At 39.5% G+C, this 72,089-nt stretch overlaps 3 protein-coding genes and 1 non-coding gene across 10 annotated transcripts in view; 2 read left to right on the top strand and 2 right to left on the bottom strand.

Annotated features, from left to right (window-relative positions):
* The window catches only part of LOC105060100 (transcription termination factor MTERF2, chloroplastic), a 6,410-nt gene extending 2,896 nt beyond the window's left edge, over positions 1 to 3,514 (top strand). The window contains exons 4-6 of the mRNA XM_010943702.2: positions 205 to 312; positions 2,297 to 2,571; positions 3,164 to 3,514. Coding sequence (XP_010942004.1) covers positions 205 to 312; positions 2,297 to 2,571; positions 3,164 to 3,386 — 606 coding nt within the window. The 3' untranslated portion in view covers positions 3,387 to 3,514. The remainder of the gene's footprint in view (positions 1 to 204; positions 313 to 2,296; positions 2,572 to 3,163) is intronic.
* A 425-nt stretch (positions 3,515 to 3,939) lies between these two features.
* On the top strand, positions 3,940 to 4,012 carry TRNAR-CCU (transfer RNA arginine (anticodon CCU)). Its single transcript has one exon. It is a non-coding gene; the product is annotated as a tRNA-Arg (tRNA).
* A 14,788-nt stretch (positions 4,013 to 18,800) lies between these two features.
* Positions 18,801 to 35,242, bottom strand: LOC105060102 (uncharacterized). 4 transcript variants are annotated; one of them, XM_073259696.1, is made up of 10 exons: positions 35,086 to 35,242; positions 25,399 to 25,480; positions 22,978 to 23,387; positions 22,802 to 22,894; positions 20,251 to 20,304; positions 20,028 to 20,119; positions 19,817 to 19,930; positions 19,446 to 19,513; positions 19,234 to 19,345; positions 18,801 to 19,129 (listed from the first exon to the last, which is right to left on the bottom strand). In XM_073259696.1, the coding sequence occupies exons 4-10, from the start codon at positions 22,872 to 22,874 to the stop codon at positions 19,034 to 19,036; spliced, it is 609 nt and encodes a 202-aa protein (XP_073115797.1). In that variant the 5' UTR covers positions 22,875 to 22,894; positions 22,978 to 23,387; positions 25,399 to 25,480; positions 35,086 to 35,242; the 3' UTR covers positions 18,801 to 19,033. The 4 variants fall into 4 exon arrangements, with proteins under 4 accessions (XP_073115797.1, XP_073115798.1, XP_073115795.1 ...); XM_073259697.1 differs by lacking the exons at positions 25,399 to 25,480; positions 35,086 to 35,242 and adding an exon at positions 23,584 to 25,390 and having other exon boundaries at positions 22,978 to 23,443; XM_073259694.1 differs by lacking the exons at positions 22,802 to 22,894; positions 22,978 to 23,387.
* A 2,844-nt stretch (positions 35,243 to 38,086) lies between these two features.
* Positions 38,087 to 67,106, bottom strand: LOC105060103 (uncharacterized). Of its 4 annotated transcripts, none has more exons than XM_010943706.4 (17): positions 66,670 to 67,106; positions 66,277 to 66,578; positions 62,860 to 62,937; positions 61,312 to 61,532; positions 58,712 to 58,804; positions 56,469 to 56,552; positions 55,667 to 55,783; positions 55,424 to 55,529; positions 55,270 to 55,332; positions 54,978 to 55,031; positions 50,363 to 50,420; positions 45,031 to 45,107; positions 43,917 to 43,987; positions 40,822 to 40,882; positions 39,154 to 39,213; positions 38,565 to 38,627; positions 38,087 to 38,423 (listed from the first exon to the last, which is right to left on the bottom strand). In XM_010943706.4, the coding sequence occupies exons 1-17, from the start codon at positions 66,953 to 66,955 to the stop codon at positions 38,301 to 38,303; spliced, it is 1,917 nt and encodes a 638-aa protein (XP_010942008.1). In that variant the 5' UTR covers positions 66,956 to 67,106; the 3' UTR covers positions 38,087 to 38,300. The 4 variants fall into 4 exon arrangements, with proteins under 4 accessions (XP_010942008.1, XP_019711269.1, XP_029116308.1 ...); XM_019855710.2 differs by having other exon boundaries at positions 66,277 to 66,589; positions 66,670 to 66,802; XM_029260475.2 differs by lacking the exon at positions 66,670 to 67,106 and adding an exon at positions 63,304 to 63,476 and having other exon boundaries at positions 66,277 to 66,414.
* Positions 67,107 to 72,089: the final 4,983 nt, after the last annotated feature.

The raw sequence follows: 72,089 nt of genomic DNA, 5'->3' as shown, positions 1-72,089 counted from the left end.
AGCTTCATTCTATGGGATTTAAAATCTTGGTTTATAGTATATATATTTTCGAAGCTGTCTGATAAATGTTCTCCTCATTTCTGGTACAAGTCTGTTGCATGAAGGGGCTATCACTGAAATGATGCATGCTGTGTGTCTTTAGCTGTATAATGCCCTTATGTTTGTGCTGATGGGCAGTAGCATTTTTGTTCTCCTGATGCTCAGGTACGATTTCTACAAGATATAGGCATCAAAAGTGAAGCCATCGGTGGAGTCCTTGTCAAGTTTCCACCCATACTAACTTATAGCCTGTACAAGAAAATACGCCCCGTGGTTTGTTCTTTCTGTTTAAATTCTCATTTATTGATTAAATTTTGTGGAAACACATTCTTGCTTTGCTTAGTATTTTGGTGGCTTGAATCTGTTTTGCCATTTCTTGGATTTTGCCTGTCAATAGTGAAACAATCAATCCATAGTTTTAAAGTTTTGTCTGCCATGATATGTCAATTGTGATGACTGTGCATACATTTGAATCATGCTTTTAATATGACAGATTGACAATTTCTCCAAAATCGATAGTGATTATTATTACAGAAGTATGTTAAGTATGACATTGGCAGAATATACTTAAGAGCAGCTTGACTTTTGTTGTGCCTACAAATTCAAAATTAATATTTCTTGGTAGCGATCCCGATACACTACTACCAGCATACACTGAAGCAGCATGGGACCCCTAAGATTTGTTTTAGGAAAGGGGTAATTGAAGAAGTATCCTAATGACTTTTCTACTGGATGGCCCATACTGACAATCCATTGTCTATAAGATGCAACTATCTAAGAGGAGGAAAAGGGGATTTTATACATTAAAAGAAACATGGGCCAGCACTACATACTCTGAAACTTTCTAGGGTGCTATTTTAAGTTGAGCACTCTCTTATTGTAATAAAATGTGTCATTTTGAAAGGGCCTTAGATTTATTAACGCCTGATTGCTTAAGTTCTTCGCATTATTTACTTAATTGGTGGTCATCTTTCATTTAATAGTTTTCATGTGCAGTATTTTTGTTAATAACTTCAAGAAAAGTTTGGATCAATGAAGTCCCTAAATTAAGAAATGACCAATTTAGTCCTTGTTTGAGTTACAAATATAATGTTAGGATATCTGTCTATCTTCTGTTTGAAGTGCAGAGAACATATCTATTATATTTATAGGTAGCATGGAGGGGGAAGGGAATCTTTTTCTGTGAAATAGACTTCTGATCAATGGCATTCCACTAGTTTCATTGGTAGGGAGGGCCATTAATAGTTTGATGAGAAAAGATGTGGCTTCAAATCTTAAAAGAGGTCAAAGCAGACTGCTTAATTACTTTTTCCTTAAAAATCAGAAAAACAAGTCCAGAGTCAGGCTTTTTTTTTTTTTTTTCTTGTAAACTATAATTTCTTTGGAGGTCTCCTGAACATTTTAGATTTATTTAAGTATGTTATTCTTCTTTGGAAGCATTGTCCTACATCAGGTGAAGTTATCAATTCTAATTAGCACTGTTGGTTTTGTTGGATAAGCTACACTTGAAGATGGAAATTTCTGCTGTTAAATCTGTCTCAATGATAATTTAAGATATAATTCTTTTTAAACTCAATGGCTCCTTTACATGCAAAAATAGTGCTTCTATATCTTTTAGCAAATTTTTGCTAATGCAATTGAATAGAAGAATATTGAATTGTTTCATAACATCTTATGTGCTGTGCTGTATTTCCTACATTGCAAACTGTACATTTTTCATTATTAGTTGATTTATGGGAAACAATTGTATATGACAAGGTTTGGAGGCTAGATCTAAGGTTTTGTTTTTCTATTCAGTGTTGTGTTTCCAGGTGCAAGTTGCCACTATTTTTGTGCTTTGTTTAACATAATCTACTGTAATCAAGAAAACATTCTTTACTATCATAACCCCAAATCAGATTCTACTTTTATCGCTACTTGTTACTAGCTAACAATGGCCGGTCAGCACTGTTAGCCAGCCATAACCATTCAAAGAAGAATATTAAAAGTTGCAATGATTTATTCTCATCTGACAAGTGCTTGGCTTAAAAAATATTTAGACTTTATAGCAGTGGTTTATTCTATATCTCATTAATAGTATATATGATTTTTAACAATTAAAACTGGTTGCAAATTACAAATTACAGTCTCACATTCGCGTACACATCTCTTTATACTATTTTTATCTTTTAAATTTGATGCTTCTGCACATCTGTCACTTAGTCATTTCTTGATTCTTGTACATTCTTTTGTTTCAAGCTTGGTACAATGTGTGCAGGTCATTTTCTTGATGACAAAAGCTGGAGTCACTCAAAAGGATATTGGGAAGGTTATTGCCTTGGATCCCCAGCTTGTGGGCTGCCATATTATACAGAAGCTAGAGATTAATGTTAAGTACTTCCTGTCATTGGGCATACGCCTTCAGTCACTCGGTGAGATGATTGCCAACTTCCCAATGCTGCTCAGATACAATTTGGATGTTCTTCGCCCTAAGTACCGGTACTTGAGACGAATTATGGTTCGTCCATTGCAGGATCTCATTGAATTTCCTCGGTAAATCTTGCAGACCTACTCAATTATTCTCGTACTGGTTACAGTCATCTGTGAAGTGTTCAGGTTTGCTACTTGCATGTGAATAAGTATTTCATCTGTTATAGGTATGTTTCCTTGGTTTTTCACTATATACCTAAGCACCTGGCATCCTGGTGAATGAAGCTTCTTATGGGCAGTTGACAGTAATCTAAAAGATGGACAAATGGACACGATATCGAAATTGCTAGCATCATATGTTAACTATGATGTAACAGTAGTCTGACATGGACGCAGGGCCTGGGGGCTTTAGAATCCTTGTCGACTCTTGTTGAATTGCCTCTCTCACTTGAGATAGATAAAGGAACTTGGAGTCCGTTGGTGCTTCTCACTACATGACCATCCCATTCTTGATTATTAGGGTTCATATAGGCATCCAAAAATTCAGTAGTCTTTTAATATTCTCACCAAGTGGCCCTTATTGAAGCTACTCTCTGTTTCAAAGTATAATAAACTGTGAGGCTTTATAGTGCCTAGTTCCTTCAAATTTCTTCATGTTATTTGCTGCTTTTACTTTCATCTGAATTTGATATATTAATAATATACAACCCTGCAGGTTCTTTAGTTATTCACTAGATGGAAGGATAGTTCCGAGGCACAAGATTTTGGTGGAAAACAGAATAAATTTTAAGCTGCGGTACATGTTGGCAGGCTCTGATGAAGAATTCAATCAAAGGGTACAGGCTGCTATTGAGAAACGAAAAAGATTTGAATCTGCTGGCACATGTGTTGAACATCCTGATTCTGACTCAACTGACGTGGCTCCAGTAGCATCCTAAATTTCCAGGGGAGGGAGAGGGGGGAAGAGAGTCCTTATGGCTGTCCAGCAGTCCTACTTGTAAATGTTAAAGAAAGTATTATGTTTATTCTCATATTTTAATTAGTTAATCTTGATAATTTTGCATCATATCTCCTTGCAACCAGATTTTTTTAATTTCATTTTAGCTGTATCAGATTTTGAAAGGCATTTTGGTCCATTTTCCAAACTTAGATAACCAAAAGCATGCATTTTTAACCCGTTTTAGATGCTTCTATCTGATTATTTCATATATACCAATGACTTGGAAACTTCTTAAAGAACTGATTATGGCCCTATGGTCACCCTGAATATAATCATCTCAATTTATCGTCTATGCATAAAGGTAACACGGGTTATCTGTATGTACGGTGTTTCAAACGTTCAAGTGCCATATATTGTTTCTTTTGAAGGTTACTTATTTCTCTAGTTTAGGGCTAACACGAGGTATCGAAGAAAATGAGTGGATCCTGTGCATATGGGATTGTATTTTTCGTTCTATTTGAATTTGTGATTTGTTAATGTTACATTGCCGGGCGCCTGTAGCTCAGTGGATAGAGCGTCTGTTTCCTAAGCAGAAAGTCGTAGGTTCGACCCCTACCTGGCGCGAAATATTATTTTTTTCATTATAAATATTTTTATATACAATTTATATATTTGACCAAAAGGAACTGCTGTATAATGTGTTTGAAATTATGCATTTATGAGGAATATTCCTTAAGATCTTACAATTTTGACAGACTGATATAATGTAACAAAATATAAAATAAGGGTCATTTTCTTTTCTAATTTCAATTCTCAACTAAACAATGGTGCAAAAATTTCACTATTTTTAGTGATTTTTAAAAGTTAGTTAAAATGAACTTCCCACAAATTCCAGTTCAATATCAAAGAGAAAAAAGATTATACACATTTTGTTGGATCTACCAAATGATAACGTACTCATATCCTTTATCTATGGCAACACAGTGAGTGCACTAATTTAATGTTGTTTAAGAACCATAGCAGCATTGTCTAAATACTGAGAAGCAATAAATCCTCCTAATTTTCTGAGAGCATGGTAACATTTTTTTCCTTATGAAATAAGAGGGAATGCCACTAATTACATCCCATCTTGATAATCCAAGAGCAAGTACCACATAGATCTAATGTTGATAAAAATATAGCAAATGGGGAGTCACATGACTCTTGATAGATGGGATAGAGTTCGACTATGGTGAATCATATTTTGGGATCTAGGCCAAAATGATAGAATTTGGCCATGACATAAAAAGGCTAAAAAATTGGAACTGAGCCATAATTAGTCATGATGCATTAGTATAAGCCACAAGCCAAAGGACATCATGATCTGATTCGTGGTTGTACCATATGTGAGCTAACTTTTAGAACTACTAAGGATTAAGACGAAGTAGATAGTTAGAAGAATTTGCGGCTGTATTATAGTTATTTTCTGATTCGTATAGATAATGGATTTATACTATGTATCAAAGGATACTTTAATAACCCAAATCAAAGATATTTTATTTTATTTTAGTTCTTAATCAATTAGTAATTTCTACACTAAAAGTAGCTATAACTTAGATATCTACTATCGTAGCCTAGTGCTACACTTCTGTCCTTATCTATCTAGTTCCATCTCCTTTAATGGTGATATAACAATGACAAAAATTCTTGAAAATAAAAACATCTGAATCCACGCTACTCTTTATTTACTCTTCAATTATCATCTTTCTGACTAATCAGATACTGGTGGCATACCCATGCATATATCATACTCCTGTTATCTAACTTGTATCAAGTAGTTCTCTAGCACACCCACTTTCTAAGACATTGCAGGAGAGACTCTGCAGTAGCAAACAGCCACCTTCTTGCATTCAAACTACTAATCCCTCCTAGCGCATGCAATGAGAATGGTGCCAACTCGTAGAACCAATGTTTATTGGCGGGAGCAATAATAACATCATAATACTGCATTTTAACTTAACAAAAAGAGAAATAAAACAGAACTTCAAGCATTTTTGTTTTTTAACAAGACGTGCAATAATTTGATCAACACACTTTGCCTTTAAGTGTCTTACATAATGTTTTACAGTTTTAGCTTTGAACCAAAATCATTATGCTATAGCATGCTAATCAAGTAACCAAGCACTTAGAGCATGGCTGAGTTTCCAATTTGAATCATTGGCATCCACCTCTGTCTGTTAAGCAATGATTTTTGAAATATATAAATCCAACATGTTATTACAAAACTTAGTTATGCTGGAGCCTATCAAGAGATAAAAGAATTGTTTCACCCAGGTTGAATGCTTATAACTAGCATAACTGGCTCTCAGCATCAGCTTTAGCAGCAGCACTTGCATAAATGGGGTGAAGAAGATGACCTTGGGATCAACATGCACCCACTTGCAGCCGCTCAACTTGTGGCGTTCAAACCTCACATTCCCTTCTTTCAGGACATACGTATAATTTGAGATCCTTTCCCATCCAATGATGTTCCAAGGAATGACTCTCTAAAGAGCAAACAGAAAACCATGTGAATAAGAAAACTTAAATCAACGAAAAAAATCATTCAAATGGACAAGATAATATCTCAGAAGCGGCTCAATTTCATACCCCTCTCTGCCAAACTTCTCACCTCGGTTGTTGGACATGGAGACACGACCAATTTTTGTGGACCAACGCCTCAAAGTCAAGCTCAGTTCTCCGGATGCCTCCTCTGGAAGCAAGGCCACATTTTAATTACAATAGAGAAGCAGCAGGTTTACACCTCTCACAAGGTGGAACCATTACCACTAGCTCCATTGTAGACAGGAATATTTGAAACAAGATCTTTGAGACCCACTTATCTGCATATTATTGAGAGATTTGCCTGTTCTATTGATTCCTATGGTTGGATCAAAAAAAAAAAAAAAAAAAGAAAAAAAATCATGAATGAGGTATTCAACTCCAGAGATGAATCCAAAAAATAAAAATTTTTATTGGTTCCACCACTTTTTTATGAAGAGAATGAATCCTTTTATGAAGGATCAGAAAAAAAAATTGATCCTAATCTGTTGCAAGAATGATTTGGAAGATCTAAAACTAAAAACAGCAGTATTTAATAGCAACAATATAATAAAGGCAGTCAATAAAAATAGATTAATCCAAGATCTATTCAGAAACAATATAGCATCTCCAGGTACATAAAATGTATCAAATCGAGTCTTTTTAATGAATGAATCCAATTGCAACTTTGAATATGAAATTAAAAGGGATCGAATAAGAAATAATACTCTGCCCCTGAAAGAGGCACCTGAATAAAGTTTTATATACAGGTCAGCAGAATTGATTGCAAAGATCTGCTCAGTTGAATGAATGTAAACATGAAGTTAATACCAGGACAAATGGCCTGGAATTGGGCAAAATAGCTTAGTCAAAATTTTAACCATGTATCAGTTGCTTGGACAGAGATTCTAACGTTTCTTTGTTAATTTGATCTTAACCAGATTTGCACCATGCTTACGTTTAATTCTGATTAATAGTGAGCAGAATCAGGTCCGGCAATGACAACAAGCCAAGTCAAGCCACGATCAGTGATCCTGTTATGATCAAATTTTGTACTTGACATAAAAAATGATCAGTTCTGTATCCATGCCCTCACACCATTGCACCATTTAAAAGATCCAAATCACTGAGGGAGTACAAGGACACAAAAGATAGGTGCTCAGACTGGTTTGGAGCTCTTTGAAAAGAGAGAACTACGAAATCAGAACATAAATTGTAAAATAATTTCAACCCACGATTCAGGTTTAGGCTCATATGACAAATATGGAGGAGGATTTTGAAAGCTTGCTTCAAATAGCAGGTACTGATTTTCATAATATTTGCTAGTATCATGTACCTAAAACTAAATTGCGAATAGAAGAAGTGATGTAGCCGCAACGCACAGCAAGAACTCACTTTAACATTCATAGAACCTACTTTCATGGTCCAAAATATTTTTGGTAGATTCGTCCAAGAAACTAAACCATACATCAAGCATATGAACACTCAATTCAGTTTCCACTAAATGTGAACCATCCATTAGGATAAAGGTCTATTTACTTATGTTGGTGCAAAAATCTGCTTGCGCCGGAGAAGCTGGAGTCGGGGAAGCCGCGGTCGCCGCCGGGACCTGCAAAGGAAGTCTAAACCGGAGGTGGGGTTACTCCGGCAAGACCCTCCGACGCTCAAGTCAGTTCTCTGCCTCAACAAGAATGGAGTGCTCGAACGGAGAATTTAGCAGAGTTTTGAGATAAGAAATGAGCTTCGAGAATAACGTATCTGGGTCCCCTTTTATAGGCGGAGGAGGCAACGGATTGATGGCGATATTTGTAACCGTCTGGTAGTGGGCCATCCATGGTCAGGGGAATTTATTGCGAAGGATAGTGGAGTAGACACGTGGCTATTGTTACGGCCTGCCACGTAGAGCCAGTTGCAGGTAGTGGAGCGGCGTCCGTTGCCGCTAGTTGTCAGGGAGTAGTGGAGTCGCGCAGCACCTGCCGCAGAGAGTGGAGCAGAATCGTGGCCGTTGACACAGCCTGTCAGAGAGTAATGGGTCCGCCGCAGGGGGTGATGGAGCCGCGCGGAATCCGCTACAGGAAGTGGAACAGGATCATGGTTGTTATTGTGTCCTGCCAGGGGGCGTGGATCTGTTGATTGAAGCTTGACAACGGTCGGAGTCCGGCCTCTGTAGAGGTCCGGGAGGGGTCCCCCTGGCGGTTGGGGTCGTGGGTGGAGCCCGACTTCCGTGGGAGTCCGGGCGGAACCCTCTCAGAGCTGAAGCTACGGGCGGAGCCCGGCTCCAGTAGGAGTCCGGGCGGAGTCCTCTGCAATCAAAGTTAAAGGTGAGGTCCGGCTCCCGTAGGAGTCCGGACGGAGCTTACCAGCAGTTGACACCGAGAGCGGAGCCCGGCTCCCATAGGAGTCCGGACGGAGTCCTCTGCAATCAAAGTTAAAGGTGAGGTCCGGCTCCCGTAGGAGTCCGGACGGAGCTTACCAGCAGTTGACACCGAGAGCGGAGCCCGGCTCCCATAGGAGTCCGGACGGAGTCCTCTGCAATCAAAGTTAAAGGTGAAGTCCGGCTCCCGTAGGAGTCCGGACGGAGCTTACCAGCAGCTGACATCGAGAGCGGAGCCCGGCTCCCATAGGAGTCTGGGCGGAGTCCTCTGCAATCAAAGTTAAAGGTGAAGTCCGGCTCCCGTAGGAGTCCGGACGGAGCTTACCAGCAGTTGACACCGAGAGCGGAGCCCGGCTCCCATAGGAGTCCGGGCGGAGTCCTCTGCAATCAAAGTTAAAGGTGAAGTCCGGCTCCCGTAGGAGTCCGGACGGAGCTTACCAGCAGTTGACATCGAGAGCGGAGCCCGGCTCCCATAGGAGTCCGGGCGGAGCTGTGCTGTAGTTGATGTCGGAGGCGGAGCCCGGCTCCCGTAGGAGTCCGGGCGGAGCTGTTCTGTAGCTGATGTCGGAGGCGGAGCCCGGCTCCCGTAGGAGTCCGGGCGGAGCTGTTCTGTAGCTGATGTCGGAGGCAGAGCCCGGCTCCCGTAGGAGTCCGGGCGGAGCTGTTCTGTAGCTGATGTCGGAGGCGGAGCCCGGCTCCCGTAGGAGTCCGGACGGAGCTGTTCTGTAGCTGATGTCGGAGGCAGAGCCCGGCTCCCGTAGGAGTCCGGGCGGAGCTGTTCTATAGCTGATGTCGGAGACGGAGCCCGGCTCCCGTAGGAGTTCGGGCGGAGTTGTTCTGTAGCTGATGTCGGAGGCGGAGCCCGGCTCCCGTAGGAGTCCGGGCGGAGCTGTTCTGTAGTCGATTCCGCTGAGGGTTCCGGCTGTGGGTATTTTATACCCAACACCAGTCCCCCTACTTCCGAGTTTGAATTTCAAACGAAGGAAGTACAGAGAGAGATGGGCACAGCCGGAACCGTCTCTTCGAATCCTGCGCACTGTCGCCTCCAGATATTTTGGCATTTAATGTGTGTACGTCAGAGCCCACTTTTCGATGAAGGTGACCTGAAGAGCCTTTTCGGAACCTCCGTCGAAACGCGATCCCCAAGCGCCGTGCCACGGAAATTTGCGAACGGTCAACACTCGATAGCGATGAAGGGGATAAGCGCGACATGTGGCACGCACCAGTTGGCCCAGGAAGACTCGCCGCCATAACTGCGCTAGGATCCGTCGGCTATTTAAACCCCTGGTCCTTTCATGGCTTCATCCTGGCGCCTTTCTTTTGCCTGAGAGCCTTGCTTCCCTCGCACCAGTCCTTGCCTTCTTCAGCCCCCCAATTCTTCTCTGAGGGTTTCTACACCATGTCCTCTACCCCGGAGGCTGTTCTTGAGGGGATTTCTAGGGCTTGGAGGAAGGTGAGGAGGAGAACGGCGGCCGGTGAGAATCTCCGTTGTTTTAAAGGGGGCTCAGGAAAGAATTCCTCCAACAACAGGGGTTTAGTAACGGGGGCTGTCGGCGAAGTTATTCTGCCCGCGAATTTCGGAGTAGCAAGGCGGGGTGATACCGGTCAAGAGGGCAGAGCTGCCGTCATAAGCCATGACGGGATCCTTGACGCCGTCGGGGCCGAGGGACCGGAGGCGGTCGGCGTCGACGGTGGGGTAATAGAACTTGTTGCGGGGACGGTGGAAGTAGCGCATGCCGACCTTGCCGGAGCATTTTGGGTGGCGACTGTCGTGGAGCATTCGGAGATGAGGCACATCTCTGGCGTCGCTACCGCTTCCAAGGTGACTCCGGTTCTTCTTGAAACAGGTCTTCGCTACTGCCGCCGTTGCCCTTACCGCCTCCGGAGATCTATCCCACCTTTTTCTCGCTAGGGTTGGGACTTCGGAGACAGAATGAGGCGAGATGGGGCGAGAGCTGTTACACGCACTGGAGAACACGATTGAGAAGGACAGAGACGGGAAGAGGAGCTCGCAGCTCGGAGCGGCCTCCGGTGCACCCTTCCCGAACCGTGTTTGCGAGGCTTGCGATGGCGTGTATCTTCTTCTTCTTTTTTCTGACCCACCGGGTCCTGTAACGTATACTCTTGTTAAATGAAAAAGAGATTTTGTTACCTCGTCTGCATCTCGCATTAAATAGTTGTCTATCGAACTTCTTCATTTTCCTTTCCTCTTTCTTCCTTCTCTTCTTCTTTTCTTTTTCACGTCGTCCCAAGGTCGTCGACGACCTCTTCTGTTCATGTGGGGTTGTCATTTGCCGAGCTACTTTTCGGCTCTTACGCCGTTCGAAGATATCCGATTGTCATTCCGTCGATGGTTGCAGGTTCACTTGGGGCCCTTCGGGCCCGAAGTCCCTCCTAGGGCTTGAATTTGGGGATTCGAGCTTCCGTTGCCTTCGGGCACTGTTTGCTTTCCTTTTTTGCTTGGGTTTTTTCTCTGCTGAAGTCGGAGCTAAGTTCGACTCCCTTGGGAGTCCGAACGGAGAAGCCCTCCTGAAGTTGGAGTAGCCTGGCTCTCGTAGGGGTCAGGGCGAAGTCTTCCTGCAATCAAAGTCGTAGGCAAAGTCTGAGTCCCGTAGGGGTCTGGACAAGGCCTATCGGCAGTTGCTGTTGTCAGCGGAGCCCGGCTCCCGTAGGAGTCCGGGCGGGGTTGTCCTGTAGCTGATGTCGGCGATGGAACCCGACTCCCGTAGGAGTCCGGGTGAAGCCTTCCTTGGTGTCGTGGACGGAACCCGGCTCCCGTAGGAGTCCGGGTGAAAACTTCTTTGTCGTTGGAACCTGGCTCTCGTAGGAGTCCGGGTGAAGTCTTCTTTGTCGTTGGAACCCGGCTCCCGTAGGAGTTCGGGTGAAGTCTTCTTTGTCGTTGGAACCCGGCTCCCGTAGGAGTCCGGGTGAAGTCTTCTTTGTCGTTGGAACCCAGCTCCCGTAGGAGTCCGGGTGAAGTCTTCTTTGTCGTTGGAACCCGGCTCCCGTAGGAGTCCGGACCTTTCATTTTGCTCGAGTCGGCGTGAGGTTTTTCTCTCGTTATCAGCCTGGCTTGTGGGGGCGCGTTAGGGCGCTGTAAGGCCTCTCCCCCATCCGGTCTGAAAGAACCGGGCCTTCGACTTTGCTCATGTCAGGACGAGGTTCTCCTCCTGTTCCTGACATGGCTGTGGGGGCACATTAGGGCGTTGTAAGGCCTCTCCCCCCATCCGGTCTGAAAGAACCGGACCTTCGACTTTGCTCAAGTTAGGGCGAGGTTCTCCTCCTGTCCCTAACAGGGCTGTGGGGGCACATATGGACGTTGTAGGGCCTCTCCCCCCATCCGGTCTAAAAGAACCGGGCCTTTGACTTTGCTCAAGTTAGGACGAGGTTCTCCTCTTGTCCCTAACAGGGCTGTGGGGGCACATATGGGCGTTGTAAGGCCTCTCCCCCCATCCGGTCTAAAAGAACCGGGCCTTTGACTTTGCTCAAGTTAGGGCGAGGTTCTCCTCCTGTCCCTAACAGGACTGTGGGGGCACATATGGGCGTTGTAGGGCCTCTCCCCCCATCCGGTCTAAAAGAACCGGCCTTTTGTTTTTGACACAGTTTGCTTGAATCGTCTAGAGACATATGGGTATGCGATTTTCGACTAAAACGAAGTTACTGGTAGTACATCCGTAAGTTTTCTGAGCTCCACGGTCGCGGGAGGTCGGCTCCTCCGAGCTCCTTGAGATAATAAGTTCGGGGCCGAACTACTTCTTTGACCTCATAAGGTCCCTCCCAGTTCGGGGCGAGCTTCTCCCGATCCTGAGGTTGTGAGACAGCAGCTCGTCGAAGCACCAGATCTCCTGCTTTAAAGGCTTTGCTCTTGACCCGGGCGTTGTAATATCGGGCAACTTTTTGTCTATAGGCTGCCATTCGAACCTGAGCAATCTCCCGCCTTTCTTCCAGCAGGTCGAGGTTGGCTCTGAGACTTTGTGCATTTTGGGGTTCATCGAATGTCACGACTCGTGCCGACGGGAGTTTAAGCTCGATCGGGATGACGGCTTCCGTACCGAAGGCTAAAACAAAGGGAGTCTCCCCTGTAGGTAACCTCTGGGTGGTTCGATACGCCCATAGCACATGATAAAGCTCGTCCGCCCAAGTTCCTTTTGCTTTTTCAAGCCTTGTCTTAATTCCCTGCAACAGGGTTCTGTTAGTTACCTCAGCTTCGCCGTTCGCCTGGGGGTGGGCTACTGATGTGAAGTTGTGGGAGATGTTTAGATCTTCACAGAATTCGGCGAATCTTGCTCCTGCGAACTGCCGTCCGTTATCAGTGATTAGGGTTCTAGGCAGACCGAACCTGCACACAATTGACTTCCAAACGAAATCTTGTACTTTTGCTTCTGTGATTTTTGCTAGTGGTTCGGCCTCGACCCATTTGGTGAAGTAGTCGATCGCTACAAGGAGGAACTTTCTTTGCCCAGACGCCATGGGAAAGGGGCCAAGAATATCCATCCCCCATTGTGCAAAAGGCCATGGGGCACTCAAGGGTGTGAGCTCGGTAGCGGGTTGTCTCTGGATGTTGGCGTATCTCTGGCATCGATCACACTTTTTGACATATTCAATCGAATCATGATGCATTGTTGGCCAGTAATACCCTTGGCGGAGTAGCTTGTGGGATAAAGATCTGGCACCCAAATGGTTTCCGCAAGCCCCCTCGTGTACTTCCCATAAAGCGTAGTCAGCTTCTGAGGGCCGGAGACACCTTAAGAGGGGCAAGGAGTATGATCTTTTGTATAATTTGCCCTCATAAAGGATGTACCGGGAGGCTTGATTTCGGAGTTTTCGGGCCTCTTTCACGTCCTGGGGGAGAACTCCATCTCTAAGATAGGTTATCAGTGGGTCGACCCAGCTGGGCTCGTGGTCGATCTCCATTATGGGCCGCGGTTCTTCTGTACTCGGATGTTTTAGAGCTTCAAAGAGGACGCCTTTGGGCAATTCGGTCGGAGCCGATGTCGTCAGCTTGGAGAGAAGATCAGCTCTGGTATTCTCCGACCTTGGAATCTGCCTTATGTCGAAACTGCTAAAGGTGGGGGTGAACTCCTTTACTTTCTCAAGATATTTGGCCATACTGTCCTCCCGTGCTTCATAGCTCCCGCTGACTTGTCCCACCACAAGTTGGGAGTCGCTGTGCACCCGGAGTTGACCTATTCCAAGCTCTTTGGCGACCCTTAATCCTGCAATCAGAGCTTCATATTCCGCTCTATTGTTTGTTGCGAGGAACTCGAAACGCAGAGCGTACTCCGCGATGACTCCCTCCGGGCTGACCAAGATCAGGCCTGCACCCGCGCCTGCCATGTTGGAAGATCCGTCCACATAGAGGGTCCAAAAGCAATCGGAGGGACTGGCTTCTTCGTTGGGGGAGTTCGGTTGAGTCTTCAGGTCGTCAACTTTGCTTTGCTCAGGTTCGGCCTCCTCAGGGATGGTGCACTCTACTATGAAATCTGCCAATATTTGAGCCTTTATTGCTGGTCTAGGTTTGTAGTTGATGTCGAATTCTGTGAGCTCAATTGCCCATTTTGCCATTCTTCCAAAGGTATCAGCTCGGTGCAAAACCGCCTTGATCGGTTGATCGGTGAGTAGCATCACCGTGTGCCCTTGAAAGTAAGGTCGGAGTCTCCGAGCTGCAATCAACAAGGCGTAGGTCAGTTTTTCTAATTTAGTATACCTGGTCTCGGCGTCCCTCAGCGCGCGGCTAATGTAGTAGATCGGTCACTGGACTTTCATTTCTTCTTTGACAAGGACAGCTGCGAGGGCTGTGGGAGAGACTGCCAGGTACAAATATAGTTCCTCCCCAGGTTCGGGCTTCGCCAGGAGTGGGGGTGAGCTAAGGTAGCCTTTTAATTCTTCGAATGCCTGTTGGCATTCAGAGGTCCAACAGAAGTTCTTCGGCTGCTTGAGGGTTTGAAAGAAGGGCAAACATCGTTCGGCCGACCTCGCGACAAAGCGATTAAGAGCCGCAATCCTTCCCGTGAGGCACTGAACCTCCTTGATCGACCTTGGGGCTGTCATCTCTTGGATGGCGCGAATTTTCTCTGGATTGGCCTCAATCCTGCGCCCCGATACCATGAAGCCCAGGAACTTTCCTGAGGTTACCCCAAAAGCACATTTGGTCGGGTTCAGCTTCATTCTATACCTTCGAAGAGCGCCAAAGGTTTCCTCGAGGTCGGCGATATGATTTCTGGAAGACCTGTTTTTTACAAGCATATTGTCCACGTAAACCTCCATGTTTCAGCCGATCTGCTCTTTGAAGATTTTGTTCACCAGTCGTTGATAGGTGGCGCCTGCGTTCTTGAGGCCGAACGGCATGACCCTGTAGCAGTAAAGGCCGCGATTAGTGATGAAAGCTGTCTTTTCTTCATCTTCCGATGCCATTCTAATCTGGTTATAGCCGGAGAACGCGTCCATAAAAGTTAGGAGCTCATGGCCTGAGGTAGCGTCCACCAGTTGGTCGATTCTGGGAAGGGGGTAGCTGTCCTTTGGACAAGCCTTATTCAGCTTTTTGAAGTCGATACACATCCTCCACTTGCCGTTTACTTTCTTGACCAAAACAACATTGGAGATCCACTCATGATAATTGACTTCCTTAATAAATCCGGCCTTGAGAAGCTTATCCACTTCCTCGGCTATCGCCTTCTGCCTCTCCGGGGCATGACTCTGGATTTTTTCTTTTGTCGGCCGATGTTTAGGGTCGACCGCCAGATGATGTTCCATGACTTCTGTGTCGATCCCCGGCATGTCCGTCGGGACCCATGCGAAAACGTCCGCATTCCTTCGGAGGAAATCTACGAGACGCGTCCGCACCTCCTCCCCCAGGTTGGAGCCAATTAACACCACATGCTCCGTGCTCCCATCATTCAAAGGGATTGGTATTAGGTCTTCGATAGGACCGCCCCTCTCTTCAGTGAGGTCATCGCGAGCATCCAATCCATCGACCGGACAGAGGTCCGCTTGATCGCTTCTTTGCAAGGCGATGTTGTAGCAATGTCTGGCCAGGGCTTGGTCTCCCCGGACCTCTCCGATCCCCTGGTCGGTGGGGAATTTCAATTTCAAATGATAGGTTGAAACAACAGCTCTGAGGGCATTGAGGCCGGGTCGGCCAAGGATTGCATTGTAGGCAGATGGCGCCTTTACCACCAGAAAATTCACCAAAGCTCTGGACTGCTTTGGATATTGACCCGCGGTCATAGTCAGAGCTATCATTCCCTCCGTTGGAACGGCGTCACCGGTGAACCCTATCAAGGGGGAGCAAATCGATCTCAGATGACCGCTAAGAGTGGCCATTCTTGAAAAGGCGTTGCAGAACAGGATGTCGGCCGAACTCCCATTGTCGACGAGAATGCGACGGACGTCGTAATTTGCTATGTTCAAGGAAACTACGACCGTGTCGTTATGAGGGAATTGGACTCCCTGGGTGTCCACTTCAGTGAAGGTTATGGGTTCTTCAACTTTTTGTCGCTTGGGGGATGCAGCTGGTATGCTGATTGCCTCCCGCCGGGATTCTCCCGAGATGACGTTGACGGAATCCGGCAGAGACCGGTCATCCGGCCACCCCTTATTGGTGACCATAGCTGGAGGTAGTTGTGCAGAGACCTCGTGAGAGGGTATTAGATGAGGGAAGGAGGATTGGGCGCTGGAAAAGATGGCCGGAAGCGGATCCGTTGAGCGCTCCTTTAAGAACAAGGGTACTGCGAAGGCACACCCCTTCCTCTAGCGCCAATCCTGTTGGTGCAAAAATCTGCTTGCGCCGGAGAAGCTGGAGTCGGAGAAGCCGCGGTCACCGCCGGGACCTGCAAAGGAAGTCTAAACCGGAGGTGGGGTTGCTCCGGCAAGACTCTCCGACGCTCAAGTCAGTTCTCTGCCTCAACAAGAATGGAGTGCTCGAACGGAGAATTTAGCAGAGTTTTGAGATAAGAAATGAGCTTCGAGAATAACGTATTTGGGTCCCCTTTTATAGGCGGAGGAGGCAACGGATTGATGGCGACATTTGTAACCGTCTGGTAGTGGGCCGCCCATGGTCAGGGGAATTTATTGCGAAGGATAGTGGAGTAGACACGCGGCTATTGTTACGGCCTGCCACGTAGAGCCAGTTGCAGGTAGTGGAGCGGCGTCCGTTGCCGCTAGTTGTCAAGGAGTAGTGGAGTCGCGCAGCACCTGCCGCAGGGAGTGGAGCAGAATCGTGGCCGTTGATACAGCCTGTCAAAGAGTAATGGGTCCGCCGCAGGGGGTGATGGAGCCGCGCGGAATCTGCTACAGGAAGTGGAACAGGATCATGGTTGTTATTGTGTCCTGCCAGGGGGCGTGGATCTGTTGATTGAAGCTTGACAACGGTCGGAGTCCGGCCTCTGTAGAGGTCCGGGAGGGGTCCTCCTGGCGGTTGGGGTCGTGGGTGGAGCCCGACTTCCGTGGGAGTCCGGGCGGAACCCTCTCAGAGCTGAAGCTGCGGGCGGAGCCCGGCTCCCGTAGGAGTCCGGGCGGAGTCCTCTGCAATCAAAGTTAAAGGTGAGGTCCGGCTCCCGTAGGAGTCCGGACGGAGCTTACCAGCAGTTGACACCGAGAGCGGAGCCCGGCTCCCATAGGAGTCCAGACGGAGTCCTCTGCAATCAAAGTTAAAGGTGAGGTCCGGCTCCCGTAGGAGTCCGGACGGAGCTTACCAGCAGTTGACACCGAGAGCGGAGCCCGGCTCCCATAGGAGTCCGGACGGAGTCCTCTGCAATCAAAGTTAAAGGTGAAGTCCGGCTCCCGTAGGAGTCCGGACGGAGCTTACCAGCAGTTGACATCGAGAGCGGAGCCCGGCTCCCATAGGAGTCCGGGCGGAGTCCTCTGCAATCAAAGTTAAAGGTGAAGTCCGGCTCCCGTAGAAGTCCGGACGGAGCTTACCAGCAGTTGACACCGAGAGCGGAGCCCGGCTCCTATAGGAGTCCGGGCGGAGTCCTCTGCAATCAAAGTTAAAGGTGAAGTCCGGCTCCCGTAGGAGTCCGGACGGAGCTTACCAGCAGTTGACATCGAGAGCGGAGCCCGGCTCCCATAGGAGTCCGGGCGGAGCTGTGCTGTAGTTGATGTCGGAGGCGGAGCTGTTCTGTAGCTGATGTCGGAGGCGGAGCCCGGCTCCCGTAGGAGTCCGGGCGGAGCTGTTCTGTAGCTGATGTCGGAGGCGGAGCCCGGCTCCCGTAGGAGTCTGGACGGAGCTGTTCTGTAGCTGATGTCGGAGGCGGAGCCCGGCTCCCGTAGGAGTCCGGGCGGAGCTGTTCTGTAGCTGATGTCGGAGGCGGAGCCCAGCTCCCGTAGGAGTCCGGGCGGAGCTGTTCTGTAGCTGATGTCGGAGGCGGAGTCCGGCTCTCGTAGGAGTCTGGACGGAACTGTTCTGTAGTCGATTCCGCTGAGGGTTCCGGCTGTGGGTATTTTATACCCAACAACTTATATTCAGTTTTTAGATTATAAGATGAAAATATCCAATGACAGAAGACAATGTACATCCAATTTTTGAAGGATAACGGTATTGTTGGAATAAAAATCACAACATACATTGCAGACGATGGAAAACTGTCATGCTGTTTCTAGCTATTTGAAGAACACGCACGTGTGTGAATTTTCTGGTCATAACCACACTGCCAATCTGCAGGAATCTCGTGACGTTTCTGACCCACAGAATCCACCAAGAAATTAGCCTATTATCTTTTTTTTGTAATATTAGAAATTCACCTATTATCTTTTTTTTTTAATATTAGAAATTCACCTATTATCACTAACAATCAAACAGTATGCCAGTATACTTCAGAACCAGTTGTAAAAACATGTATGTTAATTTTATCCTCAAAACTCCCATATCACACACAACAACCATCAGACTCCAATTTCAGCACAGTTTCCTCAAGGATGATACATACTGAAAACAATACTTGCACAGGAGAAAACAACACTAGAATGGACATCAAATTAATCCTTAGTTGTGTCTCTCATGATGGACATGTAGATGAACATCGGAGACTTGCAGCAGAATATTAAAACTTTTATCAATGACATTTCAATGTAAAAGGCTTGCACATTGGGTTTGAAATATTTGTACCTTTTCATGATGGTGGTTATGGAGTTGACTCAATCCACCCATGAGAGACTAAGAATGCAAACGCACACGACCCTCTGAGAAATACTACCCACAACTACAATCCACGTGGTCTATCTATGAGGAGGACTAAGATAGGAGAGGGGGCAGCCCTTACTTGGGCACCTCCTCCCATATGATGTCACATTGGCAAATAAGAGGCAGGTTGGCTGCCCGGTTAATGTGTAACTTGGTCCTTTTTGACCTTATCTAGTATAAACATATATTTAGCCTATTTCTTTAGCCCCATTAGAGCTCTTCAATTAAGTCCGGACCATTTTTGATCCAATTAAAGATTTTTTATTGCGAGAATAATTAACTGAAATGGAGAATGTGAATTTTCGCTAACAAAAAAAGAATAGTACATGCTTGTTTTTGATTCACATTTCAATTAAATGCAGTTATTGTTTGGAAAAAAGAGATGTTTCCTTCCACAAATGTCTCTGAAACTATGAACTGCTTAAACACGAGATAAAGCTAATATTTGTGGCACAGAGGTTTCTTCTTATTTTGGAATTCTTTGAAAAAAAAAAGACTTTCAGCTAGCTCAATTCCTCATAGCAAGAAGAAATCAACGATAAAGGCTCTCAGATCTGAGATTCTCGGCAATCTCTGTTTCCCAGCGGTCTCCATTTTCCAGCAGTTTCTCCTTGTCATACAGCAACTCCTGCAAGACATCAGATACATGAGAACCAAATTTTGGTGAGCTGAAAAAATGGTGAATTGGGTGGAAGACAGAAAGTAATAAGACATGAGAAGTGAAAAGCTCACCTCGTGAGTTTCAGTTGCAAATTCAAAGTTGGGGCCTTCAACGATCGCATCTACAGGGCATGCCTCTTGGCAGAACCCACAGTAAATGCATTTTGTCATGTCAATATCATACCTGTGCAGTAACACCCAATGCAATGACAGTACAAATGGAAAACACATGACAGCATCAAATTGATCTACAAGTGATTAAAACAATGAAGCAGCCTACTTACCTTGTAGTACGACGGCTGCCATCTTCTCGTTCCTCTGCTTCAATTGTGATTGCTTGTGCTGGGCATATCTGGTCATAACAGTAATCATCTTGAGTAAGCATCAGGGCCCTAAAAATAATGTCATGATAGAAGGTTGATGATATTGACAAGATATGTTGCATTCATAAAAGATTCCTATGACATCAGCAGGTATGGTTTGAAGTCAAGTCTGCCAAGCAGTGGCTGTAAGCTGGCAATTGCTTGCACACCACATAGTTGATTATTAGAATACACCTTACAGTTCTGAGTTGATAAAAATAAGATGATGAAATGGACCATAATACTTTTATCTCTAAAGGGATCAACTACAAAGCTTACAGCTTAACACTTACAGCTTCACAAAGCTTACAAGCAATGCACCGCTCTTCCCCAGTTGGATATCGTCGGAGAGCATGCTCTCCTCGAAAACGGGGGCTCAAAGGCCCCTTCTCAAAGGGATAGTTTATCTGTGACAAGAAGATGCACAGAAACCCATAAGAGATGGAACAAAGGTGATATCATGTGATGAAAAATATAAGTGATAGAGTGAATGATGTGACTTACAGTAACTTTCCTCTCAAAGAAGTATTTCAAAGTCAGCATCAAACCACGCACCATTTCAGTCAGAAATAGTGTATTTATACTTCGCTCAAAAACTGAAGTCAAGCCTCAATCAATTAGACAGAATGGCAAATATTGCAGCAATGCATGTAGACCAGATTTGCAAAGGCAAGTTAACCCAAGATGAATAAATGCAGTAACTAGTTAAGATTCTGCAGGAGATTACCAGCACTCCAATCCCTAGCAATCTCTTTGGCAAGTTGCTCTCTCTCCTCATCCTCTGGATATAAGCAGACATATAAGTAAACAGTAACTGCTGCCTTACTGAAGAACAGTTTTACTAATGCGGGCATGAACATCTCAGTGATTGCCCTATTGAATAACAGTTTTAGATATACATCCAGGCATCCCATCTCAGTGCAATCAGCATGAGAATCTAATTGAGTTGCAGAATAAATTTGCAAAGAAATTTTGTCACAACAAAGAGAAGAAATCTCATAAGCTTTGGTACAAAGGACATATAGGCCATTAACTTGTTCCTGCCATTCTGAAATATCACTAAACTGACAAGTTCTAACAGGTCACAGAGATCCAAGCCCTGTTATCAGCATTGAGAAACTCTCCAACAATAATTTGATCAACCTTATGGAACCACCCAATTTGAGATAGTTCCGGACATTAAACTAATAAGTCTTCTGGATCTGACAGCTTCTGTGTTCAGACAAGAATAAGTGTTTCCATAATTTTGATGAAATTTTTGCAGATGTCAATTTCTGAGTTCTAAGAAAAGCTGAGCTATCACCTTTAGAAACCTTTATACTTGATGTGTAAAGGACAGAAGTATTTTTTTTATTACTCAAGCCAGTGACTCATGCAACTACCATTCTATTAACTACAAATTCTTAAGAAAAGCTGCCTAGTTGGTTCATTGGAATGCTAGGTGAGAAGAAGTTTAACAGGGCACAAGTTCAATGCATAATTGCTACATCCGGCAGGTTCATTTTTTTCTTCAAGATCTAGAAATTATTTTGCTTTCATAAATCAAAGGGATAAGCTTACAAATATAACAGATATCAACTTTTCTCTGATGCTTTCTCTTATTCCTAATCCTACGTACAACTCAAAATACACTAATGTTCTTTTGTTGTTCAGTGTTGTCAAAGGCTCAATGTGCACTAGGGCCCCAAGATCTCCTAAAGCCCAGGTGCAATGCAAGGCACACCTTGATGAAGGGAGGCACAAAATATCAGTATACTTGATTCTAAAACATATTTAACAATGAATTATCAACTTACGAGCAAAAAATACAATTAAAAAAAAAAGATATTAATGTCTAGATTTATACACATATGAAGGACATGGCAATGTCAAATACCAAAAATTCAAATGTAATAAGGCAATAACCAATCACTAGAAAATAAGTACTTTGGAACTACCACCAAGTTTGAACAACTGACCTACCTATGAAAATTAAACTACTAGGAAGTTAAAGTGTTCAAAGAACAATTATCTAAGCTCAGAAGTCAAAACATGAAAGCAAACATGGAAATCCAAATGTCCAAAATGCAACTACAAGGAGACCAAAATATCTATTAAGAAATCTGATCCAAAAATCCAAAGGCATCACAAAGTCCTAATCCCTAAAGACCATCATCATCAATAAGCATCATCAACAACTACAAATAAAAAGAAGAATCTGGAGCTACAGCAGCAGCCGAAGAAGAAAAAGAAGAGGATGCAAGAAGAAGAAGAAGAGCAAGCATCATTCCCCTATTTTAGATGTACCAGCAATCCCACAACCACCCACCCACACCCCCCCCCCGGCACAAAACCCAAAAAGATATAATGCATATTTGAATGTGGACATTGAAAGACAGAGAAGAATGGAAAATTTTACGGAAAGCATATTAAAAGGCTCATCTTGAGAAAATTACATGTAAAAATTAAGACTCAGAGAGGAGAAGATAAAGAGTAAGGGGTTTTCAGAGTTTACCATATGTTCAGCATACGAAATGCAAAATTCTGGGTCAATGCTAATGTATAATCTTCTTTGTTCCAGCCAAATATAAAAGAGTACCATAAAAACAATAAGGGGCAAAAGGAGATATTAAGAGAATGACAGAAATATAATGCCCAACTATAATCAAAGTGTAGGGGTGGAAATTGCACGGGTTGGGTCAAGTTGGAGAAAGTGTTGTCAAAGGCACGCATGAGGAGTGCCTAGGCACAAGGCACAGGCAAAGCCTAGCCCAAATGCCTTGCCTAGCTTCAAGTGAAGTGAAAAGGCACACCTTTTTTGTGCCATAAGAAAAGCCTAGACATGTAAGTAGTATGCATCATCATTCTTAAATCTCATTCACTTGATCATGATGATTGGCCAAAGAAGGAATATATGAAGGGCCAAAAGGGGCAAGACATGAAGGGAGGGTTTGCTAGGGATTTGAAGGACCGATTGAGATGAACCAATGCTCTTAAGGTGGATCTAGGGCTCCGACCAGCTTATCCACTCTCCAATAAGTCCTTTCTTCTTCTTCTCTTAACTATAATTAATGTCTTTCTTATTTTTTGAGTGGAAGTGGGAAGAACTGAAGCTTCCCCCCAAATTTATTAAAACAAAGCTAAAGGTCACAAAGGAGGACAGAGTGCTATCCCAAAGGGACAGAAAATCATCAGTGCTACAAAAAAATGGAGAAATTCAAACAAAAAAAGACAGACAAGCCTAGAGATCAGGTAACCAAATTCATCATGATGTTGCCGGCAGGAGAAGACAGACTCACCAAGCCTAAGAGGCGCAAGCATAGCCCAAACCAAGCACCTCACCAAGCCCCAAGCGAAGTAAAAAGTGTGCATTTTTTATGCCTTGAAAGAAGCTGAGATGCAGAAAAAAAAACATACCTCATCAGTTTGAATCTTGGCCATTGATCATGATGATTGACCAAAAGAGGAAAGTTACCAATGGAGGGTGGATTAAGGACCCGAAGACCCAATTAAGAGGAATTGATTCCCCTCCTTTGGTCGATCTAGGGCATCAACCAACTTCTCCCCTCTCCAAAATGTCCTTTCTTCTCCTCCTCCTGCTTCTCCTCCTCCTCCTCCACTACCCTACTACCAGTGCTACTGCTCATGCTCTTCCTTTTCTTCTTATTATTTTTTTCTCTTCTTCTTCTTTGCTGCCGATGCTGTTGCTGGTGCTCCTGCTCCTCCTCTTCTTTTCACCTTGTTCTATCTTTTTTATGCTTCACTACCGGTATTCCTCTTCTTCTACTCCCCTCTTCTTCTTCTGGCCCTCAACAGCAGCTTCAGCTATTTGATGGCAGAAAACACTGTCCCTTTTTCCCTTTTTGTCTTTCTTTTTTCTTCTTGCTATGGTCAAAGAGGGGACTTAATCATTTTCTCCTTCCAAACAAGGGACTCAGTCCCTGCAGAGTGATGTGAAAGAAGGGACTCAATGAATCCCCTATCTTCTAGTTCTATTTACATTTATGTTTATAAATCAAAAATTCATTGTTACATGTGTTTCAAATCATTTATTCATTATTATTTATATGTATTTTGGTACCTTTGCACCTCATTTCGTCAAGGTGCATACCTTGCACCAAGGCTTCAAGAGACCATGGCACCTTTATGCTTTGAGCCTTTGACGACTTTGGTTGGAGGTCAGCCCAGACCCAACCCAAAACCTGGAGAACTTTTCCCAGACCCAACCCGGCCAGCTTTTAACCCGATCTCCTCAACCCAAACACAGCCCCACCTCAATTTTTTGATCTCGGGTTCAAAATCAGGTTGGTTTGGGTTGGGATAGTTGGATCAATTTAGCCAAATCAGTCATAAGTACTCCCATGTCATATAAATAATATCTAAGAGAAACAAAATGAACTAAGGATGGCAATGTGAGAGTATAATATGGATCCTAAATTCAAATAGTAAAACAATGGCAGGAAGATCTTGAAAAATGAAGACACATCTAATATATGTATGTTACATATTTATTCGGGTTCTGGTTGGGTCAGGTTGCCCAAGATCTCAGCTCGAGTCCAACCCAAATTTTAGTCGGGATGGGATTTTCAACCCAAACCCAAACATAAGCCATACCTAAACCCATCCAGGTCTGCCACATTTCGGTTACACTCATGTTTGTTGAGTTGACCTGCCCAATTTCTCAAAACCACAAGAACAACAAAGAAAAGAGGGAATACACTCAAAAAAAAAAAAGAAAAGGGGGAACCCTATCTCTCAATGGCTAATGAAACCTAGATAATTATTAAAGGAACACAACCACTTTTTTTGGCCCCAAGCCATCTAATCTAGGCCATGCAGATGCCTTGATATATGCCTTTGACAATACTATATATTAGGAGTCAAAGACATGAAGTAAAACTAGTTTCCATATTTTTTTTCCAAAATATATAATAACTAAAAAATTATAATTCCGAAGTCTTTTCACATATATAATAATCCATCGACAATTGGATTAATTCAAAATTGTGTATGATAACCATCTCTTGAATCGACAAACTGTATTCCTCTTTTTTAGGTTTGTATCTAAATAATTTAGGAAACTGTTATGCACGCTTCTCTTACAAGTGGGATAATAGATCATATTTCTTCTCTATTGGACAATAAATCTTGTGGGTATATACTTATAATACACCACATTTCTAATAAATTATTATTCACTATTATTCAAGACATATTACTATAATCTTGTGGAGAGCTATGAAGAAGGTTGTAGGTAGCCCTTCGAGAATCCAGCCAACTGATTGTCCAGGTTTTGTAGCAAGCTGCACTGTCGGCCACAGCTGTCTCAGCAAGGACCAACAACTCATAGATGACTAGTGTCAAGCTGAACCAGTTGGGCAGGTTCCCAAACTTCAACAGGTTATGCTATGATCCACATATATACATGAAGGAGTGTTTCATCAGCTTAATTGGCTAAGTTATGCCATAACATAGAAGTTGATAACCAGTTACATTTTCTTGTTATCAATTTATCATGCCAACGAACAATATCTTTTCAACTCTTTGTATTTACACCTTACATTCGATGGTATATAGGAAGGGAAGAGTGTCTAACCAATCTCCCTGGCTTAGAGATATCATATTAAGGTTGATAGCATGAAATTTACGTTCATGGTTGGAAAGTTCTCACTTCTCATGCCCATAAACACTAAATTCATAAACTAAATTTTACATACCTTGATTGTGGTGGGTACATGTTGTAAAAAAGTCATGTATGCCAGTGGAGAACATGATGATCAAGATAACTCATAAACCTATGATAACTTGACTTGGAACACATAAAATTACTGAAAAGTAAACAATCCATTTCTCAAAAAAGGAAAAAAATTGTGCCAGCATGACTATACAAGCAAACCTTTAAATTTCCTAGACGATGGGCGCGAGCTGAATGCTTGCCAATGGTTTTGTAGAACCAATGAAGATTGTCCAGGCTGAACCTACATAAGATTAAGATTTAATATTTATAGTTGGCACATATGCAAAATATATAGCAAATAAACAAAATATGGCAATTACAAGTAGGAATTTCCCTTTCCCATCTAAATAGCAATGATTACAAGAATGAATGGCAAAAGTTTGCTCTTCCCAGCTATATTTCTGATCCATGAATCAGCCTAGGGAGAGGTTATCTAGAAAACAGGAAATATAATTTATATATGAAGTGAAAAAATTGACAAAAGGAAAGAGAGTGTAGACCATATTTTGATTGCATGAGATCTCAGAGCAGCATTAGTTCCAATGCTATAACTTCCTAAAAATTTGTAGGGCTGAGACATTCTTTGAGAAGAAAACAAAAGAATAATTGAGAAATGTTTGTTAAAACTAAACCAGATCCGTTACAGCTCCAGGTGACGTCGCTAGATATCATCACTGAGAAGAAGTAAGAAGGTAAAGACATACATGCCCACAAATTCCATTTCCAGCAGGACTGCAAAAACAATATGGAGCTCCGGAAAAGGGAAAATGAAAAAGAAGTTTCCTTCTAAAACAGGGTTCTTGAGTGCAATAACGAAGGAATCATTTGGTTTTTGTAACTGAAACAATAACCGATTGCAATTAAGATTTATGAGGAAATTAGAAGTGAGAAGATAAGAGATAAATACGAAACAAATGATTGAAAAGGTCCTTTAATTTCTTCCATTAGTGTCAACATATCAGAAAATTCAATCCAACAACTGATCTGGATCATCATTAGCTTTGTAGAAAATGTTACAGCAACTTCTTAAATCAATATCAAAATTTTGCTATTTTACATTTTGGATTACACCGTGGTCACTAAGAATTGCACTTCTAAGTTGAAAATAGGACAACAACATTACTTCCTTTTTAATGTTGGGTTGGTTTTTTTTTTGGTGGAGGGTGGCATGGGAGTTGTTGCAAATGTCCTAACTGGGAGAAGTACAATTTGCATCCCTATTTGAAAGGTCTCCAGGCAGTATAAGTTGAAGGATTTCAAGACAACTGGAGCTATTTTTGGATTTGGCACGATGTGGTCCACATTGTTATGATGATTCCAAACATTGATATACATACTACATAGCTTCATCATTTTCATCAGCGGACCTATATCCAGCCATTTTGGTGCGGACACCAGAGCCATCAAAAATCGGCAACATGATTTAAGTTCGATTTGGATTGAAGAAGCCTCATTAAATTGATTCTACTTCAGTTATTTATTTTCAGTCAATAAATTTTAATGCATTTGGCTTTGGGTCCATAGGGCCATACTTGGATTTGTCCACATCACCTTTGGAGCCACCACTCTCCACATGCCAAGAGAAGAAATATGCATGCCAGCATGTGCCGTGCTCATGCCAAGTTGTGTCAAGCATCAAGCACCCACATGGAGTTCCATTTCTTCCTTAGAATTCCTTAAGAGTTCTTGGCTACTTACTTATTTTGTTGAAGGCTGATTTCTTTCCTATGGTAGATTATAATGCTTTACTTTTTTGTGGAGGGTTGATTTCTTCCTTGTAAAGATAAGAGATTCCTAAACAAACAGGACCCTTAGAGTCCTATATAAATTCTTGTATCTTTCATGAAAAAAATAATGAATGATTTTACAAACTCCACAAATACTTGTGTCAATCGCTCCGAGAGGGAGAGGGTGTGAGACCCAAAATCGCCCCACAAGGGGAGGGTGTGAGGCCCACTTTCTATCCTATTCCTTCTACTTAAGATTCAGTGTTCCTACGACTTTGATCGACTCCATCATCTACCCACGCAAGCCTATTCCGTCAAGAGAAGATCTGTCTCCTCCAGAATTTTCATCTGTCATGCTGAGAGAAGGAGTGATTTCTTATTCTACAGATCATATGCTGTCAAGGACCTTCGTTCCTTAACAGTTGATCTTTGATTTTTTTTTTAATCCAATGTTGGTAAAGACCTAGTTCTTTATCGATGGATCTGTTTGGTTAAAAGATTAAGAGCCATAATCAGAATAGTTTCTTAACTACCACGATCCGGATTCTTATCATCTTCTTGGATTTTCTCACGGGTTTAATGTTTTATTTTCTCTCGTTCCATTCTTATTTCTTTTTTTGCATTTACTCGTGAGCATGTTTAATTTCTGCTATCTGTTTATGAAATTTTCTATTGCTAATTGTTTACTGATATCTCGAATGGCATTCGTCTGTATCATTTAGATTGATCTCGCTTTAGTCTCGTATCAATCAATCACGCCTCCTGAGCAGAGTATAGGCAACTATACTGTCTGTCCTGGGAATAATGAGCCCCTGGCCGAACGTGATTTGTTGTTGATGAACAGAAGAGAGCTTGATTATTAGGATTGATTTTCTTTTTAGGATTGTCCCGCATCAATTTGGTATCAGAGCAGGTTGATTAGGGCTTTAGTTTAAATTCAGCAATTTAAATTTTCGCAAGTTAAATTTTCGCACTCTAAATTTCGTACTTTACTTTCAAGCATTTTAATTTTTTATTGTACTTTATTTCTGCATCTTAGAGTTGTATGACCACTAGATCAGGTACCTGGTACCAACATCCTACTTCCCCATCCAACACCAATATGGATCCCAATATAGCAGCCATCATTAATGCTCTGACTGAAAAGTTTGATGACATGAAAAATTTTATGAAAGCCATGGATGAGAGAATAGTGGTATTAGAAGAAGCTAGGCAGAAACAACCTGAACCTGAGTCTCTCCGACTACCTATAGGACAAAGAGGTAGGAATCTAGAACTTGATCGACCTATAGGGGCACGTCCGCACCATAACCAGTTCGATCAAGATGAGCATATTCTTAGGAATGTGAAAGTCGAAGCCCCAAATTTTGATGGTTGTCTAGATCCGAGAGAGTACCTAGATTGGGAATCAGGTATGGACCACTATTTTGGATGGTACGAAATGTCTGAAGCAAGGAGAGTTAGGTTTGCTAGGATGAAATTGGTGAGGCAAGCCCGATTTTATTGGGAAAGTGTTGAGCGTCTTCTCAATCAGAGAAGACAAGATCCGATAGAAACCTGGGATGAGATGAAAGAAAAACTCAGAGAGAAGTACCTCCCCACCTCTTACCAACAAAGACTTTTAGATCAATGGCAGAGGCTTACTCAAGGGAATAGATCAGTCACCGAGTATATTACAAGATTTGATGAATACCTCATGAGATGTGGAGTAGCTGAAGATAGAGTTGTTACCTTATCTAGATTTAGAGCTGGATTACGAGAGGATATTCAGCGTGAGCTCTTTCTGCGAGAGGTAACCACGTTGGAACAAGCTTATCAACTTGCCTTAGATTTTGAAAGATTTTCTAGATATTCGACTTTCCGTCGTCCTGAACCCAACCGAGTAACCCCTTCTGGATCGAGACCTAATATTAATCAAACTCCTAGTAACAGACCTCCACTTACAAATCCTATTGGGAGAAAAGAAGATAAAGGAAAAGGAGCTATAGGAGAGTTATCAAAAGGAAGTAGTTCTCGATCTCATTACTTCAAGTGCCATGGTTACGGTCACTTTGCTGCACAATGCCCCAACCGATCATTATTCGTAGAAGAATTAGAAGGAGAAACTCTAGAAAATATTGAGGAGGAAGTTTATGAAGCTGATCCAGATTTAGCCGAGCAATTTGAGAGTACTGAGGACATCATAGGTTATGCCACACCTGAGTCAGACCTTAGGCTTGGAGTCGTTAGGTATGTCCTAGCCCAAACTAAGGAAAGTGAAGACTGACATAGGACCTCTATTTTCCATACCTTCATAAAATTTGACGATAAAATTTGTAAGGTGATCATTGATAGCGGTAGCTGTATCAACGCCATCTCCACCGACACGGTTAAGCGATTAGGATTAACTCCTGTAGATCATCCTAGTCCATACCGTGTGTCTTGGATTGATTCCTCCTCTATTCCCATCAAATTTAGATGCCGTGTGCCCATCCAGCTTCATTCCTATCAGGATCATGTGTGGTGCGATGTCTTACCCATGGAAGTCGGAAGTATCATATTAGGTCGGTCTTGGCTATTCGACAATGATGTTACGATTTATGGCCGTACCAACTCCTGTAGCTTTACTCATCAGGGTAAGAAGATCACGATTAATCCTTCCCCACCTAAGGCTACTAATAGAAAGATAGGCGATGGACCAAAAGAAAATCTTAAGAAGAAAAGCCTCAATCTGATAGGTGCTAAAGAATTAGAGACGACCATGAGTGAAGGATCACCAGTTTGGATGCTTGTTGCTAGAGAAGTTCGTGAGGATTCTAAGGTGGATTATCCTAAGAAAGTAGCTAGCCTTCTTACTGAGCTTCATGGTGTCTTTCCTGAGGATCTTCCAGATTACTTACCGCCTATGAGAAACATTCAACATGCCATTGATTTAGTTCCTGAATCTACCCTACCCAACTTGCCCCACTATAGGTTGAACCCTAATGAGCATGCCGAGCTACAAAGACAAGTTGGAGAGCTGATAAAAAAAGGATTTGTGAGGGAGAGTTTGAGTCTTTTTGAAGTAGTTCATGGATATCAACCTAGAAAACCAATAGACCTCATCCCACTACCTATGCATGCTAGGATTTCCGAATCTGCAGAGTCATTTGCACAGCATGTCAAGAGTCTGCATAAAGAGATCAGTAAAAAATTTAGTATGAGTAATAAAGTTTATAAACAGAATGCAGATTCTCATCGACGTGTTCAAGAGTTTGCAGAAGGAGACTATGTGATGGTTCGATTGAGGCCTGAACGGTTTTCCCTCGGAACCGTGAAGAAGTTACATGCCCGAGGAGCAGGTCTATTTAAGATCATAAAGAAAATCGGATCAAATGCGTATGTTGTGGACCTACCTTCTGATTTTGGAATTAGCTCTACTTTTAACATTACAGCTCTTGTCGCCTATAAAAAAAAACCAACTCGGATACCTAGTGAGCCATTTGAGCCTGAACCAACCTTTGAGAGCGAACCTATCCCTGAGTGTCCACCAGCCAAAATGTCAACAAAACACGATCAGATTGAGAAAATTTTGGATGAGCAGATCCTTTCCACCCGGAGTCGAGGCTATCAGCGGTATCTGGTCAGATGACGAGGTCGATCGGAGTCTGAAGATACCTGGATCACTCGAGAAGAGCTGCAATGCATTGATCCCGATCTACTTGAGCGTCACCAGAGCGGAATCGACCCACACTCGACAGGGTCGAGTTTTTCCCACCCCGGGAGAATTGGTGCGGACACCAGAGCCATCAAAAATCGGCAACATGATTTAAGTTCGATTTGGATTGAAGAAGCCTCGTTAAATTGATTCTATTTCAGTTATTTATTTTCAGTCAATAAATTTTAATGCATTTGGCTTTGGGTCCATAGGGCCATACTTGGATTTGTCCACATCACCTTTGGAGCCACCACTCTCCACATGCCAAGAGAAGAAATATACATGCCAGCATGTGCCGTGCTCATGCCAAGTTGTGTCAAACATCAAGCACCCACATGGAGTTCCATTTCTTCCTTAGAATTCCTTAAGAGTTCTTGGCTACTTACTTATTTTGTTGAAGGCTGATTTCTTTCCTATGGTAGATTATAATGCTTTACTTTTTTGTGGAGGGTTGATTTCTTCCTTGTAAAGATAAGAGATTCCTAAACAAACAGGACCCTTAGAGTCCTATATAAATTCTTGTATCTTTCATGAAAAAAATAATGAATGATTTTACAAACTCCACAAATACTTGTGTCAATCGCTCCGAGAGGGAGAGGGTGTGAGACCCAAAATCGCCCCACAAGGGGAGGGTGTGAGGCCCACTTTCTATCATATTCCTTCTACTTAAGATTCAGTGTTCCTACGACTTTGATCGACTCCACCATCTACCCACGCAAGCCTATTCCGTCAAGAGAAGATCTGTCTCCTCCAGAATTTTCATCTGTCGTGCTGAGAGGAGTGATTTCTTATTCTACAGATCATATGCTGTCAAGGACCTTCGTTCCTTAACAGTTGATCTTTGATTTTTTTTTTAATCCAGTGTTGGTAAAGACCTAGTTCTTTATCGATGGATCTGTTTGGTTAAAAGATTAAGAGCCCTAATCAGAGTAGTTTCTTAACTACCACGATCCGGATTCTTATCATCTTCTTGGATTTTCTCACGGGTTTAATGTTTTATTTTCTCTCGTTCCATTCTTATTTCTTTTTTTGCATTTACTCGTGAGCATGTTTAATTTCTGCTATCTGTTTATGAAATTTTCTATTGCTAATTGTTTACTGATCTCTCGAATGGCATTCGTCTGTATCATTTAGATTGATCTCGCTTTAGTCTCGTATCAATCAATCACGCCTCCTGAGCAGAGTATAGGCAACTATACTGTCTGTCCTGAGAATAATGAGCCCCTGGCCGGACGTGATTTGTTGTTGATAAACAGAAGAGAGCTTGATTATTAGGATTGATTTTCTTTTTAGGATTGTCCCGCATCACATTTCTACTGTTGCCTTTAAGTATTGCTCCTCCCACTCCCACTCCCTTACTGATCTTCTGTCATTCACCTGTTCCTATTAATAAAGCTGAGTTATAGACTTAATTTGTTGATCCCATATTACTTCCTAATCAGTTCATCCTCCCTTTTACCAATCAACTATAAATTGTCCTTAGATTAACCCTTATCAAAGTCACACAAAATCCAGCTATCTTTATGAATTCTTGATGGCATGAATCCTCTGGGCATTACTCTACCAGTAGAAACAATTATTTCATACATGAATCCCGTTCTACTCTTCTGTTTAGTTCCAGTCACTTTCAGCAACCAGCCATCTGTTCTGAGAAAGTTCTCTTTATTCTTAAACAAACCATAATGGAAAGGCATCCCTCACTAAAATCTACGAATACATATCAACATTTACAGATGAAATCTTGATATATTTCTTTGTCACTTCCAGACAGATTCCAAGCTCTTATATGTATTTAGCCTATTGCGCGTTATCAGTAGTGCTCACAAAGATGTCATATGATAGCATCAGATACCCCCTCCATGTTCAGTCCTCTGTGTGTTTCCTTATTGCAAATTAGGATCTATAAGCTCAACAAGGTATAATCATCTCAAGTCGAGATTTAGTTTCAATCACCTATGCCCTAAATGGATGATAACTATGACCACAAGGAAATGTCAATAACGTACTCAATTTTCTGGGTTTGTCCACTCAGGTTGGCAGGTGACTTAGTTATAGCTCCTCAGTTTCTAATCCACGAAGAGGCCCTTCACCTATCACTGTTAATGAGATATGAGGCAAATTCCAATATATTGATGGCAGACAAGCATACATACAGAATGTTATTTTTCCACTAACAAATGCTTCATATTTGTGCAAAGATTGTGTCAATATGGGTGGTTATAACACATGGTTTTGCAAACATGATGCGAAATAAAGATGCACAATCCGTTTAGCCAATTTGAATAGACTGATCTAAAATGAACAAGGAGAACTAATCCCTTCATGTTTTTAATTAAGAAAATATACATTTAAGTAGTTAGAATAGTCAATCAACAGAAATACCTATGCTACCCATATTTTTTTAGCTAAAAGACAACCGGATCTCTTAAGTTGTTTGCCAATAAAGATGATCCATTAAAATGAACCAGATTAGGTATCAACCAAGTCAGACAATTCAGGCATGTCAGCTGAACAGTCGGACAATTCAGGCATGTTAGCTGAACAGTCCTTTGGCACACTTAGATAATCACAAAACTGGGCATACCACTAGCTGCCCAAGTAAACAAGGTCACCATGGATTAAAATAAAATCTCACTAATATCTTTAAAGAGATATCAGAGACAATGGTTTTGGATAAGTAAGATAATGAGAGGCTTGCATGATAACAACCACCAAAGCTTCTCCCGGCATTATAATTAACAGTTGTAGCCAAGACATTTGTAGGAGAGGTCTTAAGCAAGCCAAGTATTTCCCCACAGATCAATGTTCATGCAATTCTCCATGACAAAACCAAGCTTTTGCAGTACCTGATGCCCATGAACAACAACTTCCCAAGCCCAACACAGCATTGGGAGGGTCATTTGATCCACTAAATGCCTGAAAAGCTGAACCAGATTAACCTACTCCACAAATGGTCATGTTCGAAAACAAGCTTCCCACACCAGCAGCCTAGAAGATTAGTCCTCCACATGCCCATGCTCCGAATCCCAAGAACTTCAAAACCTTCTTAAGGGTGAATATATGTGTGTCCCAACAAACAAAAAGAGTTCCTTGTCTAGGATCTCCTTTCCCAAGAGGAAAGTCGTGTAGCTTTTCTTTATATCATTCATGATAGAATAGAAAATCCAACTAGCTGAGCCTAGATGAACAAGGATTACATAAAGGACACTATCTGGGTAGGTAACTTAGCTTCTCGAGTCCAATTCTGGACCTAACTCAACCCATTGGCCTCGAAATTTGTTTCTATGTATGCTTACCCAAATGGGAGTCTATAAATTGTTCCTGATTTAGCCATCTCCCTTAATCCCAGTTATTAGGATATAAATATGTGTTGTCTATGGTGAACAAATGTGTTTAGTCCTACTAAATCTTTAGTAAAGATGACCCTCCAGAAAGAGAGCACAACGGTGGACCATGCACTTGAGACTATTGGACTCAAATTATGTTGGGGCAGTCCTTGGAAGAGATTACGTCTTAAGATGAAAAAAATTGGTTCATCTCGAGGACAATCTGGAGATGAGACCATAGGAATCCTTGGGCTTAGAAGAGAGGGTTTCAGACGTGATAGTTGGTTCCCTATTCCAAAGCCCAACAGACTAGGGAAAAGGTGATTTGAAGATCCACTGAAAAAAATTGGAAATAAGTAGCTGTTACTCCAGTCCAATTCCAAGAAATCCCATCTTCTGAATAAAACTATTTATCTTCAAATCCAAATGTCTTCTACCAAACAATCTTTTCCATGTTAACTTTGAACACAGCCATTCAACGGCTGGGCAGAATGCTTCTCTTTTTCAGCCATATAGATGCCAGAGGACATGCTCTTACCACGTGCAAAGGTGTTCTATCCAAACGCAATCAGTTGGGGGGTAGTCTATATTAGGTCAAAGAACAAATGAAAAAAAAAACACAGCAAGATTAACAGCAGCTTCAAGCACAAAAATCGGAAATTTAGAGTTCCAAGATCATCTAATCACGCGAAGTCCATGAAGTCACAAACAAATTCAATTGCCTGAATTTGTCTATCTTCAACGTTCCATGACCAAAATAAAACAATACTCGCCTGAGTTTGTCTATCTTCAACGTTCCATGAAAAAAAAAAAAAAGAAAAATCCAGAATATCTTCAACGTTCCATCAAATTCAATTGCACCAGATCAAAATAAATTCCCATAAAAAAGCGACTTAAAGAAAATTCAGAACCACCGGAAGCGTGATGCAAGTGGCCGCAGATTCCAGGGAAAACAAACCGAACACTAGGGTTTTCCTTCAGCAAGAATAAGAGATTTGTTTCCTTCTGTTCTTCCTGGAAACGACGGAGAAACTCCAATTGTTCGACGAAATCGGACCGGCAGTGGATGCTAGAATCTCATGAATAGAATACGGTAGGAGAAGAGATGAGATCTTACCGATTGCCTGGCCCGAAGAGCCTGGAGGGTTTTCCGAGCTAAGATCCCCGCCATTGAGGGAATACCAAACGGTCGTGAGCTCGAGAGGGCGGAGCGATTCGGGACGAAGCGGAGGCCGAAGAGAGGAAATGGGCGGAGCAACATGAACACGCCGCGCCGCTTATCCCGGTAGGGCTACTAATGGGCCGGACCAAGGATGGACCGCCTCAGGCCCGGACCCATCTGATACAGGCCATGCCCGGCACAGGCCGGTACAACGAATATAGGACTGTTGCTGGCCATAGGCCGTGGCCCAGTACCAGTGGATCGTAGGCATTCGTTGAGCAATCGACCAGTTCCTCGATCTAATCGCTACTCCCTTCCAAGATGAGAGAATCCCTTGTTTTCCTCTGCGTGTCATCGCCTTTTAACGTGGATTTCTAGGGTTCAATCGGGACCTCTGGCTTCTAAGCGTGTTTTGACTTGATTACATATGTGAGATCTATTTTTTGATCGATTTAAGTGTTTGTTCTATAAGTTTCTAAACTTTGCGATCTGATCTGATTTGCATCATAGTATTTTTGTTTTCTAGGGTTTCAAATCTGTCAGATTTTACCCAATTACATAGTTGATACATAGATTCAGGTTCATAAAGATGGTGTCTGTTTGATTAATAGCTTCTGTGACCTCTCGCTTGGGAAATTTTCGGTTTGAATTTCTCAGCCCTAGGCCTGGGCCAGTTCACGTGAACAGTAACAAATACCGAGCATTTCGTTTTAAAAGAAGCTTAGCCAACAGGAATTCTCATCAACGGGGAAGTTCCTCAAGACTTCTGAATTTAAGTGACGAACTTACGGCCCAATCAATTTCATGATGCCCACATCACAATGAGCTCCTACTCGTGCGAAAGGGCCTCACCCATATATTAAAGTTCCACATTAACTAATAAAATAGTGCCACCTAAATTTCTTAGCCTGGGTCAGTTCTCCTCCCAACAGCTTAAAAATTTGGGATGTGAGTCCGTGATAAGAGATATTAGAGCCAGTCCTATTATATATCATAACCTTTATTAGTCATGTAGACCCCTTATTGGGGCAGACAAAAGTCGAGAAGAATAGGATAGGTCAAGGATCTGAGGTCTACGTGTCACGAACTCATAGTTTGAAAGTTTAAACATTAAGAGGAGGATCAACCCGAGTTATCAAATCTAGGTCGCACTCTTTTATTAATTAATGTTAGACTATGACAATCTCTCTATCCAATCTCATGAAATCACGGTTAGCTTTTACTTGAGAAGAGGAGCCCACTCATAGCTCCCTGAGGAGCTTACATGACTCACAAAGATTGTCACATATAATGGGCCTAGCTTTAATACCACTTGTCATGGACTCACAATGTAAAAGCTTAAGCTCCTAGGAGGATGGTTTTGAAATATATATTATACTAGTTTGGAATTAGATCAGGTTAATTCTAGTCTGAATTAGAAATTCAGTGACCAATGCTAATCAATATTTGAAATAGGTCATTTTTTTTGAATCAAGTCTAATCCAGATGATTTTGGTTTGGAATGGACTTGATTAAATTTCAAATTGGTTTCAACTTGGAAGTGGGTCAATCCAATCAGTCCCTGTTGTATGGTGATAAACTGAAATTTTCTCTTACAACCTCGGGTAGAATAACTCATTTTTATTGATCCAATAACATCCTCGTAGTGGAGTTATCTATTAAAAATTTGATAGGAGATCTGGAGTTCTACATTAAATATTCGATAGAAGGGGGAGCAAATCAAAAAGATCGGCTACCCTGATAATACAACTAATTCCTGGTTTTAATCCCTGGTTTTTATTGATAATTTGTCCCCTTTTAAAGGTTATCTATCTTATCCATAAAATTCCAAAGATTAGTTGTCACCAGAGAAGTCCATCATAATTTTTATATAGAATCCTGGAAGAGAGATTTGATTAGACCGATTCCAATGGGCCCTAAAAGGTTTAATAGGATATCCTATCCGATTCTCCCTTGTGTTCTTCCACGTCCTTTCCTCTGTTGGATCAAGAAAAAAATAGTTATATCCTCTGTTAACTGTAGAACATTAATATTAATGATATCTCAATAGTAGAATCCCTTTTTTAATCCAAGCTTTGTCAAAATTTACTTCGTTGGAATTTTTCCCGGACCATATGATACGGGACCAAGACTGAAATAGGAATTGAATTATTATATGTTTGTATGGCACCGAATGATAAATCCTAAAAATTGCTTCGCTACCAAGTAATTTTCAAGGTAGTTTGAACTCTAAAAAGCTTCCATCCACAAGGATACAAGAGAAAAAATTGACAGAAGGTAAAAAAAAAAAGGTAATAAGCTTCCAATAATGATATAACTGCAAACAATCCTCACAGAAAACCCTTGGCAAACCAGGTTGGTGCCTGATTACCGGCAGTTTTGGGGCTGCAGCTTGGCAACATTTCCCATTAATAGCAGAAACTTCAGGCATAAGGGCAGTCAGGTCATGCATTTAGAATGTTGACACATAAGCTGATGTTCTACATGAGAATATACTAAATATCATATAAGCTGATGTTCTACATGAGAATATACGAAATATTATCCTCGCCCTAATACAACAAGAATATATTTCTTACATTGACTTCCCAGTTTGCTGTGTGGCATTTACCATACATCTCAAGCAGTAAACCAGGATTCCAGGGCCTCTATACACATTAAAAAAAAAAAAAAAACACAGACAAATACATGCTTTCATGGAGACCAGATGAGACCACCAAGCATAAGGACAATCTGGATTCCAAGGCTCGCTGCCTTTGAATTCATATCCACGCACAGCTGGAACACAGGCCAAAGCTCATTTTTTGAGTTCAGTAAGCACAATAAAGCAACCTTCCTATATTCTCGAAACACGGGTGGTTACGCCAAAACACCGCACAATAGAAACCACAAGATTGTCAGAAGAGTTAATTTTCCAACCAACACTTTCATTTGGACAGCACTAGCCATCTGTAAGTAATATGGTAAAATGATTTTTCTATTGATTAGTCAAGTTAAAAATGAACCCTAGACGGTAACTCTGATATTTGAGGTCATTCTCACCATTAGCAAAGGCTTGCTGCTTTTCTTACATCAGATCAATTTGTGTTCAATTTAAAATGTTACTTTCATTTCTATTCACATATTTCAGTTTCCTGTAACACCCCACATACAGATAATCCAGAGTTCCCTCAGAGCCCAAGAATATCAAATTCATGGGGCATGAAATCTTCACTTGGCCGGTAGTATTTGTCAGGAGAGTACAAGCTCAAATTTGTTACTTGGCTGGTGTACAAGCAAGCAAACCTCTCAACCTGCACAGCCACCAAAGAAAATAAAAAAACTGGACATAGAAAATAAGGAAACACAAATACCCCCCAAAACAACCTCCCCATTCAGCTCTATCTAATAAACAAAAATTCATAAAAGAAACAAGGTTATACAAGAAAAGATACCTGGTGAGCAAAACGAGAATTTTGGAAGCCAGTCTTCATGAGTTGTCCCCAGACCTTGTGAAACTAGATTTAGATAAAGAAAACAAAAGAAGATCACTCTCAGAATTATCCAGGAAAACAATAATAATCACCAGCAGATGCATACTAAACCAAGCAATCAGAAGGAACTGATGAGCATAACAAACTGTTGGAACACAAAAAAAAAAAAAAGGTATGCTTCAGCAACAGCAATTATCTACTACAATATCATTTCTATGTTTGTCAAGTGTGCATGTGCCAACATGCTTCATACTGAGGATGTGGATCACTTCAGCATTTAGCAGTTTCTGTAATTTGAGAAAAAATTTTGAATGTCTGTGAAGTGAAACAAATAAACTTAAGAAATCATGAAATATTCAAGCATGATTTGAACATGACAGCATACAATGAAAAAATATAGATGCTAGATTGACTACAAAAGAAAAATGACGGTATACGTAGTTCCAAGAACTTGTAAGGTTCTATATCAATAGACCAAGAGTTCCATCCCCTTCTATCAAGGTCAACATATTTGTACGTCAAATTACAGGGATGAAATGGTAGATGTTACCTTTTGATGGTATTCCCGCTGAGCCTCTTGATGAAGGCGTCGAACATTCTCCCTTTGTAACTAACACAGAAGAAATATATCGACATAGTAAGGAACACGATGTAATGGAGTTGATAATTGACTGACAAGCATCAAATGCCTCTGATAGTTTTATATCAAATAATGTCACAAGCCATATAGAAGAGAAATATTCAAATAGATTTCAATATCCTATCAGATGTCATTGCTTCCGCCAGTTGGCACACTATGACTACAGATGGGATCAATTGCCATAGAGGAGTGGATACTAGTTATCAATTAATAACCTCTAGGGATCAGCAAATGAACTGCTACATCAAGAATATACCTAGTAACATAATAGATGAGGCAAATCATGGTCATGTTGGCATAAGTAGTGTCCCAAGGAAACAAAAATGCTGAACTTTTTCAAGGAACATAAATAACTCATACAGCAGAGCGATCTCATCAAGAAGATAATCTCATGTTAAAGTAAAGGATAAAGATGGCAATATAGATGAGAAAAGGACATCAACAGGCAGATAAAAACACTGTTCTGACACCATATGAGAATGCCAACATAAACGAACAAGTTGACCAATTAGGTTTTTGCATCAGGATGTAATGAAAACAGAGATGACTTGACATACAACAGTCAATAGTTGTCATCATAGACGATGCTTAGGGCATGTTTGGATGCAGGCATAGTCCATTTTTGGATAAGTTAAACCTTTGGTCCAAGGTAAAGTGAAGATTACCTTCTCCAGAAAACAATTTTAAGGAGGAGGTTACTTCAGTGGGGCTTCCACAGATCCTGTAATCTAAAAATACAGGTGATTTAACTTATCCTGGTTTTAGGGTTTCAACTTTCAATGATCTCAAGTTTAATCAATGAGAAGGTTTCATCCCTCCTATTGTTAACTACCTCACTGTAACCGCATGTGGAGAAAATCGATGGTAAGATTATTGAGGCATCCAAACAGCCCATGAATGCAATCAGGATGCTTCAGGACAATCAAGTGCCAGGAAGTAGCTCTACACCAATGTGAATAAGAATGCAGAATGTTGATATTGATTAGATATAAGCTGGACAATCAGGTTATCACAGCAGGATGCTTCGTGCAAGCATCACAACCAGAGGTACACTGGTCATCAGAGTTCCAAATCAAAGACTTGATAAGTTGCTTATTTTCTTACATGGCAAAAATATGTTTTTTTTTATAAAATCAGTAATTAGGTTGATGCTATTAATATAAAATAACATGCGCAAGCATCCACTATTGAATACAAGCGTTTGGTCTGTAACGGATTTTTTGAGAGTTAAGGCACATATGCCACACTACTCTACCAGTAAACATGGAAGAAAGAATATGATATAAATGATAAGAATGGTGTATGATTGGACCTCTCTCCCTCGCTATCTACCCACCCACCTTCCCTCCTTATTCAAACTAAAAGAGTCATGCTCACTTAGCCATATATAGAAACTATTTTCATTTCAAGTGATTTATTGAAATGACAATCTTTTAAATCATTTATAAAATTGCAATTCAAAGCTGCTCTATAAAGATGTGTATGAGTTCTTCCTAGAGGTGATCATATAAAATACTATATACTGGTCAGCTATAACATATTGTGATTATCTTTATTGTTATGAGGACAGCAACTCACCTCCAACTGATGAAGTTCAGATGATAAATATAGCTTTTTATCAATCTCAAGGTCTTCAAACCTGAACCAAAAGACAAATTCAATAAGCCTAAAAAATTGAATAAGCAAAAGTGTACACAAGTTATTTAGAAAGCACTAAAAAGCCAAATCAATACACAAGATAGACAACATCATACAATTCTTAGTTTCACAAGTAAAGTGGATGATGCCACCATAGAGGGTGAGGCAAACTGTTCCAGACCCGTCAGTTATTAGGTCAGATCAAGATTTCAGCTCAGTAAGAGGTTCGAACCCAGGCCGAACTTGGTACAAAGCATGTTGATGAGTATATTAATATCATTGAATAGAGGTGGGATTACCAGATGGGCCAGGAGTTGGATCAAGCAAGTAATCTGATTTCAATCTTCAACTATCAGATGTCTGGAGGAGATAGGTTAATTTTAACAAGAATTGGGAATAATGCTCGTTTCATAGACTACTTTCAGAGAGGGTTCCCACAGCATTAGTGAGAGGGCAACTATAGCAGGCAAAAACAAATATGAATGCATGCATTTTTGGAAACCATCACTACCCAATCTAATGTTTTATCTAAATAATGTCTAATATGCAATTTATTTGATTGTGTTCGCAACTGAATGGTGGTTTCATTTTAGGCTATCATTGAAAAACCTGAGGTTAGCAATTCGGATCATCTCACAAACAATCTCCTCCATTGGCTATGGGTGCAACTAGTCAACCTTCTTAATACATAGCAAACAAAGGAACCACCAAACATAAAAGAGATTGAATGACTTAGTATATGTCCACAACAATATATGACTTGGATTTAAGTGCATCCAAGAGGAGGTGGAGTTGAAGTATGATGATCCACTTCATAATGACTTCATGATGAAGAGGATTTGATCATTTGATGGTTGGTTGGCTTGAATACCAACAAAAGTAGCCAAAGCTTGATAAACTAGGATCTAGGGTTCACCAAATTGTCCTGAATTATCTGGTTCAGGGCATGCCGAACTGTATTGGCGATCGGCTAGGATGGTTATGGCATTCACAACGAGAAACCGACAAGAAGGAGGAGAGGGAGAAGGAAAGAGAGGAAGAGAGAGAAGGGAGGAGGGAAAAAAAGAGAGAGAGAGAGAGGGCCTCTGGAGGTTGTTGGAGGATGTCGTGCTGCTGCCAAGCTCGGTGGAAGCTAGATGAGGATGGAGGGAGGGAAGCAAAGGGAGAGGAAGCCACCAGAGGCCTCCGGAGGGCCAGCGAGGCCATTATGCCACTACTAAAGCCGGAGGCGGGGCTCGATCCTTGTTTCATTTTTTTTTTGCATTTATTAAATGAAGTTGGCAATACTGTTGCCAACTTCGCCATTTCTTTATTTTTTATTTTTTGAATTTTTGGAACACATTGAAAAGGGACAAAAGCTCAAAGCTAGATCACCAATCTTTAATCTAACACATTCAACAGAAGTATAAGATGGAAAGCACCATATGCTATTCCCTAAAGTCCGCTCTTTTGGCAAAATCTCTTAAAAAGATAAGAAACAATTAAATGTAAATAGAAATATTGGAGTGAATCAATATTAGGTTGGGCCCAAGTCAAAGTCTTTCAAAATCCCCCTTAACCCTATGTTCCTCTCATTGCCTTTTTGCTAGGCATAGAAAAGTATACCCTATGCTTTCCTAAAGGGCTCATAACAAAAAGAGCAAGCAAGAGAAAATGGTGAGAGTGGTGAGCAAGTAGCAGCTAACACCAGGAGGTAGCAGAGAATGGTAATTGCCTTAGCAATTACAAGAGGTGGTGACATTGTAGAAAAGGAAGAAGGGGTGATTTGGTTGATGAGATTATGCTTCGAAGATCAACATGCAAATAGAAGTAAACTGGATTAAAGAACACTTCACTTGGTAAAGAAATTTTTCTCGCAAAGTATTTTATTAATATATCAAAAGGCTAGCACATGTAATATACTAGACAAATATCTACAGGACATGATCTCCTATCCCTAATTTGGTCATTAAACCCAATATAGGATCATAGTCAAAATAGGATCAACAATAAGGAAACACTTTAGAATTATTCTACAATAAATAAGGAAACCTAGAAAAAAATTAGATAGTCCCTACTCCCTAATGGATAATTTATAAGAAAATCCAATGAAAATCACTCGCACGCTGACTCACGAGATTGGAATAAATCAAATATTTGCTTGTTGAAGTCTTCACTTATGAATTTGCTGGCTCCTATGATGCTTGGCATGGACTAGCTAGTCATAGTATTTACTGGCTGCACCTTATGTTGCATCAGGTGGTTAGCAACCTTTCTGACCCTTGTGGAGGCTAAACAATCTGAGCCACATTGAGCTTAAGTTTAATATGGAGGTGGCTGAGTTGAAACCTGGTCCACTCATTTTGGTTAGCCCCAGGTTGGGATGGGTATGGGTCAAAATCTTGCTTACCTCATGTTGAACTTGGCCAAGGTGACAAGATCAGTATAACTTTGACTTGGTCCACTTGTATTCTAATTTCTACATATATTAACACATGATGGAGTAGGCAACAAGAAAAGAAGTGCAGCTGGTTCAAATAAATCAGAGCAAGTATATGATAATCCACCACAAAAAAAATAATAATAATAATAATAATAATGAATGGAGAAAATTTACACGAACCCTTCAAGGAAAAGCTGTTAAGGTCACTTCTCAATATCATATAAAGAATGAAACATGGTTGCCTCAATGACACTCTTATCTTACTTTTCAAAAAATAACTTTCAATTAGAATCCACCAACAAGTGAAAAAAATAATATAGTTTAACAGACTGATAGTAAGCTGTTTACGTTCTCGCTCCATTATTTCAACACTAGAAAAATCTCTCAGAATTATGAGCTTATGCTGAGGTTTTATTTATATCCAAATAAATATTTCTTCTGATGTATGAGGACTTCTTATTTATTTAAGCATTTGACAGACTCATCGAGCATTGACATTAAAATGGTATCTACAGGATATGTTGCCCCGTGACAATATCCATGTTCATAAAAAAAGTAAAAAACAATAAGAATTTCAACTTCAAGCAGTAATTCTCATTGCAGACTTGCTTACCTGAGAGTCCATTTCAGGCGATGAAGTTTATCCTCAACAAGATCCCGCTCTCTCCTTAATTGTCGAAGAATCTGAATATAAAATATACCCAAATGAAAGGAATGAAAGAAATGTTCATTACTTGGGCATTCAAATCAGGCATAAAAAAATAAAAGTACAATACAAACTAACATTCTTATAATTTCCAGCTTAACAAATAAAATACAGAATTTCAAACTTTGATGAAAATTATTTGGCGAGGCAGAGCTTCCAATGATGGGCTAAAAGTGAACTTTTTTCCTGCATATATTACTTCCACAATGGCAATGCTCATAGATAGTTGGTATTCATCTGTCTGATTTGTCTGACCATCATATGAGAGCTGCTTCATAATTTACATCTTTCAACCTAGATTCTGAAAATTCAATAGTTATGGATCCCAAAGCCCATATCAAACTGAGCATAAAATAAAAATCATACTGGCTTATGCTAGGACAAACTCAGGTTTTATCTCTATTAAAAAGTCTAGCTTATAAATGATTTAGATCGATGTATTCATGTTGCTTGTTGGATCTTAGTGACACAACTGTTATGAAGGAGTTAACCCGTACACATTATTAATTATGCTGGGGTATGCACTAGTTAAGTCTACTCGAGTTTCCTCCAAACATAATTGTGGTACTTCATTATTCTCAGCCCCTCACCTCGCAGCATGATCCAAAAGTAGATTAAATCATTTGGTATCTGAGCAGAAGCTTATGTTGAGGAAATTTAATTTACTACAGCAATTGTCATAAAGAGTTATCACATCAATTATCACAAAGGGTTTTGCCATTCATCTCGAAAACATATGAAATAACCATGACAAACTATATGCATCCTGTTGCCATGACTCTGAGGCAAGCTAGCAGAAAACCTATAAAGAAAAAATGAAATCTATTTACATATCATTATCAAGGAAAAGACATAAAATGGCACATCGAGTTTTTATGCTTTATAATGTCAACACAACTATAAGCTGCTTACACATTTTCCATTTATAAGCTGACCAACATAATAATTACTATGGACAACCAATGTCAATTAGAAAAAGGAAATTATTGAAATCATAAAGCAATAAAAGTTCTGATACTACCTTACGGGTATCCCTAGTTTCCTGAAGAAGCTTAACCTCCTCCTCCAACTCAGGAACAACAAGCATGGTTCTCCAACCTAAACCCAGAAACTTCAAATTGTTAAAATGACACAGAGACAGCCATGCACTTTTTTTTCAAGGAAATAAAACAAGAACCAACATATATGAAGGACAAAGTAAAAATCTACCATGCAGTAAATTTACTGGAGAGAAATAATACATAACTATTATATAATTGTTATGCATCTGCCTGAAATAAATCATTTTTCTCAACAAAATATAGCATTTGTAAAATACCAACAGAAAACTTAGATAAACTAATGGAATTTAAGATTTTTATAAGCCATTGATTTGTTTCTAGTATCAAGCATAAAATTTTTCATATCAATAGTTCTTGAACAAAGATGCATAGTACGGCTGAGCCCTGACAAACTGCTCAAAAAAAAAAAAAAACCTTTGAAAATTCACAGACAAGGATATGAATTCCTCCAGAGATAAAACTACTAAAATCGATAGTGGACATCCATAAATTAGCCCAGCTATGTAGTCAATTTATGATAATTTCAAAGAGGTTACCTTGTCCATTAACAAATTTACATTCTATACAAATTAAAATGATCAGATAATGCAGGCAATAATGTGGAAGACATACAAACAGGCTCAAAGTCCATTGTGTAATTTACACTGGCAGAAGTTATTCCTGTTAAGCCAGCATCCCTAGGGGGATATCTTAAGGTTATAGAAGTCATATCAAACAAACAACATATAACACAGCTTAATCAAATGTAAAATACATCAACTTCTGATATTTCTGTCTTATTGGCATTTAAAGAAGGATGGCATGTTTATATAGAAAACTAAGGGCCTCTTTGATGTCATTGCTCTTTGGTGTTTTTGTTTCTTTACAAACTAATGAAATATCACATGGATATCAGCATTTGCACAATATTTAATTTCACTCTTTATGAAAGCAATAAATCTTTGCTACCAAAATCTCTAAAGTCATAATAGGTAAGATAGAAATCCTTTTAGGCAAATACCGGTACCGGACCTTGTGCCGATTGCCGGTTGGTACGGTATGGTACCATACCATACCATATCGTACCGGCCCGTACCGATAATAAAAAATTCAAAAAAAAATTCGTCCAACGGTCTAAAAAAAAAGAAGAAAACCAAGCCGTACCGCACCATACCGGTCCGTACCATATGGTTCGATCTGGTTCAGACCATTTTTCGAAAAATTGATCTTAACCGAACCGGTTCTCCACCGGTACGATACGGTATGTCACGGGATGTACTGGCCAGTTCGGGCCGATACGAAATACCATGCTTCTAGGGCTAGGAAACATCATTTCCTAATTGTTCCAATATCTGTAAATTGGAGTTCATGTAGAGAAAAGAATTTAAAAAGTTTTTGGGTTACTTTAGCTGAAGGAAACAAGGAGGCAAAGGCTTCACTTCCTCCCTTCTCCTCTCTCTTTCTTTATTTCTTCTACATAAATGTCCTAATCACTCTTACCATCTTTTCCATGGGATCTTCTCTCTTAACTCCTTTACAATTCTTTCTACTATTCTCCATTCCACCAGCAAACCGTCATTAGCTTTTTCGTATTATATCACTAGTATTTATAATCTGCACATGATAGTCTTGAACTTTGCAGACATATATAACTATTACCTGAATATGGGCTCTGGATGAACATCAAACAAACACCACAAGAACCAAAACCTTAAGAATCACTTTCCTAGAACACCTAGCTACATTCTAGACCTTAAGGCAGGTCTGTTAACACTTCTAATTTCCTATGTCCTTGAATTTTCCTAGTTCTATCTTATCCACCAAATTAGAAAACCAAGCCTAAATTTTCCTTTATGCAAGGTTTCCCTACACAGCCCAAACTATCTCAATTCTGTCTCAATTAATAGACTAGCATAAAAGTTACTCTGACGGCCCCTCTTACTTTTGCCTCAACCTCAAAGTTTGCAAGTGACCATCCAACAAACAATGCAGCATCAGAAGAATCAAATCTCAAGCAGCCAGTCATACCTATGCAAAATGAGCTAAGATGATGTTCAAGGATGCAACCCATTGAGTCTTCATTGAGAATAATATGTGAGACAATAGTTGACATATCAAAGAGAGAAGTTGGAATGTTTGTGACCTCTAAGGCTCTATATAAGCTTAAATAGCACCATGTGAACACCATAAAAGTGAATTAATAATAATGGTAGTGAGACTATTTAAATCTTGGATGAAGGTCTGAGGAAGAAAAATACATTAATTTTTATGAAGAATTCATTTAGTAACAAAAGAAAAGATCTTAGATAATATAGATCAGTTATGAAAAACAACATAGCAAAACTTGAAAATTGGTTCACCGTCGTACTACTGAAGCCCTTATCGGTACCATCCAGGCACAGTGTTGGTAAACCTAAAATGGGGGTCAAAGTTTAGTGTACCACTATTTGGTACACTCGTAGTAAGTCTCAGATTGGTACCAATGCTTACAGGGCAGTACGTACAAGTATGACAAACCATGCTTGAAAAGTTGAAATAATATCAAAGATGGCCCCAAATATGCATGCCTCACGATGGGGAAGCATAAAGATCACACTAGATAGATGGGACAAGGCTTACTAGTTATCAAGGTTTATCATGTTGATACTAGATCCTGTACTAGTATCCCACGTAAGTTAGTACGAGGGCCATTTCAATACACCAACACTCAATAACCCCACCTCCAATACCACATCCCCGTATAATATAGTTGGTACGCATAGGTACTGAGTGGTATAGCAAACCATACTGGTCATAGTTACGGTCATGGACGGCAGATATGTCCTGAACCACCTAGTTCGGGACATGCAGAATAATACTGATGGCCAATCGGGATAGTTCTGGCATTCGAAATGAGACATCGATGATGACGAAAGGAGGGGGAATGAAAGAGAGGAAGAGAGAGAGAGGGAGGAGAGGAAAGTTTGGGAAGGTTGCCGAGGCTGCCATAGTTTCGCCCTCCCTCAGAAAGAGAGATAGAGAGGAAGGGAAAGAGAAAGAGAGGATGAGGAGACCAGCAGTGGCCGTTGGTGGGCTGCGGAGGCCCTCAAATGACCGTATCTCCCTTCCCGCCCTCCTCTAAATTGAATAGAGGCAACTCACCCCAGTTTCAATCATCTTTTAATTTTTTTTGGACTTAGTGAAGTTGCCAACCCTATTTCAATATGAAGGAGGTGAGGAGGGAGATCCAGTCATCCAAGGGCCTCTAGCAGCCACCGCTGAGCTCTCAGCCCTTCCCCTCTCCTTCCCTCCCTCTCCCTCTCTCCTCCCTCTCTCTCTCTTCCTCTCTCTAGTTCTCCCTCTCCCTCAGTCCATCGGTCATGCAAACGCCTCCACAGTCCTCTAGCAGCCACCACTGACCTCCCCGCCCTCTCCCCCTCCTTTCCTTCCTCCCCCCTCTCTCTCTTCTTCTCGCCAGTTCTCCCTCTCTCCTACTCTCTAGGATGTGGTGGTTTGAGCCCAGCATGGAATGACATGGAGGCATACCAAACCATGCCACTAGCCAACCAGTATAGGACCTAGTACTGGCACAACCAGCCTCGGTTATGGTAGCAAGACAAGAAGGCAACTAGATGAGTATCATGGAAACTTGAGTTCAACCACTACAAGAAGCTTCTGATTACATCATTGATAGTTAATGGAACCTCTAAAATGATGAACTTGGAAAAATAGAACCACAAAATGCTAAGGTTGATAAGCAAGCTAGTGCTAAGATGATCTAGATGAACAAGATTATCAATGGCACATGATGCATGATGAATTTGACAAGAAAATATGCAGATGATAGTCAAGGGATAAAGCAGTACAGCAAGCAGCTAAAAGGAAAATGCAATCTGACAATTTATTATAAGAAGACAGAAGGCAACATCGGGAACATAGGTTCCTCAGATACGCAAATTAAAGTGACACACAAAAAGGGAAAACAACTGTTTATATTAACCTTTTTACCTTTTTCTAGGGTGGAAGGTGGTGCTAGGGCAATCGTTTGGCTGGATAATTGATACATAAGCTTGAGACAAGATGATTCAGTACCTAGAATTGATTCCACATTTCTTGAATCATGAACAAGGAAACCACATTTGAAGGTCAAGATGGCCAACTGGTTCACCCATAAACTAAGTCCATCCATTGAAAGTTTGCATCCAAGGATTCTAGTGAGCTTCCAATATTTGGAATGTATCTACAATCATCTTGAGGAGACCTATAGAAGCCACAAATAATTTTCCGATCTAGCAAACTTTTCTAGTGGGCAATGTCAACTAGATCACAATCCAACAGCAATCCAAAAGATCAAGTTGACTAGGTCTCACAAACAAAATGATGGACAAGTTCCTGCAATCTAAGCAGTATCCACTATCCAAAAAATATTTTTCTAATGCAGATCTACCTAAAAAAAATAAGAGCTTACCTTTGAAGCTTTGATGGTTATGTGCTAAAATTTAAAGAAATCAATTCCAAAAAACATGGAGCATATATTAGATGAAAGTGCTTACCATTTGGGCATCAAGCCAAATTATTAACTGACAAGATTTGCACCAGCTATGAGATTATAAGCTGCGCATTTATTTAGATCACATTCACAGTCCATGTGAAGATTAGTAAAAAGAAACAAGATTATGGGTACAGAATAGAATCATGAAAATATTCATAGTGTTTAGGGCTGAAATCGGATCGGATACCAACATATCCATATTTGTTTCGTCTGATGAATACAAATATGGATATGGATATTATTAAGATGCAAAAATTCATATCCATATTTGTTTTAAATGGATCCAGATACAATTTGGATATTGAAAGTATGGATATAATGATGGATATAACTTAGATAATTAAGTTTTATAACTATAGAATCAACGATATTACTAAATAGATGATAAATTAAGTTAATAACATATTTATATGGTTGTATATTTTTCTTAAAAATTAATAAGTGCTATATAAAATTATATAGGATTATACGTACATTCGGATATTCGGATATAGATCAGATAGTTGTCTATCCGTATCCATATCATATTGGTTGGATCCTCATATTTCTGTCCATATCTGGATTGATTCAGATATGAAAACGGATCCAGACAGATAACATCTGTACCACTTTTACCCCTAATAGTGTTTGTATAAATGAATAGGCTCCTATTCCGAGCATCAATTAACAATAAGAAAAATAGGACACAAGCAAACATATAATATAATTGTAGTGTGAACAACAAAAAGAAACAATATGAAGTTTCAATGTTATATATGATTTTTTTTTTACAAAAAAAGTACCTAGAACTTTTTTGCTCCGTAAAATATCTCCATAAATGTGGTCCCCAACATAGAGTACCTATGAAAATGTAAGAAGAATGTAAACATTTAAGGCATTGATGTTTACAGAGTCTAATTTGTAACAAAGCTTTATATCAGACATATGATAACTCAGTGGTAAATATGAACTTCATTGCTTGATTGGATATGTAAATTATATAACATGCTCATTTGGAATAGAATATTGGATAAAATATGCAAAACAGTCATATAACTGTATAAATGGATGATAAGTAAATTTGTGAAGGGAAACTTTCATGAATTCACATGATAGAGAATTAGCTAAAAGATTCTAATAACTTCTTTTATTACAAACAAAAAAAATTGCAAAAGGAGAAAATCATAGAAACCCTCTAGTAGCAGAGTTAAAGAAGCATATGCAATCACAGAACTGAGCACAAAGAGAAAGGTCGTATCATGCATGGAACAATAGACAATAGGTAGTAGGTACAGTCTGTCAAAGATCCATGAGCACTGAAAACCTAACACAAATTTTGGAGAGCCCAATTTCTTCTTCCATTTTTAGCTAAGCATTCTACACTATTACAGTATAATGTTTAATGCTTTGAAGTAAAAATATCCTTTTCTTTCTTTTTCACCAAAAGTCAATTTTAAGTGAATAATGAAAAAATTTAAAGAAAAACAGAACAAAGAGAAGATAAAGGCCCAACCAAATGCAGATCTTCCACGACATTAATAGCATCACATGATATTAACCTATGACCTATCACATCTTGCAACTTCAATTCATGCATTTTGCATTCAATCTAAGTGGAAAAAAAAATTGATACATATGTTTTAGTAAACGGTTTGAACTCACTTCCATATTAAAAAGTAGGAAGATGAAACAAAGTGGTCCATAGATAACAATATTTATATTTTCGCATTGTCATACCAGTCTCTGTGATCATTTTGACCAGCTTTGTAAACAGTAAAGTTGTCAGTGAACACTTCAAATAACCAATTACAAGCCAATTTCATTATATGATTCAACTAAATCCTTTATGATTCTACCGCATCTTTGAATTCCAAAGGCACTCTTGCTGAGGTCAGACCACCAGAAAGCTCAATCATTATGACAACAGAGCCTTACATGAACCTAGCTTTTGCCAATAAAGTCTCTGTTCATCCCTCACTTCTTCATTTAACTCTCTCCCTATGGTGTGCATTGTTCCCTCCAATCTCTAGATAGTGTTCACGCAAAACAGAAACAAGTTTAACTACGAAGAATGGGACAGTATATAGCAACTGACTTTTTTTTTTTTTAACACCAATGGCAGAATTCCTAATTCCAAGCATTTCATGGGTCCATGGAATCACAGCCATCCATCAGATGGTCCTTCCATTCGAATCAGTAACACACATCATATGTGCCAAATGCTAGTTAAATTACAATAAAAGAATATCACATAAGTGTTTAGAAAGTCAAAGTTAGCACTTTTGACTTTTTCATGGATTTTGACAATCTTGAATAGTAATGCACATAGTCTAGATATATAGATAATTCTAAGCCTCCTCCTTGGATTATTGACTAGTTAAAATATCACACACTCTACAATGTATAGATGTTCAAGCGAGCCATGAACCCAAGTCATAGTAAGGGGCTTAACTTGCATTTTGTTTTAGCCAGGTAAGCATGTTAATGGACAAGGGCATGGCAAGTGCCTGATTCACATACAATGGTTCAGCATTGTATTGGGCTGGTAAGTGGGTGTTAGGAGCCAAACTTTGCTGCGTTTGAGACTGCATTTTTCTGTTTTGCACATGTCACTATGAGAATAAAGAAACATATGGGTATCCAGGTTTTGACAGCATGTCACAGACAGATTCAAATATGTGATTAGGGTATCCAATATCTCAACTACACCTTTCCCAGGAATAAAACATGGCATGTCAGTATCAAGTTGTTTGGCTCATTGCCAGTTTGCCACAAGTTGGATTTTTGCGCATAACACAACTGATCACCTGTTTCGTATAAATTAAATATATCATTTAACTTAAAAGTGTCTGTATCAAGCCAAATATAAGTAACTAGTTTATTTCGATGTAAAAATGACTCAAATTTAGTGAAGGACTTTAGTAACCAAGACTACTAACTCCTAAGCTCCTTCCACTGGATAGTTTTTTGATATATATCTTTGGGGACATAATATAAGCATTTAAAAAAACTTTAATACATGTTAGAAATGCTAGAAATTCTAAATTAGGGTCTGCAACTCTGCATGCTGTAATACATTGAAATACTGCATATGGCCTGTTATGAAGGGGCAAATATCTAGTACAGCCCCGGTACCCTGAGTCTCTACAAATCAGGTGTGACCCAGATGGTTCCACTCAACAATGACCAATACCAATCAAGACAGGACTGCACCAGCTGATTCAAGCTAGAGTACCATGTGAGACCCTTTCAAAAGGCCCTTGAAGCCTTTTTTTTTCTTTTTCCTTTTCTTCTCCTTCTTCTTGTTTTTTGTTGTTTGCCTTTGAAAGAGGCAAGAAGAGATGAAGGGAAAAGAGGAGAGAGCTAAATTTTTTGGCCATATAGCACTAGATCTATGCCAAGCTGAAATCTACTTGGAATCAAGGTATATTCCTTTCCCATCCTTTTTTTTCCATTTAAAAAAAGTTAAGTTTCAAAAAATTAGGGAAAAAGCAGCAATTATTTTAGTTGGCATTAATTTCTGATATGTTGGTCGGACATCAATGTACAATGCCAGTTCTTTTCTGCTGCATCAAGGTATGCTGAACCGGTACCGCCGGCCGTTTCGGCCGGCTGGCGGTACGGTTCGGTATGGTTTCATACCGTACCAAACCGACAATCCGAACCGAAAGAAAAAAAAAGAGAAATAGAGAGAGAGAAAGAGGAAGAAAAAAAAAAGGAGGGGAAGGAGCCGGCGGGGCTGCCGGATGGCCTCCGACTGGCAGCCGTGGCCGTCAGAGAGCGTAGTCCACGCACGCGGCGCCGCAAGCGTGAAACAGGGCCATCGCCCCTGTTTCGCAATTTTTTTTAAAAAACATGGTTTTAAGTGAAGTCGGCAAACGATTTGCCACTTCACGATTTTTGTTTTTTTTTTTAAAAAAATTCTTAAGTCGGCAACCCAGTTGTCGACTTCATAAGTTTAAAAAAAAAAAAAATGAAAACAGACGTCGTCTGTTTCGAAAAAGAAGAAGGGAGTGGAGCCGCGAAGGGGCTCCGCCCGCTCGACCGCCCTCAGATCGTCGGCGTCGGCTCGCCGGCCACCGGGAGCCTCGCAATGGAGGCACTGTCCGTCCGGTAGGTTTTCCGCCCCCCCTCCGAGTGCTCTCTCTCTTTTTTGCTCTCTTGAAAGTTCTATCGGAAGATACGGGGCTCGGAAGCCCTCCGACGACCGCAGCCGGCCACCGTCAGCCTCCAACGGCTCCCACCTCCCTCCCTCCCCTCCCCTCATCTCTCTCTCTCTTTCTCACTTTTCGTTCTTTTTTCTTCAGTACCGCCGGTGTACCAATTTTATCGGCCGAATCGTACCGGTTCCCCACCGGTCCAGTACGAGATGGGGTGTACCGGCCGGTTCGACACGGTATGGCAAACCTTGTGCTGCATATTTTGTTTTTATATAATTATCACAATTTCAAGATAAAAAAAATATCATCAAAACTAATTATGGGAAAAATGTTAGGATGTGCACTATAAGTGGTCTCATAATATTGCTGGAATTGCATCAACTTTTGATGCATTATGAAACACCCAAACCCATGCCAAAATGGTGTAACTTTAAAATCAATACGCCAAAACATCATTGTTCAGGTTGAGAAAAATATATGCAATGCCCATGAATGCATCTAGAGCTCTCAACCAATATTAATTTTCAGAGTTTCTATGAATTTTAAATATATTTTTAAATGAAAAATGAGATTAATGAAAAATCAATTTTAATTATAAAAATTGGGACTAGTTGTAGATAATCAAGATATTTTCTCAGATAGTTATCATGCGTTCATACAATTGAAGCATCATAAACTAAAAAAATAAAGAACACTAAAAACAAAAAGGAAAAAACAAACGATTCCAGAATCAATACCAGCATCCAACACCCAATATAATGACATTGCTGGACCCTGAACCTCATCTAACCCTAACATCAAGGATAAACAAAAAAAAAAAAAGGTGGCATCCCAATGGGCACTCGTATGCTGAAGTGTACAGTGTGTTGGTATGCTATGATCTGGGACTGTACTAACCTGATTCCAACCAATATAAATCAGGACCAGTACTTTAAACCTTATGAATAAACTGTTAAACACCAAAATTGAATCGTTCATCAAAGGAATACCACATTTAACGGGATGCAATCGTTACACATGCAAGAACGAAAGAAACTGAAGTGTGAAAGATGCAATGCTATAGAACATGGGTCAAGACCTCTGAAATAAAAGGAAAAAGAGAAATCGTTCAAGTATGTTATATTCAAAAAGTCTAACATAATTAACTCAAATGCTACACACAAGTATAATCACAGCATATGGCATGTTCTCAATAAAAGCTTCTCAAGAACAAATAAAACTTGTCTTATTACAATAAATAGGCATTGAAATGTAGCACCTGAGAACTTGCTCCAACGGAGAGCAGTTTATGCAAATGAGCAACATTACCACCCTGAAATGCAAGACAATTATTCATGCATCAAGTTCACTAACTAAAGGAAATAACAAAAAGGATAAAAATGTGTAGGTAGAAGAATTATTCAAGTAAAAGAAATAAATGTATTAAAAGGCAGAATTACCAAAATATGAAGTAATAGAAAGTTATTTTTCTTGTAACAAAACAATCTTTTTTCCTAAATTACCAGTTAACATTTTTTAACTAAGTCAAAAATTTATAGGTTAAAGAATACCTGGAAAACTCTGCAAACCTTTTTCAGTTGTTTTGGTGGAAATCTTGGGGAAGTACTTCCAACCTTTATAATAGGTTACAAAATCAACAAGAATAAGAGCACAGATGGAATCCAAAAACAAGATCAAAAGCACATGATGTTTATTATGACTAACTTGAGGTATTAGAGTGCCATTATCAGTATTAAGTAGCATTCCAGACTCAGGTTCAACTTCAAACAGATTTGCACGGTTTTCTTCATGGAAGAAGCCTGGCTTTGAGCTGTAAAAGTTGAAAAGATTTCATTAAACTACATTTGAGATCATAAAGATCTCAAAGAAATACCATGTCACTAATCAAGAAACATAGATAGCCAAAACTGCCAAGAAGATCAACACATTAAGTCAAAAATAGCGAACCTGCCTGTTATAACCACATCAAAGTTTTCAAGCCACTGAAAATTGCAAGCAGAGCCACCATATGAGTTATGTTCCGCACAGAGAAAATTCATAACAACGTTCGTATAGTCCCACAAGCTGCAATTGGTAGAGCATACAATTAAGAGATAAAAACAACAGGAAGCAGTAATTGATAAAAGTCAAACAACAATAGACACAATTGTAATATTAATCAGATGATGTATCAAAAGACATTGTCAGCTAGTTTTATGGGTGAAAAACAACACGTAGAACAGAAAGTGATATCAAACAGCATTTTTTTCCTAAAACACTAAAAAAATGCAATAGAGAACAACAAATGGATGGATAAGACTTCCAATATATACAAATGCAAGCATTACACCATTGGCCGTGGATCACTTGATGGATACAATCATATAATTTTTTCAATGGTTTCTATTAAAGGTGACGTCTTCTGAAACAGGAAATTATCTTCACATATCCCCTCACCTCTTTGAATTTGTTTTAACCTTAAAATGTCCCAGAGACACCTTCGACCGGGGTTCTTTCTGACCTTCACCACATACTCGGACTATTTTCACTGGTTCTCCTCAAACAATCATTTCTAACTCCATCCTTCCTACATATATGCACTACAGGCACACTGTTATGCATGCTAGCAAGCAAATAGGCATGCTGCTTAAGTTTATATGGACTCTTCAATTTCTTACATGATTCAAATCAGCTCAATATACTCAAATACAATTTTGGAAAAATTAATTGGAAAGAACTAATAGAAGAAAAACTGAGAAGACAACAGTACCTGTTTGTCACTAAGAATGTTGAGCGGCGTGAATCTCGCAGCATTTTAAGCATAGGTACAATCCATGAATCCTTGTTAATGTACCTACCAAGTCAAAACCAAATGTTGGGAAACAAATATGAATTATTCTCACTTCACAGACTGACTGAATTCTGTATACCAATGCAAAAATGTATCACTAACTCTTTAATCATGTATAGGAAAAGAAGGTCCACAAATATGATTCAAGATATCAGTCTAACTGACTACAAAGAATTGTGAAGTGCAAAATTAGAACATAAATGATGGAGAATTGAAAAATGAGAAATCATTGGAATCTGGAAACATATTTTGCCCTTCCTATATCATCAGAAGTGTTTAATCCTGTTCCTGTTTGCCACATTAGAATTCTAGTAGTTTTAGACTTTAAGTCAGAGGATGTAGAATGACAGTTCTTTTCCCCATTTAGATGTTGAGTGAATTGGAAATTGTTTACTGACTGGTTTGGACGGACCAATGTTTAAAGTTCCATAAAAAAGCACCACACAGCTTAACAAGCTTCTCAGATATGATGTATTGTGAAGTCTTGTCTTGAACCCGGTATATATATATGGACTTCTACGTTTTTATATGGAACAGAACTATCAATTATATAACTAATGAAAGTTATACACAAGAATAGGCAGTGGTGGTACAGAAACAATATCCATAAAAACTCAGGCGAGCAATAAGCAAGATTCCACATAATAACCTCAAAAATACAAAGGTGAGCAGCACTGTCCCGAACCATCCGGTTCGGGGTGTACTGAATCAGGGTGGAATCAGGACAATTCTGCTATGTGGTTTGAAAAACACCACAAACCACTCCAAACCTCCTGGTTCTGCTCTTCAATTTGGAAAATACCACAAATGGCTCCGAACCAAGCAGTTCGGTGCAGTACCAGTGTGGACCACTCGATATGCACCAATATGGGCAGTTTGGAGCCCCCCTCCCCCCTTTCTTCAATTATTTGAGAGAGCTGCTGAGAAGGCATGCCTTCTCAGCCCCACTTCTCTTATTTTAATTTTTTAAAACCATGGAAAATTGCAAAAAAGAGGCTAGATTTCGATGATTTCATGCCAGCATGAATCCAAAATAAGATAATGTGCCTCTCCCCTCTTCATTTCATCATTTTTTTGCTTTGAAGCTAGACAATGACAATAAAATGGAAAAATAGAGAGAAATCATGCCAAATTTTTCAATCTTTAGATGATTTTATGCTATGTTGTAGATCTATGGATAATCTAAATAATGGAACTAAAATCTTAAATTTTATTAAATTTAAAATTTTTACATTAAAAAATTCAGATTAAAAATAAAAAAATAAAATAATAGTCAAAAAAATTACTATAAGATCATAACCATGTTGAGTATGAATGCTACTCTATACCAAAATTTGATGCCAATTTATTCATGTTCGAGCACGATCATGTGCATAGTGACATAGGCCCAAATTTGAATAAAATTGAAAAATAAGTAACCTTCCATGTAAGCACATGGGTTAAGAAAAAATATATATAGCATTCATGGTAGGATGATACATAAATCCGAGCTCAAACTAATTTTTAAAATTTTATATTTAAAAATTAAATTTTAATTTAATAATTAGTAAAAATATATAATTTATACAAAAGAATAAAAAATTAGTAGTATGTATAGATAACTTAAAAGTATTTTTTTAAAGTAGAAAACATAAATTTTTGCATCACAAAAAAAATTTACTATTTTTTAAATAATTAACTAAATGACAAAAATCTGAGAATATGTTTCTGCATTAAAATAAATTTTCTAGATATTTCTAGTTAAATATTGACTTACTATAAGAAAATTAAAATTAATTGTGTAGAAATTATAAAAAGTTTGTACTATATGTAGATAATGTAGAAGTATTTTTCTAAACCAATTCATACCACCCAATATGGGGTGTATCGTATCGTACTAATACCGAATCGATATGCTATCTCGTACTATACCGACACTCGGTATGCTATTTCATACCATATGAACCGCATACCAATACTGTAATAGGATGGTATCAATATGGGGTTCAATACCGAGTCAACGAATCTTATTAAATTCACCTATTCATTAATTAAATATTACATAGATATCCAAATAAGATAAAACATGCATCCAACATTTACACAAATACATATGAGGAAAGGATTTGTATTGTTTGAAAGCTTTACATGGGAAAGACTAAATTCACCCCCTCACTACTTACCTTCCAGGATCCTTAGCAACCATTTGCTTCAAAGTTCCATCACGATGGCATAAGTCTACTGCAGCCCTTACATCTTTGTACATACGACCATAGCTGCACCAAGAAAGCATGCATAAGTTTTGACAGGTTAGAAAAAGGATATTGCTAGTATAAATAAAGAAGGAATGCAAGCTGTAGAGGCTCGAGAGGGTACCAATTACAAAAGCCACATCTCAAACTGGCAAGATTTTATTGATAAAACAGTTTGTAAATAAACAACATGCCACAAAACAATAATCCAGTATATCAGTTAAATAAAAGTTGTATTTGTTGTCTCCCACAGTCAGCTATTTATATGAACCTTCTCAAGTTATTCTTCTTGGAACATAATGCATTCTAGAGATAGACATAAAGCTCAACTATTTCCTTCATGGAGATCTCAAGGAGTGGCACAAAATAAATGAAAGACGAAGTCTAAAAAAACCAAAGAAAGAGAGAGAGAGATAAATGAGGAAGAGACGAGAAAGAGGCAGCACATATAATGGAAAAGTTTCAATCAGCCTCTTATTTCAAAACACAAAATTGCTCCACCAATATTTAGAACAAGAACTTACTTCTAGCAAAGTTCATAAACTTGGTTTCTAATTTCATTTCAGTTAGACCTAATGAATTTTATCAAGTTTTTGATTCAGCAATATTTTATAGTTCCTGTAATTCTTGTAGCTGCATACAGAAAGATCAGCTGAATAAGAAAGTCTCAAATTTCTGAAAAGAGGCAAAACATAAAGAAAATCAGATCAAGTAAATGAAATATATCAGGCATCATTTTGAAGTATATTGCATTGTGCATACCTTATTCTGCTGGCTTTCACACTAAAACTCTACATTCATAAATATTTCAGAAAGAGAAAAAAAAATTAACAATCATGTTTCACATTATTTTATAGAATTAAATTTACCATTTGATTGTAGTTTAACAAAAAGAGGTTTAAGCTCCAGTACAACCAATACTAATTAATACTCTCAAGTGTTTCAAGATCCAATATCACAATGCTTCTAATCTTCTCAAAACTTGCAGGACATCCATATAGAGAAATGCTGCATGGAATTCAAAGAAATGAAGAAATGAAAAGAAGCAAAATTGCCTAGGGATAAAATAAAACTAGCGCCACAAGTAAACTCTAATGCAACCAAATTCTGCAACCAGCCCTAGTTTCAAATCAACTCCATGCTCTATTGCATTTGACTTTGGGTTTTGAATATTTAGTTGAAAGTTGAAACTTCAAATTATGCCCCTAATCAAGGTTTGTTGTGCCAGTATCGGAGCTCGGATTTGTCAACAGACGGTGCGGTTTGGTACGACCCCATACCATCCATACTGGGCTCGAACCGACATAACAAGGCCAAGGGAAAAGGAAAGAGAGGAAAAAAAGAGGGGGAAGGGAAGGAAAAATCCTCCCAAGGCCGCTGTGCCCGCTGGAGGGCTGACGAGGAGGGCGGAGGGAGAAGGAAAGAGAGGAAAAGAGAGAAAGGGGGAGGGAGGGAGAGAGAGAGAGAGAGAGAACCTTTGGAGGCCTGCCGAGGCCACTAGAGGGATGGAGGCATTGCCGACTTCATCCGACATCCCCCCCCCAAAAAAAAAAACATGAAACAGAGGTGGAAGCCCTCTTTTGATCGGCTGCCTCTAGCTCTCCAGCAACCTCGACAGACCTCCGAAGTCTCTCCCTCTCTTTCTCTCCCTCCTTCCCTCCCCTCCTCTCTCTCCCTCTTTTTCCTTCTCTCTCGCTCCATTTTCGCTGGCGCTTCGAATCAAACGCTTGAACTGTACCGGTTAGCCACCAGTAAGAAAAGTACCATCTTAGAAGGAAAGAAAATGATTATATTAATTCACTTTATAACCATGAAACAACACTTTAACACCCATAGAATAATCGACTGAATATTCGGTAGACCTTATGTGCTGGACATCTAGGCATTACTCATGCGGATAAAGGGGTTTTAATTAAGTCCATTAGAGCTAATAAAAATCATGATTCAATATAAAACTAATTATGAAATAATTAATAAAATATGAATTCCAAGAAACAGAAGTTGAAACTGTAATAACTAATGGAAAGAATTACATGTATAACTATCAATAATAGATCTGAAGAAAGATGTCAATGTAGAGTGCAATAACATTCCCATTCCAGAATCCATGCATTTTTCGAAGTTATAATCCTTGCTCTCTCTCGAAAATGCCACTTACATCTAAACATGATACCAGATACATATCATTACCACATACATATATGATATATCTTTTCTTAGCAGCTTAAATAAATCACAAATCGGTAACCTCTGGGACATACATGATATGCTGCCTTAAAGCTGGTTTTTCCAAAATACTCAAACATATAATTGATGATGAAGTACACAATTCATCATAAATTAAAATTTTCATTTCTTCCATTCTAGAATTACTTTATGGGAAAACTTGATGGTTTGCAAAAGTATTTATTTTAATTAATAGAAATTTTATATTTATTTTAATTAATAGAAATTTTAGTTACAACTACGCAAATTATAATGCAGCCATTTATCTACAACACCATTAACATGTCCAAGTCAGAAGCACATACTCCTTGCCAGAAGGAACTTTTCCAGGATTACTATCCATGAAGTCAACAAGCTGAGAAAAGAGATATGCTTCACCCAGAGAGAAGAGTGTATCAACAAGAGCATAGTCCGGCTCATCAAATGAATCCCGTATGAATGTGTTTCCATAAGTTGCAATTTTGTCTTCCTTAGACATCTCCTTAAAGCCATGGTATGCTATTTTTACATACTTGTGCCGATCCATCTGAAACACAAACTACCTCATTACTATTACTTGCTATAAAAGAAATAGGCACAAAATGAGGATGAAATATTTGCTCTATAACGTATGAGACATGAATGGTAAAGGTATCAAGAATACAACATAAAAGATGTCCAGATGCACCACAAGTATGAAGTGTCTTTAGCAAACATATTATGGTAAAAATTTATCATGTCGAATGAAATTTGAAAAATGCTCTTCTCATATCTACATCAAAACAGTGACTAGAAACATGCTAATTGTGCTAAAAGTATACACCAGAAGGGATATTAACCAGTGTATATATTACATATTATTGCATTTAATAATAAAGAGAAATAGATTTTCTCACTGTCTGACTATGATAATTGGGGAAAAAATGGAAGCTAGTGACAATTATTTCCCTATACTTCGCTTTTACTATCACCTTGAACATGGAATGTCTGGAGAAGAGGTAGAAAAGTATGATGCTTCAGCTAAGATTCCTTCAGAGTTCATATAAAAGATTTCCTCTCAGTGAATAACTTTCTCAAAAACTTGAGATGCATAACTCATATGATAACCCAGTGAGTTTTCCATTAAGCCTGGATTGTCACTTCATGAACACACTAAGCTAGGGCCAAGCCCATAATGGATTGTTTTCATATTGTATGAGACAGTTTAGCCTAAGACATAGTCCTAGTCTAACAGCAGAGTGCATAGTAAAAGTGTTTTACAAATATGACATAAGGGATCAGTTAACAGAAACACATCCTAGAAAATATGACAGTAAGCAATAGTCAAAAGACGCCCACCTCTCCAAGACAACTTTATGAGATCCATATTCCAACCCAATATCAAATGAAGATTCACCGTACTGGTATGTACTACCCCATACTAGGCATATTGCATCGTACTGGTACTGATGCTGTACCAGCAATGGTACCGATATAAGGTCTGGTACCAAGATTGAGTACGTTGATCAAACCATTAGGTTTCTCCAAGTTGTTTATCATTTTAAACAAAAGAGTACCTAAATTTTATAAAAAAAAATTTAGCTTAAGATCTTTAATTCAATTGGCACACGCCACAAGTAATTGGACTACTTTTTTTAAATTTTGATTGCATCATTGAAACCTTAATGTATAAGGAAAATCTTCTGCTAATGTAATAAGCCAAAACCCACAACAACCTGCTATAGAAATGATTAATTAAACAAATATAAGGCTCACAGATTTTTTATAAAGCTGCATAAAAGATAAATGAGTGAATAAGAAATTTCTATTTTATATCTATATCTATTGAAATACTAACTTGTAAATCCAAAGCAATGACAATATATAATACTAACCTTCAAGATATTGCCTCTCTTCTTATCAAGAACTAGACCTCTGACCATGTACTTCCAATCAAATGTCCATTCCAACAACTGCATTTCAAATGATACAAGCATTTAAATCATCTTGGCAATAAAAACATGAAGCTTATGTAATGAAGGCAAAGTTATTGAAGGGATATACATAAATAGGTATATACACATAAATACATACACACATAAGCCCCCTACATACACACACATACCTACATACATAAATATATGCTTTCAGAACTTAAAGAAATAGCAAACCTTTCCATATATCAAATAATAACTTTCCTAATTTAAGGTTCAGACTTCAGAATATAATAATAGAGTTTATTGACAAGAAAGAATTGGAAGAATAAATGCAACTCACAATCATAGAGAATCGAACCAAGTAGTATAGTAGAGAGCAAGGTTCACCATGCAGGTGCTTACCAGCCCATACCAAGTGTACCATATCATATCAATATCGAGTCAAGACTCTATAAGGGAGGCATACCAAGTCGTCAAAGCACATTTCCCATGGGGATAGGGCTAATATATGCCAACCCAAAGCGAGGGGAAGTAGGGACAAGCAAGGACACGAGAATAAATGGTTGTGAATAAACCTGCATGCCGGCAAATCCATGGTCAGAAAATGAGACTTGTTTTATGAGGAACATATTTTTGCTATGCTACTAACATTTGTACTTGCTCTACTATTCTGCTCAAGCCTGGAAGAGGGAGAAACCCTATCCTAACACTTGCTTTTGTTAAACCAAGTTTTTTCTCCTCTTATGGCTCGAATAGAAGTAGAATTCCTATGTCGATAGCGAAAGCACCACTGATCTTGTACCAGGTGTACCAATAATATACCCATATAGTACCAATACAAGATCCGATATCAAGATTGTGAACCTTGGTAGAGAGATTCAGACCTAGACCCAAAGTATATTTATAAGTCTATCTTTGGACATATATCTATCCTGATAGTTATGGGTCTAAAAAGCAGTGTTTTAAAAAGCAGATGCAATACGCGGGTAGTTAAAGGACCACAACACATATATAGCATGCAGGCACACACGCCATTTGTATTGTTTTAACCATTAAAATAAATAATACATACTAAATGCAATAGAAATAACAATAAATAGTAATATTTTTGGATCAATAGGAGTAATACTAATAAGAATAGCTACTTACAAGTAGTTCTTACTACTTAGTAATTTATAACTATGGGTATCAGGCCCATATCAAATCCACATACGATCTAACTATTTGCTTGAACACTCTCCATCTACACAGGCTCATATAAGAGTTGGAGAAATGTTGCCACACAATGCTAAGTAGGCTACATATACAGCTACACGATACTAAGCACACCACACATGCAACTGCACAATGCTAAGCGAACCACCTTTTGAACCTATATATGGCATAACTATATTTAGTAATTGCATATAGCCAATGCATTATGGTCCTTGACCACATCTACATATGCAGTTGCACGCATCACATTTTAAAACACTATTGAAAAGGATCCAAATAGTGTATGGGTAGGTCCCGGTCTTATAAGTGATGGCCTTACACTTAACTACTTCAATTATCACAAAGATTTTAAGTAATATTTCAAATTTTCAATAAATGATGAATAAGGAAGGCCTGAATAGCACCAATTCCATTTAATATATCACCAAAGAACTTGCCAAGTGGGTCCATTCTTAAAAGTATAACAACCATTTTAATGGTTGTCTCTCTTTGATATGCTTATTGTGTCAACACTTTGCCATCCGTAACACAGTAGATTTTGAGCCCATGATCACACAGTCGTATTCCTCTACTTCCAAAGTATATTCTTCATGCCTTTCTATATTTCAGATCCACACCACAAAGGGGTTCAAATTTTTGGACTCATGCCACAAAGATGGTCCCTGAACAATCAACAAGCATGCATGTTTCACCTTCCTTTAAAAATATCCAGTGGTTGATGAATGCTCAGATATTTCAAATAAATTTATGAATTTAACCAGTTTATAGAGATCAACCATTACATTCCCAAAATTTCTTTTTTTTTTTTTTGGCAGAACACTCGTACATACGAGAGCATTGCAACAAGTCATAAAACCATGCAGTTGTACCAACTTAATTACATTCATATCACCCTCTCAAAGATTCCTGTCATCTTGCATGAGATATGTGTATTTTAAAATGTAATATCATCCAAGTCATGTTCATCAGATCTATGGCTTTTTTTCCATTCAGGCCTGTTAGGCCACAATTGTTTTCTACTCTTATCATTATTTTAAATATCAGGTTGGCAAAGCACTCCACTTTTTGATTAGCAAACTTATTCGACAAAGTTTTCTGATTCCAAATGTTCAAATTCTTGAAAACTAGCTAAGTGTCTGTATTATTAATTAATGTTTTATTAACAATTGTGCCATATTGCCTATTCTTCCTAATATGTCATGGACCCCATGTTTGTAGCTTGACTTTATTGCCATGGTTCATAGCCAATCTGTGGATCCCATCACTACCTGCTGCTCTACTGTGCACAAAAGTATCCATCCTTTGAGTTCAAGCTTATTGCTGAATGGTTCTCTTTCTTAAAAATTATGCCCTCTAAGGCATAAGGAACATATTTTTTCTTGAAAGAAACATAGTATCTTTTTCTGAAAGAATGGTCGGTTATTTCTGCATACATACCTATAAAAATTTGAGGTTAAAGACCACTGAAGTTGTGCATTTTTAAAGTTATCATAATGTACAATAGACAGCCAAGCTTAAATGATCTTCCTTAGATGATAAGCTAATTTGCACTTTGGGTTCTTTAAAAAGAAAAAGGAAAAAATGATTTAGGCCCATTGACAAAAGATACAAAGGAAAAACAAGGAAGTGATTAAACTGTTTGGTGAGCCTAGACAAGCCTAGTTGAATACAATAATGTCAAATGAATCTGAACCACTGAAAGACATACCCAAGAACTTCTGTCGTCTCCACATTTAATGAAATACAGAACAAGAAACAAAAAATTAATGAACATCATCCATGAGTGTCATAGCTTCCAGTCCTAACTCAGGAGTCAGGATAGGTGAGAAATGCCCCCACAAAATAAGTTAGAGCATAAAATTTACTAATTTTTATTACCGAACTATGATGGAGTTTAAAGATTTCAACAAATTCTTTCTTGAAAAAAATCTAAGATAACTCATGAAAATAACAAGTTGAAACAAAGTTGAACCACAACTGTCACATCAGTTGCAATATAAGATGAACATCAAGAAAACCAAAAAAATACCCGAGGAGTTCAGTTAAAACGATTCTCCCTGCAAACATGCACCAATATCATAAAGCATTAGCAAGCACAAAAACAAGATCATCTAATACAAAAAGAAAGAAGAATGTGGCCAAGATTCCAAGCCCACGAACCTCAGGAGGATACCCTAGATTATGAACCAGCTTCTTGATTGTCCCGTCATATGCCAATGACTCGAACGTCTCCGGCTTGTACTGCGCCAGCGTGTAATCCATATCAAACCCCACCGCAATAATATTCTTCATATTCAGCGATCTATTGCAGAAGATTTGCTTCCCCATCACAGTCTCCCGCCCGCACCCCGGCGACGACCAAATATGCCGATCCTGATCGCAATGACCACTGTCGATGCCCGCCCCCTTCTCGTCAATCCCCACATCCTCCATCGATCTACTCGTCACCGATCGACTGCTCCCTGATCCGAGCCTTGAAACACAAACAATCAGCAAAAGACAAACGAAATCGATCAAAAATCGAGAAGAGAAAGAGGGAGGGAGAGATCCGACCACTTCTTTGAAGCGAGGAGGAGGAGGAGGAGGAGAAGAAGAAAGGCCGGGAGGCGGAGGAGCGCGGCCTCGGGCGGCGGGCAGTGGAGTGAGAAGAGGAAAGGATGGAGAAGCAAAGGGCGGCGACGGGCCTCTTCGTAATCCGCATCCTTGGCGGTTTAAATAGGCATCTGGGGAGCGGCGGATAAGAGGAATCGGGTCCTCCGCCTCCCGCTCTTCCCCCTCCGCCTCCCGCTCTTCCCCCTCCCCCTCCTCTCACTCGAGTACCAGTTGGCGTCGCAGACATCTACCACCACCTCGTCCCCATTGGCAGGGTGAGTCGACGCGAGGCGAGATACGATGGTCCCCGGGAACAAATTCAGATAGGAATATATGCCGAGGGGTTCCACTTCCGCAAGATACTCCACCATTTGTAAGCGTCAAGGAGGTCGGGGTTAGCATGTACTGCAGGCACAAGATTTGGGGAAAAGGGAATGGCGGGGAACGCCAACCGAATAACGGCTGGGGATCATCAGATAAGCTTGCGAGGCTAGACTGCTGGCAAGGTGGGGAAAAGAGAGGTATGCTGCCTCTCGGAATAACGTAAATATTAGTTGTACTATTTGAATATCGATCAGTTACCGTCCGTCTATGATACGGTAATGGCATGGACCGATGGACGTCGTCTTGGGGATGAGGTATAGGTTAAGAATGGGAATATTTTAACGGAATGGGTTAGTGGATGGGGATGTAGACTGTAGTGGAGGGGGAGTGACGGGACTTTCGGTTCCGAGTTCGGGCCGCGAGAGCACAGGCGGAGTGGGCCAGTTGTGAGCTGAGGCTGAGCTGGGGGTATGTGATACTGGGTGTGATGGGATCTGGATCGGTGGGGTCTTTATTCCCTCTCCGGCGAGTGAGCAGAAGCAAGAAGCAAAGAACCAGTTAGGGGAATTAAGGATGGAGTAGGGGATTCCATGCCAGTTGGCTTGGATTGTTTATTTTGTTGGATAAGAGATTGTGGCATCTCACTTTTTTGAAGGAATGCATCAAGGAAGGACATCAATAAGTAGACGTGCTTTGGAACTGCTTGTTTTGATCCATGAGTTGCACGAGGCTTAGGTACAATTGAATGTAGAGAAGAGTTTTTCTTTTACCTACTTGATGTGTTCTGTTTGGTATCATGTGCATTCTATTACACGACATGAGTCACAAAATCATCTTTTACTCTTTTGCTTTCTTACTGGGACCGATACTAAGCAATGTTTGTCTTCATGTGCGAGTAAGTTTAGCACCTAGTTTCTTTTTTAGTTGCCTTTAGATACAATTCGCATTAGCATATCATAAAAAGCTTTAAAAAAAGAATTTAGAATCATTATGAGAAGGTGGTGAAAGATCGTGATAAAAAAAGAAACCAAATGATGGTGGATGACAAAAATATATATTGTGAATCATTCTAAACAATGAGATAAGATTTTTTTTATTTTGGACAGCAATATCTTGAACAAGAATGTCTTAAGATGATAAGTAGTTACTTTACTCAATCCACTGTGATTCTCTTTTAAACATGCATCTATAAAGATATATTATGTTGCTTTCAGTTTTATTCATTTACTTTGTTTATAGATTAAATTTCTATTGAAAAGATACCAAATGAGTTGTTTCCTACTTTAGCCCTTAAATTATTTGAACCATACTTTTCTTAGCTATTTCCTGCCACTTTTCTATTGGGAAAGAACATGTGATCTCCAACAAAAACAAATTTGGATGGCAAAGTTGGTTATATTCCACTTATATTGATAAAAATTATAGTTTCATTAGGCAACTTTGAGCACATAGCTTTGTTGCTCCTTGAATTGATTTTGATAATTACAAAGCATTTTAGGGGGTTACTAATGTTTTTGACTTGAAAAAAGATTTATTATTTTTCAGAAGCAAAATCGTAATTTCACCAAGTCCTAATTCGAAAGCCTCAAGAGCAAGAACAGAAGATTTGTGATCTATTGGAGGAAATTTCATAATTTTTGGATGTATATTTTGAAAGAAAATAATGTTTATAAAATTGAGTCGATCCCATGAGTCAACTCATGTCAAATGGGGCTGAACGGCACGCTATTTTTTGGCTGGTACACCCAATTGAGTTGACTCATGTGCATGAGTCGACCTTATGAGTTGATCTCTGTTGCTGTGCACGCCAAAATTACAGAATAATCATTTTTTGTTCTGTGCCACAGTAGTTGATCCCATGAGTCGACTTATGTATATGAGTCGACCCCTGCGATGAAAAAATTTCATAACGGCTAGTTTTTCAGCTCGTTTTGGTGTATTTAATGTTCATTTAATGATCTCCAACGGTTCTAAAACTACCTAGATCACTCTCCATCATCATTTGAAGCTATAAAAGGCACTTAAAGGAGGGAATAAAGAAGGTTTTTCAAACATTCATTTTAGCCCTAAGCAAAGAGTCTTTTTGAAGTTAAAGAAGCTTTCATTTTAAATTCACCAACCTCTCACGAGCTCATTCAAGTCTTCAACAACCTTGAGGAGAATCAGAAAAGCTTCTTCATTGTTGTGTAAAGTGTATTTAAAGCTTTATTTGCTTATTAAAGGAGCTACATTTGTATTTCCATGTGATTAACTGTTACACTGTTTTTGAGTTGATCTTTAATTTTGAAAAGATTTTAAAACGTGGAAAGGTTGATCCGAACCTTGAATCGGATTGTATTGGGTTGGCTTGTACCTGAAAAATAAGTGTTCTAGCTTGGGATAGCTAGAGTCGGAGGTACCGACGTTGTATTCTTGTTGAATACGATTTAGTAGATTTAAATTCCCAAGTAGAAATTTGGAGAGTGAATGTAGGTGCAAGGTTGGCACCAAACCACTATAAATCTTGATTGTTTGTGGTGTGCTTACTTGTTCTCTATCTTATTTTCTTTTCCTTCTTATACTCTTGCATGTAATATCTTCACTTTGCTTAAATCACTCACTTCAATTAACTTTGCCTTTTATTATTTAATCCTTGTAGTTCTAGATTAATTTTAAATTTTAAAAAACCCAATTTACCCTCCTTCTTGGGTTGCATAGCTGGGCAACAAGTGGTATCAGAGCCCGGTGCTCTAGCCCTACTTTGATTTAACTATTAAAGAGCTAAAGATCTATGGCAACTTAAATTGATGCTTCACTAGCTGAGGGGCAGTCCACAAACCAACTTCCATTTTTCAATGGGTCAAATTATATCTATTGAAAAGCTCGGATGAAAATCTTTATTCAAGCACTTGACTATGATATGTGGAGTATCATAGTAAATAGACCACACACACCCACTAAAATAATTGATGGTGTGGAATCAACCAAACTCGAAAAAGAATGGGATGAGGTTGACAAGAAAATAGCTCAACTTAATGCAAAAGCCATAAATATTTTATATTATGCTCTAGATGCTAATAAATTCAATCGTATTTCAATATGCATGTCAGCTAAGAAAATATGGGATATATTAGAAGTAACTTATGAAGGAACTAATCAAGTGAAGGAATCAAAAATTAACATACTTGTGTATAAATATGAACTCTTTAAAGTGGAGCATAATGAATCAATAACTGAAATATTTACTCATTTTACTGATATTATTAATGATCCAAAAAGTCTTGGTAAGTCTTATTCTAACAGTGATCTCGTGAGAAAGATTCTTAGGTCTTTACCAAAGACTTGGGAGGCCAAAGTGATTACAATCCAAGAAGCCGAAGATCTGAATATTTTATCCTTGGAGGAGCTTCTAGGATCACTAATAACACACGAGCTAAGTATGAAACAACATCAAGAAGAAGATGTTAAAAAGAAGAGAACAATCGCCCTCAAATCCACTGCTCAAATTGATGAGAAATCTGATGATACGGAAAATGAAGAGCAGGATGAAGAAATGACCCTCATTACTAGAAAGTTTAAGAAGTTTTTCAAGAAAAGAAGACAAGGAATGAGGAAGAGGCCACCTACAAAAGGAGAACATAGCAAAGAGAAGGATAAAGAACAATCCCTTATTTATTATGAATGTAAGAAGCCGGGATACTTTAAGTCTGAATGTCCACAACTTAAGAAGGATCCCAAGAAGTATAAGAAAAATGCTATGATGGCTACATAGAGCAGAAGTGATGAGTCAAGCTCCGAAGAAGAAGATTCAAATAAACAAGCTAACTTGTGCCTTATGGCACATAAAAATGAGGTAAACACTGAAACTCCAATGACTTTACCTTTGAAGAACTTTATGAAGCATTTTATGATCTAATTGATGAACTAAAGAAGCTTGGGGTAAAGAACAAAGAATTGAAATCAAAAAATCAATCTTTACTAAAAGAAAATGAGATTATTTCAAATGAAAAATCAATCTTGTCTCAAGAAAATCTGAACTTAAAAAATGAGATTGTCAAGTTAAAATCAATGGTTAAAAAGTTTACTTTAAGTTGAAATAAACTTCAAATGATACTTGACAATCAAAATGTCATTTATGATAAAGCCGGTCTTGGATATAACCCTTTAAAGAAACAAATACTTCTGATAAATATCTTTGTAAACTCATCATGCAACAAGTTTTCAAATATTACTTACTTTAAATGTAGTAAAGTAGGACACAAATCCTATACATATTTTTCTAACAAATCTGAAAATTTTAATGTGAAAAAAATATAGGTTCTAAAAGGAACCATTGTGACTAACCAAAGAGGACCCAAGAAAACTTGGGTACCTAAAGTCAAAACTTAATTTTTGTATGTAGGTGTGTCTTGCATCCCAAGAAACAAATCGAAAATGGTATCTTGATAGCGGGTGCTCAAGACACATGACTGGTGATGAATCCCAATTCATCACACTTGATGCTAAAGATGGAGGGATGGTCACTTTTGGAGACAATGGCAAAGGAAAGATCATCGGTATAGGTAATATTGGTATCACTCCCTCCAAGTATATTGAAAATATTTTATTAGTAGATGGTTTAAAACATAATCTATTAAGCATCAGTCAATTTTGTGATAAAGGATACAAAGTCATTGTTGAATCTTCATTATGCATACTAACTAGTCCTATTGATGAAGGCATTAAATTTGTTGGGCATAGACATGGTAATGTCTATATGGTAGATTTGAATGATCTTTCTAAAATAAACATGCAATGCCTAGTAGCTTTGAATGCCAAGATTAATGAGACTAATTGGCTTTAGCATCATAGGCTTGCACATATTAGTATGCTTTCACTTTCAAAATTTATTAAAAAGAAATTGATTACTAGCTTATCTAAATTGAATTTTGAAAAGGATAGAATTTGTGATGCATGCTAATTGAGTAAACAAACAAGAGTCTCATTCAAATCTAAAAATATTATTTCAACTTCTAGGCAATTAGAACTATTGCACATAGATTTATTTGGATCCACTAGAACTACTAGTCTAGGTGAAA

This window comes from Elaeis guineensis, chromosome 6 (assembly GCF_000442705.2).
Source record: "Elaeis guineensis isolate ETL-2024a chromosome 6, EG11, whole genome shotgun sequence".
In the NCBI taxonomy this organism is placed as follows: domain Eukaryota; kingdom Viridiplantae; phylum Streptophyta; class Magnoliopsida; order Arecales; family Arecaceae; genus Elaeis; species Elaeis guineensis.
This window is presented reverse-complemented; position numbering and strand designations above follow the sequence as displayed.

Coding starts and splice junctions, on each gene's coding strand:
- LOC105060102 (XM_073259694.1), bottom strand. CDS start 35,229: ATGTTGCTCCGCCCATTTCCTCTCTTCGGCCTCCGCTTCGTCCCGAAT. Junction 25,481..35,085: donor CTCTTCGGGCCAGGCAATCG/GTAAGATCTCAT, acceptor AATCTTATGTAG/GTTCAGCCTGGACAATCTTC. Junction 20,120..20,250: donor TGCTAGGGATTGGAGTGCTG/GTAATCTCCTGC, acceptor GCTTGACTTCAG/TTTTTGAGCGAAGTATAAAT.
- LOC105060103 (XM_010943706.4), bottom strand. CDS start 66,955: ATGTCTGCGACGCCAACTGGTACTCGAGTGAGAGGAGGGGGAGGGGGA. Junction 50,421..54,977: donor CCGTTGGAGCAAGTTCTCAG/GTGCTACATTTC, acceptor ACATTTTCATAG/GTACTCTATGTTGGGGACCA. Junction 38,424..38,564: donor ATTCTCGTTTTGCTCACCAG/GTATCTTTTCTT, acceptor GTGGCTGTGCAG/GTTGAGAGGTTTGCTTGCTT.